This window comes from Paramisgurnus dabryanus, chromosome 8 (assembly GCF_030506205.2).
Source record: "Paramisgurnus dabryanus chromosome 8, PD_genome_1.1, whole genome shotgun sequence".
Classification (NCBI taxonomy): domain Eukaryota; kingdom Metazoa; phylum Chordata; class Actinopteri; order Cypriniformes; family Cobitidae; genus Paramisgurnus; species Paramisgurnus dabryanus.
In genome coordinates, this window is record NC_133344.1 from 31360037 (window position 1) to 31432125 (window position 72089).

Below are 72089 nucleotides of genomic sequence, written 5' to 3' on the forward strand. Positions count from 1 at the left end.
GTGTTAAGCGTAATACACATGGCTCGGTTCCGACTTCAGAGTCAAGGCGGCTTACTAACTGGGTGACTGTCAGGCGGCATAGTCACATTCGGCACCCAAATCACGCTCCTGTTTTAATATCAAACAGATTTTCTCCACTCAGCAATACACCAGCTGAGACGTCTGTTAAAAGTGCCCTGGTTATTGGAGATTCTATACTCAGGAACGTTGACATTGAGGCACCAGCCACCATAGTCGATTGTATACCGGGAGCCAGAGCTTCTGACATTAGATCAAAACTTAAAGTGCTGGCTAATGCTAAATGTAAGTTTTCTAAGATTGTTATTCATGCCGGCACGAATGACACCAGACTCCGCCAGTCGGAGATCACCAAAGATACTATTTAAGAGGTGTGTGAAATTGCAAAAACAATGTCAGACAATGTAATTTGCTCTGGTCCCCTCCCTGCCTACCGGGGGGATGAAACTTACAGTAGATTAGTGTCTCTTCATGGCTGGATGTCAAAGTGGTGCCCTCAGCATAACGTAGGGTTTATAGACAATTGGAAGCATCCAGGGCCCAGGTCAGGAAACAGACAGATCGGCTTACCCGTCAGTCTGTTAGCTGCCTTGACATGTCAAGATCACATATATCCCAGCACATAGAGCCTTTTTTACCAGAGTACCAACACATCTCGACTGTGTCTGTTCCTCGAACAAATAAATACAGAGCACCGTTTACCTCGTCTCGTACAAATCTTATTAACATAAAATTAGAACACAATACATTAAAAGATGAAACTCAAATGTTAAAATTCGGCCTTCTTAACATTAGATCGCTTACCAATAAAGAACCAATTATCCATGAAATAATTACTGACCAAAACTTAGATGCACTCTGTTTAACAGAGACTTGGCTTAAAGCAGACGATTACATCAGTTTAAACGAATCCACCCCACAAGACTATTATTATAAACACGTTCCTCATCTAAAAGGGAGAGGGGGTGGTGTAGCTACAATATACAACAAAATGTTCAAAGTAAACCATAAATCAGAACTAAAATTTAATTCGTTTGAAATAATACTGCTAAACATGGAAATAACTGATCGTAACAACAAACAGCTTTCGTTTATTTTAGCTACCATATATAGGCCTCCGGGCCACCACACAGATTTTCTTAAAGAAATAGCAGACTTCCTATCTGAGCTTACAGTCACTGTAGATAAAGCTCTTATCGTTGGTGATTTTAACATCCATGTGGATAACTCAAAAGATGCATTAGGACGTGCGTTTGTGGATGTTCTAAATTCTCTCGGTATTAAACAAAACGTGTCTGGACCCACGCATACTCGTAAGCACACATTAGACTTAATTCTGTCACTCGGACTCAATATTAATGACATCGAAATATCACCCCAGAGCGATGCCGTTTCAGACACAATACTTCTAGAGAGGACCGTTCAGTCTACAACATGCTACAGATTAGCCAGAACAATATTTTCCACCACTAAAGATAGCTTCATTAGCACTCTTCCAGACTTGTCTCAGATGAAACATGTAGCAGATAACCGTGAAGATCTGGATATTATAATAGAAAACCTGAACAACGTTTTCTCTAGCACGATGGATGCCGTTGCTCCCATTTGAAAAAAGAGAATCAAAGAAAAAACGCCAGCTCCATGGTATGACCATCATACTGCAGCCCTTAAAAAAATAGCTAGAAAAATTGAAAGAAACTACCGAAACACAAAGTTAGAGGTATGGCGTTCAGCATGGAAAGATAGTGTTCAACACTACAGACAGGCTATTAAAACGCCAGATCTACATATCTCAGTACGCTTATTAAAGAAAATCATAACAACCCTCGTTTCCTCTTTAGCACTGTTGAGAAACTGACTACAAACAAAGAACAAACAGAAACCAATAGTAAACTCCAACACAATAGTAACAACTTCATGAACTTCTTTACTAACAAAATTATTTCTATTAGGGAAAACATAGAAACTACGCAAGCAGCCACCACTCTACCCAATAGTACATTTACCACTAGATTATCATACGAACATCTTGAGTCATTTAAACCTACTACAATAGAAGAGCTCTCTAAATTAGTAACGTCATCTAAATCATCGTCCTGTATATTAGACCCCATTCCCACAAAATTACTAAAAGAGGTATTTCATGTAGTGTCCGACACGGTACTAAATATCTTTAAAGGGAAACTTCACCCATTTGCATTAAGCTTTGTACCGTTAGAACCCCAGTCATGTTTTTGAATGGTCGTGCATCATTCCCTCAGTTTCTCCTGAGAGGGGAGAAATACTGATTTCAGTGAGGCACTTCCTTCTTTCAATGATGTAAAAATCGTCATTTTGCGTCATTGAAAGAAGGAAATCCTGAATCTCTGTTCAGTGTGAAAGACTACAGACACTCATTCCTCATTTTTCCAAGGTGGGGGCTATGGGTGGGACCCACTCACGCTACAGATCTATTACATATCAGTGGGTGGGACTAACGAAAATATACGAACACAGACGGAAAAAAACGATCAGCCGCCATCTTTATGCTAAGCTAAGCTAAACAGAGGTTGTGGAGCGAGCCAGAATTCATGTTACAATAACAGTGGAAGTTAATCAATATGATATAGAAGAGGGTGATTTTGCAAGCGTGATGCTCTAATCCGCTGTTCATTGCACCTTTATGAGCCACAATACTGCAAAGAGCTGAGGCAGATGTAGGAACAGAAGCCCGAGGAGTAGGCCGGAGCCTGGGCTTGGGCTGAGTAGAGTTGCCCGGGGAAGACGCAGCAACCATCGGCTCCAAGAGCTGAGGCAGCGCGTCTGTGGAGATATTATGCAGGGGACGCGTTTGTGTGGAGGATGCAGGGATAAACGGACGTCTGACTAAAGTGAGTGTTTCTATTTTCTTTGTTATACTAACGTGGCATTTATATACACAATAGCATATCTGAGCGGTGTTTTATATGTCTATATTGTGAGAGCAGTGAGGCCAATAATAACACAAATGTAATTACAGTAAACAAGAGACAAAAAGAAAATTGGTAAAACTAAATAAACATTTAAAATGCATACCCTTTTTTAAATACTTGAAAAGACATTTGTACTGCGGATCTGAAACCTCACGTTACTGTTTGAATAAGACTTTGCTACACACCAGGCCAGAGTGTTATTGTGTATACCACAATGTAACATCACGTTTAAAAGTAAGTCATGATTGGCACAGTGGTGGTGGCTATTTTCTTTGTTTTGGTAACGTGGCATTTATGTACATAATAGCATGTCTGAGCCGTGTTCCGGTTAATGGGAGTGGCTTGCAGAGCTGTGCATTGTGGTGCATAGTGGGAGTTGTAGTTTTTCATACAAATGTGCTCTAAAGTCACGTTCTGTCTTTTCTCGGTCAAATAGACACAAAATTCTAAATTTATGGTACATTTTGACTACAAATATGACCCACTTTCCATAAAGATTAATGCTCTTATCGGTGAAATGGCCCTTTAACTCATCGCTAGAATTAGGATACGTTCCAACAGCTTTCAAACTAGCAGTTACTAGACCGCTCATTAAAAAACCAAACCTTGACCAGGGAGAACTTAATAACTTTAGACCAATCTCAAATCTACCTTTTCTTTCTAAAATATTAGAAAAAGTAGTGGCAAGCCAGCTACGCACATTCATAGCGAATAATAATACATATGAAAAGTTCCAATCAGGATTCAGGCCCCACCATAGCACAGAAACAGCGCTGCTTAGAGTTACAAATGACCTACTATTAACATCCGATCGTGGTGAAATCTCAATCCTTATATTACTAGACCTTAGTGCAGCCTTTGACACAATAGATCACAGAATCCTACTCAATAGACTAGAAAACTATGTTGGCATCAGTGGTCAGGCGTTAGCCTGGTTTAGATCGTATCTAACCAATCGATATCACTTTGTTTATGTAAATGAGGAAGAGTCCTATCACTCCCCCGTTAAATACGGCGTACCTCAGGGATCAGTTCTAGGCCCTATCCTATTCTCGTTATATATGTTACCTCTAGGAGACATTATCAGGAAACATAACATAAGTTTTCACTGCTATGCGGATGATACCCAGCTTTACATCTCGTCACATCCTAGCGAAACCCACCAGTTTGCTAAGCTAACAGACTGCATTAGTGATATTAGGGACTGGATGGCACATAACTTTCTTATGCTAAACTCCAATAAGACTGAGATACTTATTATTGAACCAAATCGCTCCAAACATAATATGTCAGATTACAAGTTGCCCATAGATGGCTGCACGGTGGTGCCATCTTCCACGGTTAAGAATTTAGGCGTGATGTTCGACAGCAATCTAGCTTTTGAGTCATATCTCCAACGTCTGTCGCACAGCATTCTTCCATCTTAGAAATATCTCAAAAATACGCCATATGCTGTCTGCATCAGATGCAGAAAAGCTTATCCATGCTTTTATGACCTCTAGAATAGACTATTGTAACTCGTTACTCGGGGGATGCCATGCAAATCAGATAAACAGGCTACAGCTGGTTCAAAACGCCGCCGCTAGAGTACTTACTCGCCCTAAAAAGTATGACCACATTAGTCCAATTCTGGCATCTCTACACTGGCTACCAGTTAAATATCGCATACAATTTAAAATATTACTAATCACCTACAAAGCCTTAAATGGCCTAGCGCCCTCGTATATTAAAGAACTACTATCAGAATACAATCCACCACGTAAACTGCGATCACAAAATTCTGGTTACTTAATTATCCCTAGAATATCAAAAGTGTCTAAAGGTGGTAGATCCTTTTCCTACTTAGCCCCCAAGCTCTGGAATGATTTACCAAATAATGTTCGATTATCAGACACAGTCGAGCAATTTAAATCTAAACTTAAGACATTTTTCTTTAACAAAGCATTCACATAGAATGTCCAGTAAATGTACTTTTCCGCAGTAGTTATTTTGTCTAGAACAAAGCACTCACATACCTCATATGGGTAATTTACTCTTGCCGCAATAGTTAGCCTGTCTGGAACCGAGCTTAAACCACTATAATGTATGACACTTGCATTACATGCGAACGGCCCCTACGCTAATAGAATTCTGTTTTTGTCTCCCTGTCTCGTCCTCGACCCCGAGGACAATGAGACAAACAGACCCAGCTCCTGTTGCTGTGAAGGTCATCGCACCACTGATCTGGCTGTCCTTCAACGTGATGCCCAACCGATGCGCGACCAACGGCCACCGGCTGAACCAGTTTAATCCGCTTACCCGATTCCTATCCCTACCATCTCTATATATTATAAATATAAATATTAATTTCTCCCTAGGGTTTTTTGTCCTTCTAGGATTTTTTCCCATTGGGTTTTCTCCTAGGGGGGTTTTTAGTCCCAGGGAGAGTCAGCCAACTTTGGCTTAACTTAGCACTTTACTGTATACGTTACATTATTAATATACTCGCTTACACGTTTTTTTCCTTAGCTGCTATATTCTACTTCTTATACTATGTATTGATTTTCAATGTTATCCTCTACATCTACTCATGTAAAGCTGCTTTGCAACAATTAACAATTGTGAAAAGCGCTATATGAATAAAATTGAATTGAATTGAATTGAATTGAACTGTTATAAAAAAGGCAAAATATGTTCTGCCACTGGGATGGTTCTCTTTAAAATGGTCATATAAATGTACCATTAGGTACAGCTATTTATACATTTGGTACAAATATGTACCTTTGAGATACGAATATTCATCTCTGAGATACTAATATGCATCTTTGATGTTCTAATATTCATCTCTGAGATACTAATAAATATGCATCTTTGAGATACTACAATGCATCTCTGAGATACTACAATGCATATTTGAGATACTAATATATATATTTGAGATACTAAAATGCTTCTTTGATGTTCTAATATGCTTTTGTGGTGTTCTAATATGCATCTTTGAGATACTTATATGCATCTTTATTAGTATCTTTGGGATACTAATATGCTTCTTTGATGTTCTAATATGCTTTTGTGGTGTTCTAATATGCATCTTTGAGATACTTATATGCATCTTTATTAGTATCTTTTGAGATACTAATATGCTTCTTTGATGTTCTAATATGATTTTGTGGTGTTCTAATATGCATCTTTGATGTTCTAATATTCATCTTTGCGATACTAATAAATATGCATCTATGAGATAATACAATGCATCTCTGAGATACTAATATGCATCTTTGAGATACTAATATGCATCTTTGAGATACTAATAATAATGCATCTTTGATATGGTTCTTTGATGTTCTAATATGCTTTTATGGTGTTTTAATATGCATAGTTGATATTCTAATATTCATAATATGGATCTTTAATGTTCTAATATTCATCTGTGAAATACTAATAATGTTCTAATATTAATCTCTGAGATACTTATATGCATCTTTGATGTTCTTATATTCATCTCTGAGATACTACAATGCAATCTTTGAGATACAAATATGCATCTTTGATGTTCTAATATGGTTCTTTGATTTTCTAATATTCATCTTTGAGATACTACAATGCATATTTGAGATACTAATATGCATATTTGAGATACTAATATGCATCTTTGAGATACTAATATGCATCTTTGAGATACTAATATGCATCTCTGAGATACTAATATGCATCTTTGATGTTCTAATATGCTTTTGTGGTGTTCTAATATGCATCTTTGAGATACTACAATGCATATTTGAGATACTAATATGCATCTTTGAGATACTAATATGCATCTTTGAGATACTAATATGCATCTCTGAGATACTAATATGCATCTTTCATGTTCTAATATTATTTTGTGGTGTTCTAATATGCAACTTTGATGTTCTAATATTCATCTCTGAGATACTAATAAATATGCAACTATGAGATAATACAATGCATCTCTGAGATACTAATATGCATCTTTGAGATACTAATATGCATCTTTGAGATACTAATAGTAATGCATCTTTGATATGGTTCTTTGATGTTCTAATATGCTTTTATGGTGTTTTAATATGCATAGTTGATATTCTAATATTCATCTCTGAGGTACTAATATGCATCTTTAATGTTCTAATATTCATCTGTGAAATACTAATAATGTTCTAATATTAATTTCTGAGATACTTAAATGCATCTTTGATGTTCTTATATTCATCTCTGAGATACTACAATGCAATATTTGAGATACAAATATGCATCTTTGATGTTCTAATATGGTTCTTTGATGTTCTAATATGCATCTTTGAGATACTAATATGCATCTCTGAGATACTAATATGCATCTTTAAGATACTAATATGCATCTTTAAGATACAAATATGCATTTGATTTGATTTGATTTGTTTATTTGCACATTTAAAATACAACTTTAATAAATCCATAAAAGGAAATAACAGAAAAAAAAGCAACAAAAAAAAAATACTGTGCGGGAGAGAGTGAGAAGACCCTAAGGTCTTATAAAACCACCTCCCCGAAATCTCATTAAATGAAACATAATATTACATGATCAAACAAGACAATACAATCAATACATAAATCATTTTAATATAACAAATTTACAAAATAAACTTATTTGTATATTAACATTTTTTTCAATTCTCTTTGATGTTCTAATATGGTTCTTTGATGTTCTCTAATATTCATCCTTGAGATACAATGCATATTTGAGATACTAATATGCATCTTTGAGATACTAATATGCATTTCTGAGATACTAATATGCATCTTTGATGTTCTAACATGCTTTTGTGGTGTTCTAATATGCATCTTTGAGATACTACAATGCATATTTGAGAAACTAATATGCATCTTTGAGATACTACAATGCATATTTGAGATACTAATATGCATCTTTGAAATACTAATATGCATCTTTGAGATACTAATATGCATCTCTGAGATACTAATATGCATCTTTGATGTTCTAATCTGCTTTTGTGGTGTTCTAATATGCATCTTTGAGATACTTATATGCATCTTTATTAGTATCTTTGAGATACTAATATGCTTCTTTGATGTTCTTATATGATTTTGTGGTGTTCTAATATGCATCTTTGATGTTCTAATATTAATCTCTGAGATACTAATAAATATGCATCTATGAGATAATACAATGCATATTTGAGATACTACAATGCATCTTTGAGATACTAATATGCATCTTTGAGATACTAATAGTAATGCATCTTTGATATGGTTCTTTGATGTTCTAATATGCTTTTATGGTGTTTTAATATGCATAGTTGATATTCTAATATTCATCTCTGAGGTACTAATATGCATCTTTAATGTTCTAATATTCATCTGTGAAATACTAATAATGTTCTAATATTAATCTCTGAGATACTTAAATGCATCTTTGATGTTCTTATATTCATCTCTGAGATACTACAATGCAACCTTTGAGATACAAACATGCATCTTTGATGTTCTAATATGCTTTTGTTGTGTTCTAATATGCATCTTTGAGATACTACAATGCATATTTGAGATACTAATATGCATCTTTGAGATACTACAATGCATATTTGAGATACTAATATGCATCTTTGAGATACTAATAGTAATGCATCTTTGATATGGTTCTTTGATGTTCTAATATGCTTTTATGGTGTTTTAATATGCATAGTTGATATTCTAATATTCATCTCTGAGGTACTAATATGCATCTTTAATGTTCTAATATTCATCTGTGAAATACTAATAATGTTCTAATATTAATCTCTGAGATACTTATATGCATCTTTGATGCTCTTATATTCATCTCTGAGATACTACAATGCAATCTGTGAGATACAAATATGCAGATTTGATGTTCTAATATGGTTCTTTGATGTTCTAATATTCATCTTTGAGATACTAATATGCATCTTTGAGATACTAATATTCATCTCTGAGATACTAATATGCATCTTTACGATACTAATATGCATCTTTGATCTTTTAACTCTTTTGCCGCCATTGATGAGATATCTCGTCAATCAAGAGAAAAAGCTTCCCCGCCAATGACGAGTATTTCCGGCTTTCCGCAATACTGCTATTATTCCGTAACTTTTTAAACCAGGAAGTATTGCCCTATGGCAAGCAGCTGCATGTCCGTGTCTGTTTTAAAGATCGTATAAATGTACCATTAGGTACAGCTATTTATACATTTGGTACAAATATGTACCTTTGAGATACGAATTTTCATCTCTGAGATACTAATATGCATCTTTGATGTTCTAATATTCATCTCTGAGATACTAATAAATATGCATCTTTGAGATACTACAATGCATCTTTGAGATACTGTATACTGAAGTATTGCCCTATGGCAAGCGGCTGCATGTCCGTGTCTGTTTTAAAGATCGCTCTGAATGGAATCTCTATGAAAAGTCCATCACAAAAATGGAATTATCTCTGCTTTTTGCTCAAAATGTGGTGTTTTTGCAGAAACCTACCCATATTCAAGAGCTGATTACAAAAGAACCGCTGAAGGTAGGATATAACGGGTTTTTTGTTTGAAAGCAGAGGGTCTGTTCTTTCATTTTGTATATTGTATGTTTATATATTTAAAGAAAAACATATTCTGGAAGGCATTAAACTTTTGTGAAAATCATGAAAAACGCTGGCGCTGGCTGGCAAATTTCTTTTTTAAAATGCTGGCCGTGAAAGAGTTAATATTCATCTCTGAGATACTAATATGCATCTTTGATCTTTTAATATTCATCTCTGAGATACTAATCATGTTCTAATATTCATCTCTGAGATACTAATATGCATCTTTGATCTTTTAATATTCATCTCTGAGATACTAATCATGTTCTAATATTCATCTCTGAGATGCTAATATTCATCTCTGAGATACTAATATGCATCTTTGATGTTCTAATATTCATCTCTGAGATACTAATAAATATGCATGTTTGAGGTATAATATTATACATTATAGACATTAGACATTATAATAGACAAAATAGGCACGTTTGTCGGCCATAGACATCTGTATGTGGGACAGTTCTTTTATAAATTACATTATGTTACAATTTCTGTCATGATCAAGAAAATCAAAGTGTTTCCAAAAGATTTTTTGAACCTTCAAGCAAAACTGACACTGAATCATTCCTGTTTTTTTTCAATGAACCTGCAGTATTGTATCAAAAATCTCTCATAAGCTGTCTCTATTTTTACCTTCTTTTCTAAAACATTATATTTTAATTCCATGCCTTAACGCCTCCAATCCCACCGCTGTCAGTTTCAACATTAAGGCAGGACAGTGGAACTGATCTCATAATAAGGTTACTGAACTTCTCAAGCTATAACAGCTCTACAATTTCTGGCAATTAAAATTTTGCTGTAGCCAAGACTACAATGTTTGCACGTATATTTTTTCTGAGCAAAGGCTTAAAATAGAACACTTACAAGAAATGTCAAAAAGAAAAAATATATGCAGATATCTAAGAGTAAAAATGTTATTATTAGAAAGATGTTAATTAAAGGAAAAGTAAACTAACTCATGTGAAAATCCTCTCATATTTAATAAGTGCATTATGACAGAATTGTCATATTTGGGTGAACTTTTGCTTTAATGAGGTGACAAATAGTTTTAGCCTATATGGCTTCAAAAACCTAATGCTTCAAACATACAGTATGTCCAATGAGACAAAAATCATAGTATTCCCGGAATGCAACTGCACGATGGTGAAAAATCACACGTGAATTGTATGTATGTGTTTATATTTATGCATGAGCTTGTGCGACTGACTGTCATTCAGGATTATTATCAGGGTTGCTTTGCATTAGACATTGTGTGGATGATGCCTTAATAAAAGGACCGTTCAGTGCTGTGGATGGGTGCAGGGAGGTTGGGGTGCTAGATTGACAATCTGCCAAACAGTGGAGACAGATTTAGGGCAGGATATAACAGATTATTATACAGTACACACGCATTTATATAACACAGGAAATACATCTACAAATGCACAAGCATCCCAGTAATAACAATGTTTGTGATATAAAAGACTGAAAAACATTCACTGGATGCTTATCCTTATTGAACATAACATAGTAATTCATTAGAATGTACATTTGTATGCATTTGGCAGATGCTTTAATCCAAATTGACGTACAGAGCAACCAAGCCTTTGAAATCGAACTCTTGACCTTTATGTTGCTAATGTACTTGCTCATCTGAATGAGCTACAGGAGCTCTAGTTATTTCATTAACTTTATTAAAAAATTTATAAAAATGATTCGCATGATATTGTTTTATGATTTACTGTTTTATACATTAAATCATTCTACATAGTGTCAAGAAAATATCTTTAATATTGACTGAGTTAGATGTCAAAGATTGAAAATAAAAGTGAAATTAAAGTCAAAATCTAACTTTGATGTTCGCTATCTTGATTTTAAGACTTTAACCTAGTTTTCACAGGCAGGGTCACATATAATTAACAATAATTATTATTTCATTTCAGCATAGGACGTGAGATTCATAATTATTTCCCCTATTTATCTTGCTTCAATTTGTGTGTGTTTTCTTAATATACTAGTCCCACAATGTTGAAAAAATTATATAGTTCACTTCTTTTTCTGTACCTCTTTGTTAAAGATCCATCTCTTCCATTACTGATGAATGCATTCAAAACATATTTTAAAAGAAGAAAAAAGATAAATGGGCAGAATTTCATATTTACATACACGGTTCATATGAAATAGATCATGCCCATTCAAGAGATTACCTCAGTCAGATGTCCTCAAATAATTTAATTGGGTCTTTTGGGATTTTCAAATTGAAAAGACTCTGAGATACATGTGTGGCAGGCAACACGGCAAAAACATATCACTATAAACTTCACAGACAGAATCGTATTAAATTTTACATGTTGTTGAAACACTTTGAGTGAAGTCAGTTTAAGTGTGCTTGTCATATTGACAAAACGAATTTAATGAAACGAGGACTGTCTGCCTGCTAACATCTTTGTCAATGTTACTGTTGAATGGGAAGGCATGACGTTTTAAGAAAAAGGTGGCTGAGCAATGAGCAAAAGTGAAGAATCTCAAGTCTCCAGATTATATAAACAGTACACAGAAATGATTGACATGGAAGTTGGTTATTCATGATCAAATTATACTATTATTGTAGCCTTGATCTGCTGATCTTACATTTGCATATCATTTAAAGAAACGGTGCACCCAAAACTAAAATTCACAATCAATTTTTAAAGTGACACCATGTTATTTTTCAACCTTCATAATAAATTTTCAAGACCCTTGTGATAGTACATCGACTTTTAATAGGTTGAATGACATGTCTACCATAGCCTGACGGGGTCTGTATCACTGTTACTCGTATTTTAAAACTTAGGGTTTTTGGTAGTAACCAGAGCACAAAAAAAACTACAAAATTCGACTGCTTTACGGCATACGTCACTTCCTCCACACAATTTGTTTTTAACGTGAATTTTGCTGGAGGCTACTTAACGAGTGTAGAGAGCAGTTTCTATTATGTGACTCTGTGGCACAGTCTTTAGTGTCACGGACCTATGACACGGGCGACCCGGGTTCGATTCCCCTTTAAGGCAATTTTTTATATAAACTGTTGATTCATACATAAATGCGATGTTCTTTATAAATTACGGCGATTATATTGCATATAGTTCCCTGTATTCAGATGCTGTGTTCACGTATTTACCTTTCTTTTACTGTGTCTATGGTATTTACATTACAATCCAAGATGCTACAGCAGTCAAACTTGCTCACAGTGTAAAACCAAACCCTACTCATTCACCAATCAGATCCGAGCGTTTCTCTCTTCTCTCTTCCTCATTTGCTGCGTTCCGCTGTCACTCGCGTGACGTATTACAAAGCGGCAGACCTAAACGCATGGGTTTACTTGGATTTGGAGCGATTTTCACACAAAAAAGAGGAATAACGAGCGCCATTGCGGAAAATCCTGGTGGCGAGGGAGAGAGAGAGGATGCAACAATATTTGTTTGGAAAAAGGCAAGGAAATACGTCTGGTCGTTTCTGAATTGGAAGGCTGCAGCCTCCGGAGGTCAAATATGCAGGCTGCACACGTCATCAAGCCTGGGTTATTAAGGTAAACTGAGCATTACATTCGCAAGTCATAAGCATACTGCAACAATTTACGATTAACTATGTATAATAGTCAACTTTGTAATTGTTAATATTGTGAAATAAGAGAGTCTTGATGACGTATACAGCTTAGAAATACGACATCCGGAGGCTGCAACCTTCAGATTGAGAAATGGCTTCTGCCACGACGAGTTCCTCATCAGAAAGTTGTAACATGACTGCGTTTCTCCCTGTTGTCTCAAAATGCTGATCGTTTAGCATTTTAAATGTTTAGTTTTTAGTTTAGTTTTAAGGTTGGCCTGTTCCTTTCCTTTGCGACAGTGCTGCGGCGCTTGTGGGCTCTAGGGGCGCTAGAAGTGAAAAATACGTGTCTAGCACCCCCTAGTGGCCAAAAAGTTTCATGGTGTCCCTTTAAGAATTATTATTCAGTTACTGGCACACAATTATAATTTATAGTAACTAAAAATCATCATCAAACGCCCTAAAACCTAGTCAATACAAGTTCAGAACAGGATATATTTATATTTTTTAACGCTACATTAATTGATTTATCTAAAAGAATTATGATTTGTCCAAGACATGTACAATACTTTTTTTCCTGAAAATATAAACCACAAAGGTTTTTCTTAAATTAGTGCCTTTACTGGCAGCAGGTGAAGCTTTTGCCTACAGTAATACTTAAACTATATATTGGGGTATAGTTTTGCAATGATGACATACATTGGCATATAATTTTCAATAAAAAAGTGGTTTAGGATATAATAGTTAAAATGCAGCATTCAAAGCAGTCACATTCACATTTTTTTAGTGTACTGAGGTCAAACGACCAATTTATACAGTAGCAAAAGCAATCACCATCCACTGAAAATCTCAGATCCGTAAACACTCGATCAAAAACTGCCACCAGAACAAGCTATATGTCATCTTTGATTGTAAAATAGCTTTAACTCGTGTCTTGTGACGATTGGATAATTACGTCAGCTTTGAATATGAAATGCTATTGGCTCTCGTGAATGATTTCGTCATGCTCTGTTTCTGTTTCTGTTTGAATGAGATCTGACTGTGCATTTCATTCATGGATTTCTTCATATAAAGTGATCTTATGGGTTCATTTTACAAGATTTGCAACACAAGATGTTCGCAATACTTTTATACTGGTGTTTTTTATCAAAACTTGCACTATATACCCGTGATTGTACTTTCATTGTACCCGTGATTGAATTTAATTGCGCGTATTGTTTTATACAGTGGAAAAGTGTTTAGGTTTAGAGTAGCGCTGGGGTTGGATGCTCCAAAATATCTTTAAAGCCATAAAAATTTATAAAACCATTTCTAATTTTACAAATGCTGATCTTATCTGAAGCATAAGTCTTGAAATGTAACCACACAAGCTACTGACAGTTAGGGTACAACGTAACTACAAGTCGCAATAAGTTGCTTGCACAAAACAGGCCTTATTTTGAAGGACAGTCTCAATAAATGACCAGCATGGTCATCAGTATATGTTGTGTTTTGGATGCATGGGATGCTAGTGTGCAACAAACTGCACACTTGTCTAAATTTGGTCTTTTCAATATGATATCCGTAAACATTTACTCAAATGATATAGAAATGACAGTAAAATTGTGATTGCTTCCCAAACTAGTGTCTCATTTCTCACCCATTTAGATTTCTCAGCAACATTACCAGGCCAAAATACCAAAAACGATTTTTCATTTCTCTGTCAGTCGGCTCGGATGCTTTAAAGCTTATAAGATTGCTCTGGTGATGACAGAAATAGACCAGTGAAACTAAAGAAAGCAGAGAAATCAAATGTGAATACCAGAGTTAACATATTAACATTTCTCCTTTTCTTTATTGTAGGCTATCCAGATCATGCTACATGCATGATCCTCAACATATGAGGCAAAATAAAATTGAAAATGTCAAAAGGATTATAAGGTATATAGAGTATGTACCAGGAAGCAATTTTGAGTTTAAAAAAATCCAATAAACACAGCCCATCTAGGCTAAAACAAGGCAAAATTTGGGCTGTCAGTGAAAATTTAATAGAAAATTTGTGACCCTGGCAACTTTTTTTTAAAAGTTGATAATTCGGCCAGGGATTTTACGCGGGTGGTCGAACAAAAACACTAACATTCTAGATTCAGATGATAATAAAATCAGTGACACATCCTGTAAATCAGGAAAATGCTTTAGGTCCCCATGAGAAACAATTACCGTCCGAATAGGTCCGAATGATCAAATATCATTCATCTCGCAAATTATTTTGGCAAAAATGACAAGTAACCAAATTATATTTTATTTTGGCTTGATGTGGGTTACTCATCGGCAGAGTACGTCATGTCTATGGTTAGGCTAAATGATGTAATTATATCAATGGCTTGCTGGGGTGCATAAACTGCTTGGCAAAACAGCTGTGAAATATTTAAAATGGAAATATTTATAAAGATAGAAATCAATATCTCTTAAGGTCGTGTGATCCACGAGTTTCAGTTATGCCCTAGGGACAGAGCTGACATAATACAGCAGAGGAATATGAGGCTGTTTCTGCTTATTTCCACTTCATCTGATGAACGACACACTACTTGTTTACACATTCAGCAAATTTTGGCTCATATGTCGCAACATAGTCAGTAGGGAGAGACAATTTATTCTGGTACTGTATATTTGTGCTTGTTTGTGGATGGTCCTTTAACTTTCAGCCTGCCCCTTTGAAAAATCTTTCATTCTGTCATACTGGTGTCATGGTTTTGCTGCCATGGAAACACAAATGGGTTTAGCACTAACAAAAAACAAACAGTCTCAAACTGACGCCCAAGGACATAGAATATGCATTATATGTAGATAAAGCCTTGAAAATATGTATGGATACCAGCATAAGGAAATAACTGACAAAACAAGATTTCTTTTAGGCTGATTATTATTCTGAAAATGAACTTGGAATATATCAAATCTTAGATTTATATAATAAACATTGTAGTGTAACCATGTTTGTGTATAGATTTAAACATTATTATACTACGGCTCTGTTGAATGCTTGAATCTGATTGGCTGATGAACGTTCTGAGGTGTGCAATTATTTTCTGGGAAACGCACGGCGAACGTAGTTCCAGGCAGCTCTCAGCTTGCATTACATTTCCATATCACTTCGCATAGTTAACTTTAGTAATGGACCAAAGCCGCCTTTCCACTGCACATGACATACGGAAAAGACAGTTGGATGCAACATAAAGATCCAATGTTGATCCAACAGCAAAATCCAACGTTGATCTGACGTCAAATCCAGCGTTGATCCGACGTCATGATCCTACGTTGATCCAATGTCAAAATCCAACGTTGATTTGACGCCAAATCCAAAGTTGATCCGACGTCAAAATCCAACATTGATCTGATGTCAAATCCAATGTTGATCCGATGTCAAGATCCAACTTTGATCTGACGTCAAATCCAACGTTGATATGACTTTAAAATCCAACATTGATCCGACGTCAAATCCAACGTTGATCCGACGTCAAGATCCAATGTTGATACGACATCAAATCTAATGTTGATACGACGTCAAGATCCAATGTTGATCCGATGTCAAATCCAACGTTGATCCGACGTCAAGATCCAACGTTGATCCGACGTCAAATCCAACGTTGATCCGACGTCAAGATCCAATGTTGATACGACATCAAATCTAATGTTTATACGACGTCAAGATCCAATGTTGATCCGATGTCAAATCCAACGTTGATCCGACGTCAAGATCCAATGTTGATACGACATCAAATCTAATGTTGATACGACGTCAATATCCAATGTTGATCCGATGTCAAATCCAACGTTGATCCGACATCAAGATCCAACGTTGATCCGACGTCAAATCCAACGTTGATACAACGTCAAGATCTAACGTTGATCAAATGTCAAATCTAACGTTGATACGGCGTCAAGATCCAACGTTGATCCGACATCAAATCCAACTTTGTTCTGACGTCAAGCTGTGACACCAATTGGGATGTATTTAACCTACTGTATGCTGGGTTGTATTATCTCATTTTTGAGTCAAATATATATAAAAAAAATGTTAATTTAACCCAACCGTTGAGTTTGTTCCTTTTTGACCCAGTGCAGGGTTGAAAATAACCCAGGGATAATTCATTTTTGATTAAATCTGTATGTTTTTAAATGATTTAATTATAACTTTTAATCATTTATGGTGGTGAAAACAGAATACAAATGCATTAGATTTTATTATATTTTACAGAGAAGGAAAGAAAATGACTGACATTTTAAAAATAATTGTGCATAGTTTGAACCAACACATATTGTAGCTCCAAATATAACCTGAAAAAGCAGCTCTGCATTTGTAATTAGCATTGAGTCCCAGTGCAGTGAATTTGACATGTTTGATTATATATTGCAGTCAAACAGCAGGAGCTTGAGGCCGTCCTGTTTGATCCCAGCCACGCTGAAGGCTGTCAGTAGTAAAATGGTAAAACTCCAGGGGTGAATGTAATAAGGTCATAAACTCTGTTGTTGGCAAGCATTGTCTTTCCAACTGTGTCTATTTGTAAATCAGCTGTACTAGTTTGACTTTGGCATTTATAGTGGGTTTTTTCAGTCTGGAGAAATCTTTTATGCGAGAGAAAGCTGTGGTACTGTATAAAGATATGCTAAAAATAGCTCAACTATGACAAATGAATGCAATACAGTAAATATTTTTCTTCATATTTACAATAAATTGCTGATGACATTGGTTTTCTAAGAATAGTAGCACATTTGAAATGGACACCCAGCAGAACTCAGATAAGAAACCTCAATCCTTTAATGCCTAATTTGGGATGAGAATAGGCAAGCTTTCAGATCCCTGCTCAAAACCCTAAACCACATCAATGACAGTTAACTTTCACTGGAGTCTGCATAAACAATGTCTTTTTTTCTCATTATGAATAATGTAACAACACAGAAGAAACACACTGAGCAATTGATTGTGGATGTTTCATTTAAAAGATTTTGATATTATTTAATTAAAATGTAATCATTAATAAACATTGGCTGTCAATTGAGTTAAGTAAGGTCAGGATTTGAATGTGGGGCATTTTTTATGGAAAAGTCGCAGTAACAAAAGAGCAAATGTGTCTCTGTCCAATTGTCCTCCTCAAGTGGAAATATACAGCATATCAATATTTGTATTGGCTTTTACATCTCAAAGGGGGAGACTAAATTCTTTTTATGTTATATCTTTGTTGTGTGTACAGAACTTTGGGATACACTGGATATATTAGAAATGTGCTTTATTAAACGGACAAACAACCCACCAAACATGGAACGTCTGGGAGACATTCAGATCATGTCTGTATAACGTCCGTTAGTTCAGACCCACTTTTAAACGTCTGCTGGACGTGCAATAGAGGGTCAGTGTCTGGACGTCACTCTTGCACCACTCTTGGATGTCTGTGAACGTATCAAAAAGGTTCAGTGTATGAACGTCAGACTATGACTCCTTATGGATGTCTGTGGACGTGCAAAACAGGGTCAGTGTCTGGACGTCACTCTTGCACCCCTCTTGAATGTCTGTGGACGTATCAAAAAGGTTCAGTGTATGAACGTCAGACTATGACTCCTTATGGATGTCTGTGGACGTGCAAAACAGGGTCAGTGTCTGGACGTCACTCTTGCACCCCTCTTGAATGTCTGTGGACGTGCCAAATAGGTTCAGTGTATAAACGTCTGACTATGAACCCTTATTGATGTCTGTGGATGTGCAAAACAGGGTCAGTGTCTGGACGTCACTCTTGCACCCCTTTTGGATGTCTGTGAACGTACCAAAAAGGTTCAGTGTATGAACGTCTGACTATGACTCCATATGTGGACGTGCAAAACAGGGTCAGTGTCTGGACGTCACTCTTGCACCCCTTTTGGATGTCTGTGGACGTGCCCTATACATACAAGATATGTCTCAAAACTATTTGGATTACAGAAGGGTACAGTGAAGCCACTATAATGCAACAGTTATTCAAGCTTTGTACAGAGTTGTCAATAAAATGCATAAAATATTATGTGCCTTAGCAACTTAGATTTTCATAATATTTCTCATTTTAAAAGAAGTATGATTTTTTGCTCATTATTTTATTTACCCCTTATGACATTGTAGATGTATTTAACTTCCTTTCTTCAATCAAATGAATAATTTTGTATTAAGATGCAATCATGTTATTGTAACTTCTTATATGGGGCACGAAGCTCCAAAAAGCTTCCAGTGGGTTAATATATGTCTTCTTAGGTGAAAAGATACGTTTGTGTGAGAAAACAGTTTATATTTTGAGTGTATTAAGTGAGATGCTAAATATTTAAAGAAACACACAAATCGGTGCAATAAGTCTAACATGGTGGCATTTCAGTTGCGTCAACCGGAATTGATCTAGTGCTTTTGAGCTGTCATATGAAGAACCAATGAAATTTAATATCATATACATTTGGGATTGAGGTTGAGTATAGATTCAGAGAATTTTCATATTTGGGTGAATTATTCCTTTAATGTTACAGTATTGATAATGCCAGAGGGCAAGAAAATCATAGAAATGAGTCATCTAGTATTAGACAAAAGTGTTCAGCTGCCAAACCACCACAATGCCAAAAAACACAATTTGATCATGTACATTACTGTAAGTTTCAATGACCCATGCTATAAATATATTTATACAGAATGTCATTCCTGCCAAACATTTCAAATAAAATAGAAGTTAACTTGCAAACAAATTAGATTTTGGTGTTTTGTTTTTACTAGGCCTGCTGTGAGATAAAATCTGTTTGACTGAAGCTTTTTTCTTTAATTTTTTTTAAGTTATGTCAACTTCAGCAGGTCAAAAAAAAAAAAATTGGTTGAATTTACTTGCAAAACATAATGCATTTTTTTTACAGTGTGGTTACCAGGGCTTTTATCAAAAGGTCTCTTTGTACATCACAGATGGGAGACTCACCATTACACTCACCGGCCACTTTATTAGGTACACCTGTTCAACTACTCCTTAACGCAAATTTCTAATCAGTCAATCACATGGCAGCAACTCAATGCATTTAGGCATGTAGACATGGTCAAGACGATCTGCTGCAGTTCAAACCGAGCGTCAGAATGGGGAAGAAAGGTGATTTAAGTGACTTTGAACGTGGCATGGTTGTTGGTGCCAGACGGGCTGGTCTGAATATTTCAGAAACTGGTGATCTACAGATTGAAGAAAATCCATCGATGATTGACATCTGATTCGCTGTATACTGTAGCCTGCTGTATGATGTAAGTGCTTTTCACAACACACATGTGACATGAGATTCACAACATAAGAAAACATGAGTTTTGACTAAAATCAGTTTGTATCATGTAAGTGCACTCTTATGCTGAGTTTACACCAAACGCAGTTTGGGCGTCAAAATCGCGTCTACCGCGCGTGGTTTGCCGCTTGAACAATTTGGATGCATTCGCGCGTGTAGAGCTTTTTACTACTCCGCAAGCATCTGACGCGCGTCAGAGGCAAACTCCGCTTCTTGTGGGAGGGGCAAGTGTTATGCGGTTGTCTGTTTGCAAAATGACTGATGTTGATTGTGCATTTATCGAGAGAGTTACCAGTTTGTATTTGGTAACCTTACTATGGGGAAAATAAACGACACGGGTCGATAAACGTCACGTGACTCAAAAGTGAAGTGTGTATTACAATTACCAGGTTGCCCAATGTCCTCACTGACACTCTTCCAAGCGAGGTCCTTTTTATTCCTGTGTCCTCTAGAGAAATAAGAACTTGTGTCGTGTAGCTCCGGGTGTCTGCTTATGGACAATATCAAGCCTTGGTTGAATGAGTGACTCCGGGCGGGGCTGCCACCACGGCAGCAAGCAGGCTCCTGATTGGTTAATGCGGCGCGAAATTCCGCCAAAGTTCAAATTTTTCAACTCGGGCATCAGCCACAAATTCGCGTGAAGCGCAAGATGCACAAAAAGCACCATTCGCGCTTACCGCGCGTACCGCGGACAACGCGTCTTCCGCGCCACGCCGAACACCTCTTCTGCGCCGCGGGACCTCCTGACGCGCGTCAATGCGTCTTCACATTGACTTAACATTGAAATCACTCGCGCTTCACGCCTCTACCGCGGTTGGTGTAAATGCAGCATTAGATTGGATGTGTTAAAAACAACACATTAGTGTTGATTCTGGGACAACACACTAAGGGGCTGGACACACCAAAACTTTTAAACGCAGCTGAAAACGCCTTGAGGACGCCGAATGCCAGCTGTTTTTCAGCTGAGTGCCAGCTTTCTTCAGCTGAGCGCTTTGGTAGCTGTGATACTTCAGCTGCGAGCCGGTTGGTTTCTGTGGTAATGTCCCGCCCCTCCTCCATTGTGATTGGGTGGCCGTGTGAGAACTGACATTCACGAGCGGAGCTTTTCTCCCAAAGTTGAATCTCTTTCAACTCTCGACGCTAAGCCGAGCGCGGAAAAACCGCCGAGCGCCGGTTTTCAGCGCGGAAAAAACCCGCTAGCTGCTGGCTTATTTGAAAAACGCCGAGCTTCCATTGGAAACAATTGAAAACATGCGCCGGCCGCCGGCGTAAAGGTTTTGGTGTACACAACCCCTAAATGCATTGTCCCAGAATCCACCCATCTCTGTGTTATTATTGAAACAACACATTTTGTGTTACTTTTAAGACAACTAGTCACCCCAAAGCTGTCCGAGATGCATATGTCCATCATTTTCAGTTATTACATTTGGAGAAAACTATCAGTGACTTGATAGGATATTGATAGGGATATTGGGGCTTTTTACACCTGGTCACTTCATGCGTTTTCTATGATCGGATAGCTATCTGATTGTAAAAAGACCAGGTGTAAATGCCCTCCGAAATGTTTTCGAGACGGATTTAAATCCGATCGCTCAAACCGGTGGTCTGGGACGCATTTCAGATGAAACTGGACAAGTGTAAATACATCTGGTTGATGAAACCACATATGTCACCGCATAACTCCTCCCAAACGCAAACACATCACTCGAAAGTTTGCTGGCAAAGAGGCAAACAAACAAACAAACAAATGTGACATGCTTATTTCTTTACGGAGCAAAGGCAGGGGGAAAAAAAGCTTTCTAGAACTAATAAAATAGTCCAATGACAAACTCGAATGACATTAAACAAAGAAATAAAACTTTGAAAGAGAGTTTCGTGAATGCTTTTCCCCGTCATGGATCTGTACGATAAATCATCGTGCCGTCACTCTCCTGCTACTCTGTACTGCGCGCTTCAGCTTATGACCAGCAAGGAGACGCGCATCCCCTGCCCAACATACAGTACAACATACATTAAGGGCTGCCTTTTGTTGCATAAACGTCGTCTTAAGTTTTTAAGGCGGAGTAATAAATAGTGTATTTGCATTTTGCGCGGGAGTAGAAGATCGGATTCATATCTGTTTTGCCAAGACACATTTATGTGGCCAAATTTAAATGGAACAGTTTTAACAAATCAGATAGCTATCCGATCAGAGAAAACACATGAAGTGACCAGGTGAAGTAATCTTTTTCTGTGTTATTATTAGTAGTAGTTAATGTGATTGAGTGCTGTATTTCAGTGTTTTACTTCTTTGTGTATATATATTTTAATAAAGACCCTGTTATTCTCAGTCCTTAATAGGGTTGGGAACCGATAACCGGTTCTTATTCAGAACCGGTTCCGTTTTTTAAAAGGAACCGGAACCGCGCGTAATTCTTAAGTTTCGGTTCTAAAAGCGGTTCTGATGCGAGGCACGTGCAAAGCGCTTATGTCTCTTACCTCATGAATATTAATTACGTTGAGCCACTGTTTATAGTCACTCGCGCAACCAAATTAACGCAGCTTACCAAAGAAAACACTCGGCTCCAAAGCGTCTGTCGTTGCTAAGTAACCTAAGCATTGCTTGATGTTGTGACGAGCAGCCTCCGGCGAAAAGTCAGCGCATATGAACACGCATGTTTGTTAAGAAAAGTATATCTGATCCTAATTTACACTGTAAAAAGTAATACCTAGATCTAACTTACAAAAAGTGAGGCAAGTGACTGCATGGGAAGTTTTAGGTTGAGTCAACTTGCAACCTTTTTTAAGTATATTGAACACACTAACATTACTTAATATGAATGCAATAAAATTGAGTTGAGTTAACTAATTGTACTAGTATTACTCAGTTAGATAAACCTACTTTTCTTGGTACAGGTAACATATTTATGGTTAGTTGTTGTTTTTATGCCGTGAGATGAGGTCTAGAAACGTTTATTCAAACAACGCACCCACTCAGTTTCGTTTTGGGCAGCTGTAAAGCGCGACATACTTCGGTATGCAGTCTATGCACAAGCACCAGTCTTCTGAACAATGGTAACTACAAAACTCAAAGAAGAAACAGAAACTCTTTCAAATATCGAAGATAAATGAACATTAAACACTAACAAGTCTTTCTTTTTAGTTAAAAACAAAACAAAAAAAGTTTCAATTCAAATTTCACTCTCCAAATGCAGTCCCATGCAAAGCATGCTGGGAACTGCAAGTCCACTTCCTAGTTAGTTGTGTTTACTAAAATAATTCATGTAGTTTTAACACAAAATTATTAAGTTAATTTCTTTCTTACAAATTTAAATCGATTATACATTATAAAATTAAGTTGAATTTACTCAATAATGTGTTGACTTTAATCAATTAATCAATTATTTTTATTTTATTTTAACTCATATTTTGATTAAAAAAACAAGAATTAAATTTTTTTAATACAGTTTACTCAATTTATTTTTGTTAAATCTACTAAGGCACAGAAACACTTTTTACAGTGTACATTTTTATATTTCAAAATATATGTATGCATTATATATAAGCCTATATGCATGCACATACAAAAATTATTACTTGTACAGCAGCCTTTTCAGGATATATGACAAAACACTTGCTCCAGCATATACATCTCAAATCATATGTTTGAGAACTACTGCTGCTATCATGTTCACTTCAACAGGTAGGATCTTACGAGGACTACAACAGGAATAAATGATATAGGCCTAGTGACTGAAAAGTAAAAATATTAATCATTTACATTTAAAATATTTTATCAGTAATTAATAAACACAAATTGAATTGTTTAAGTATAGTGCATTATTTTTTATTATATGGAACCGGAATCAGAACCGGAATCGTTAGGCAGAACTGGAACCGGAATCGGAACTGGAAAATTTCTAACGATTCCCAACCCTAGTCCTTAATATAGTTTTTTAGTTTTTTGGGGGGAGGGTGCCCTTTTTTAGGTCAGAGCAACTGCCCCTCAAAATTCCTGTGCACGTCCCTGGCCCCACATAAGCCACCCAATTTTTGCATATTTACAAAGAGATTTCAAACAATTTTACTTACACATTTTGTGTAATGACATATTGAGTCTAAGTAAATTAGAGCATGTTTATACATATAACAAGCCCCATTATTAAACAGGTCCAAAGTTACAGACTTTTGAAAAAATAACCCCCCATTGATTTTACTTTTCTTTCTAGAGCTATAGTAAATCTTCTGTAACCATGAGGACAAAAATAGCTGATAGTATTCAGAGTATAATTTGTCTGAGAGTTATTTCAAAGTAAAATTGAGGCATATGATTACTGCTCTGGGGAGCTATAATGAGAACAATTCAACCAAAATGAAGCCAATTTATATTTACAGAACACTTTCACAAATCTTGCACAGTTTGTACTGATGTTATTATTCAAATAATCAATGAGTATTGGAAATGTGAATTCAAAGTATGGGTGCTGAGTCAAAACATTTACATCAAGTTGAAGTAACCTGCCAAAAACATACCAGAGTGAAAGTAAAATATTTCCATGTTACAATTTTTCTAGCTCGATGTCAAATGGGACATTTAACAAGACTTTTTTTAAGATGTCAAATAAATCTCCGTTGTCCCCAGAGTACATATGTTAAGTTTTAGCTCAAAATACAGTCCCATATAGATAATTTATTATTGCATGGTAAAATTGACACTTTGTAGGTGTGAGCAAAAATTAGCTGTTTTTTGGGTGTCTTTCTGACATCACAAGGGGAGCCAAATTTCAATGACCTATTTTTTCACATGTTTGCAGAAAATGGTTTACCAAAACAAAGTTAATGTGGTTTTTTTCACATTTTCTAGGTTGATTTTCTAGGACTGGGGACCCTATTAGCACTTAAACATGAACAAGTCATTTTCATGATATGTCCCCTTTAACTCTTTCACCGCCAGCGCCAGCGTTTTTCATGATTTTCACCAAAGTTTAATGCCTTCCAGAAAATGTTCTTCTTTAAATATATAAACATACAATATACGAAATGAAAGAACAGACCCTCTGCTTTCAAACAAAAAAAACTGTTTATTCCTACCTTCAGTGGTTTTTTGCGGTATTGCGGAAAGACTGAAAATCTCATCAATGGCGGCGAAAGAGTTAAAGGCATAGTTCACTCAAAAATGAAAATAATGTAATTTACTTGCTCTAAATCTGTATACACTGTAAAAAATGATTCTGAGTTTTAGTCAGGTGGACAAGTAAAATCATGTCCTGTCAACTTGCAGCGTCTCAATATGCAATAGGGTGAGTTATAACAACCTCAACTTGAAGGGAAATTGAAAACTTAAAATAACGTGTTCATATAACAACAAAATATATGCTATTTCAATTTTCTGCCTCATGCGCATGTGTCAGAATCTCTACGTCATAATGACGTACTACTTTAACGAATTTGAGCAAGACGCGCCAGCGCCATTTTTCTGCACGAGAGGACGAGATTATTACACGAGCTGCTGATGCGAGGAAAAAGAATACGAAGGAGCTCTTAATGGAACGACTACAGATGGATTTTTATAGTAAGTACCCTAATTTATTCTCTCTTTCATGTAAAAATTAGGCTTGTTTCGTTTGCGCTCACCGACCGTGTATTGATTTCAGGCTATCACATTTGACAAACAGACAACTTGATTAGTAAGTTAACTTAACGTTAATCAGGAGCCACACGCACATTTTTGTTAGCTATACAGTGTTAGACAACGAGTTGCTGTCGAAACGTAAGCAGAAAGAGAAGTCTTCTTTGACTATTATAAGTTAATGTTGGTAAATTACTTGGATAAAAACGTGTAAAGTTCCTTTTTAGCATGTTAATTGATCGGATCTCATAATATTTTAAGCTCAGGGTTTTGTTAATTATATAAAACATTTTCACATAATAGAAGTAGGGATGCACCGAACTTTCGGCCACCGAAAACTTTCGTCAGAAAGACTTTTATCACCGAAATACAGCCGAAATGTTCTGATGACGCAAACAGAAACCGCGACATGCACGTGCTTGTCTGAATCAACATGTCTGCGGTGTGGATGTGTTAAACCGCAAAAAGGCACTAAATGGAGCAGCTTTCTGTACGCACAGAGGCACAGACGTGATCATCACAGTGAGTACGCCTTTCAAAGATCAGAACTCTTGATGTGTAAACTTTAGAAAGAGTTGCGCTACTGTGTCTCATACTATAGTGTATTAACATACATTTGGCGAATAAAGCAATGAATAACAACGTAACGTTTTTATGCAGCGACTGTTTATGCTGCTCTGTTTGGGATTCGCCCACGGTTTCTGTGTGCGCGCGCGGTTTAGGGCACTCGGTAGTGCGCGCGGTTTAGGGCACTCTGGAGAGTGCGCACGGTTTAGGGCACTCGGTAGTGCGCGCGGTTTAGGGCACTCGGTAGTGCGCGCGGTTTAGGGCACTCGGTAGTGCGCGCGGTTTAGGGCACTCGGTAGTGCGCGCGGTTTAGGGCACTCAGTAGTGCACACACGAGAGAAACGCGTTTTACATTGACAGGGCACATACAAACTAAATAATCTCCACACAGTATTCTTTTTCTAATACAAACATTTATTTATGTCTTAAGTGTATGTATAGATTAAAGTCAGAAATCAGTCTCTGCTTATTTGGACTGTAACCTCAATTAACCTACTTAAGTCTGTGTCATTAATGTTAATCAAACAACCCAAGACAGAGAGAAAATCACTTCTGTAGCTCTAAAAAAATAATTTTATTTAATTTATACATTTAAGACAGTCTTATGATTTATTTATTCGATTTCTGTACCTAATGCTAATTTCAGACCTTACTTAATGTGCAACTTTTATATAAATGTTTGCAATTTCTTTATTTGCCTATTATAATAAATTTGTTTACACAAAAACTATAGACTCAAACAAGTACTGTCCCCCTTTACTTAACACATAAATTGTAAGAATATGACTAATACTGATAAATAAACGCTTAACAGGGTTAAGCTATTTAATAGCTGTACCAAACTAGTTTTGTTAATACAATGTTGGATTTACCAGAGTCTTTTAAAAATATTTGTTTTTAAACAAAGTTAATATCAGGCTATATACAGAATAAGACAAATGAACATAAATTGCCATTTTTGGGTTGTGGAAACAATACTTACCATGGTAAATAAACAATACTAACAAAAACTGTTAATACAACACAGAAACTGCTCCTGATAAATAGAATGAACATCATACCTGCATGCAAATCCTTCTCAGCTAACATGACGTACAAGTAGTAACGTGGTATTTTACTTTTATTTTGTGACTTTCTAATTTACAACGAATCGACGTTGCATGCTCATTCTCTTTTGTGCTTTATATGTATTGAAGTGAAACACAGGGTGCAATTAAAGAGTTTGTAGTATAACAGCTGACAGGTGAGATACTTTAAGCTTGTTCAACTTCATGCAGCGCCGCAAGAACCGACAGCCGGATGACGTCAAAGTACCGTGAGAGCTAGAAGAAATTAGACATCGTATGATTTCTCTAATCATTCTTGCGGTACTTTGACATCATCCGGCCGTCGGTTCTTGTAGAGCCGCATGAAGTCGAACAAGCCTTTTTTTTATTTCAGTGTACACTTGCGTCACTGGTAGTTCCTATTGTGCTGCGTTCTCATTTGAACAATTATGTTATTGCTAATTATGTTAACAGTTAGATATTTGAATAGTTGTGCAGCCCTATGTTCAGTGAATGTTTCTGTATGTAACATGTATGTGTACTTGGATGAAGTTTTACTTTTGAATTTTTTATTTGCAGGATCAGTATAGCCCAAGCAGAGTGGAAGCAGATATTGATGAGGTGGTGTTGCAAGATTTGCAGATTTTCCTCGCCCAACCAGCGTGCCCTAATCACACACTACAAGCTTAAACACTGTCATCAGGCAAGTCACAGTCCTCTCCCATGCATCTATGAAGATTGTGTATGCACATTTAGGAGTGAACTGTCTCTGAAGAAGCATTTAACTTGTGAACATAGTCAATGTCTTCAAGCCTCCTCAAAATTGCCTGAAGCAACATCAAATGTGAACTGTGACCTGTGTAATTTTTCAGAGGCTTGCAGTATTTCGCAGTATTTTGCTCATCTTACGAAACACTTTAAAAATAAAGAGTCAGTGAGGTGCCCCTTTCAAAACTGTAGTTTCCAGACCAGTGTGTGCAGCACTTTCCGTGCTCACAAAAGTAAGAATCATCGCCACAGCACTTTTCAAGATTTTCGAACAGACTTGTATCAAGCTTGCATTCCTGATGATTCAAACCCTGAAATTTCAAACCCTGAAATTGCAGACTCTGAAACCCATTCATTCAGCCTGGATTGCTCAACAGTAGATAGTGACATAGATGTTGAAGACCTACAGGATTTGATTAAACACAAAGTAGCATCACTGTTACTTCGCATGCAAACAACTTTACACGTCTCAAAGGCCACCACACAGGAAATTGTAAATGAGCTTTGCAGTGTTTATTCAATTGTGCAAGAGTTCACTCCAAGAATAATTGAAAGTGTATTGGTTAAGCACAATTGTTTATTAACCAATGAATTGACTGCTGCCTTAGCTGAGATAGTTGAAAAAACAAATCCCCTAATTTCCCTTTCAAAGAGTGGCCCTTTTGCATCCGAATACAAAAGAACCACTTATTACAAGGACAACTTCAAAGTAATTGAGCCAGTTGAATATTTTTTAGATTCGTCCTCCCAAAGAAAGTTTGTTTATATTCCAATTTTGGAAGTTTTGACTGAGTTGTTGAACCGTGATGACATTTTGGATAAAATCCTGCAGGAGACTGCTGACCAGTCCGGTCAGATTAAAACATACAGAGATGGACTGTGCTGCAAAGGGAATCCTTTGCTCTCCTCAGAGAGTTTAAACATTGCACTTGGGACGTATATAGATGACTATGAGGTATGTAACCCACTGGGCACATCAAAAAAAAGCATAAGGTCTGTGCAGTGTATTGGTTAATATCAAACTTGCCAGCACAGTATAGGTCTTCGGTACAATCAATTTATCTGGCTTGTCTGTGTAATAGCAGTGATGTAAAGATTTATGGCTATGATGCCATTTTTCAACCAGTCATTAAGGACATTCAAGTCCTTGAAGAGGAAGGATTATACGTTCAAAAATTGGGAACAAGTGTCAAGGGTTCTGTGTTGTATGTGTCAGCGGACAACTTGGGGGCCCACTCACTAGCTGGCTTCCAAGAAAATTTCAATGTAGATAAATTCTGCAGATTTTGCCTAGCTAGTCGCAAGGATATTGACTTGCATGAAGTCAGAGAGGGGGTGTTTCCACTCAGGACAATTGAAACTCACAAACACACCCTTGATGAATTGAAGAGGAATTCACTGGTTTCCCTGAATGGAGTAAAGAGAGGCTGTGTTCTTGAGAAACTGAATTATTTTCAGACAGTTCAAGGGTTTCCTCACGATTTTATGCACGACTTGTTTGAATGTATAGTACCAACAGAGTTAAGTCTTTGCATAAAGTCCTTTATTTCCAAAAGGTACTTCACATTAGATGACCTTAATGCTGTCATCAAGTCTTTTCCTTTCAAGTTTACTGATAAAACTAACAAACCACAACAAATTTCAAAGACTTTTGTCTCAAAACATTCAATTGGTGGAAACTGCCATGAAAACTGGACTCTGTTAAGGCTACTGCCATTGATGATGGGTCACAGAGTACCAGAAGGAGACAAAACTTGGCAAATCTTACTAGATCTGAAAGATATTGTTGAGCTCCTAGCTACTGGACAATTTTCTGATGAGACATTGTGCTACTTGGAGTCCAAAATCTCAGAACACAGGTGCTTGCTCAAAGAGTGTTTCCCAGATTTCCATATTCTCCCCAAACATCACTTCTTGGAACACTATCCTGAGATGATTCGTCGATTTGGGCCTCTGACAGATTTTTGGACTATTCGCTTTGAGGCAAAGCACAAATTCTTTAAGAGAGTTGTACATGATAGTAAAAACTTCAAGAATGTCTTGCTCACTCAGGCAAAAAAGCATCAGCTTGCTTTGGCTTACTTCTTGGATTTGCCAAGTGTTTTCAAACCTGATCTAGAGGTAGGACGTGTTGCTGTCGTTTCACCTGACACACTTGAACATTCAGTGAGGCAGGCCATTGAGCATAAATATGGAAACTTAAACACTGTACTTCTTTCAACCCATGCATGCATCTATGGTACCAAGTACTCGGAGGGAATGTTTTTGTCTGTAGGGCACACCAGTGGACTGCCTGACTTTGGCAAAATTGTTAAAATGATAATTGTGAACAACAAAGTGTCATTCATCCTCAAGCCCTTCAAAGCCTGGTACATAGAGCATTTACGAAGTTATGAGCTAACGAGTTGTTGCACTTCTGAACTACAGATTGTTGAACACCAGGAGCTTAATGGATACCATCCACTTTATCCTTATGTCAGAGCTGGCAAGTTAAATATCACACCAAGAACCTTCTTGCTTCACTAAGGTACATACATTTTTTTTAGGTGTTCACATTAAAATATGTAATCATCAATCAAATTAATAACATATTTTTATTTTTTTCCCCAGTTGACGAGAACCCCTGGAATTTTCTATTCCTATTTCAAAATGCTGTTCCGCGTGATCGTCTCCCCACAGAACATTCAAAAAGTTAGACTTGATCCTGTTCCAGATTCTGTTGATGGCCTTAAGCTTGAACTCAAAAGCAAGCTCCAGCTGACAGATTCTTTTGACCTTCAATATGAAGATGAAGACTTCCATGATTTCTGTAACCTTACCTGCGTAGCTGATCTGCCCAAAGACAAGGTGACACTGAAGGTCATTTTCACCTGTCCAGATACACTGTCAGACTCTAGTTTAGACACTGCAATTTTAGGTGAATCGTCATCTACATCAACTTCTTCACCCAGCATCCATTCAGAGTTATCTGTCGCCCGTTCGCATCCATGGCCAACCACTTTTCCCATCCCTGTTTTTACTTATGATGTGGAGCTGAGGCTAAGACAAGGTAATGAGGCATTTCGAAAGGATGGAACACTTCTGTCAATTCCCAGAGACATGAAGATTGAAATTCTTGAGAAACTTGCAGAAAATATATACTCATACAAAGCCTATCCTGGGAATGAAGAGATTGAGAGTGTAGCGGCTGCATTAATTGAAAAACACCCCTGTCTCAAAGAGCCAAGCTCCACATCTGGGTGGTATGGGTGGAAAATTAGTTTGAAGTTTAAAATGGGCAACTACAGGCAAAAGCTGAGAGATGCTGGTTGTCAGGAACTGAAAGTGAATTCTGAAAGGAGAGGTCTTGGGGAGACCAGAGGAAAGAGAAACAAAGTCAAGAAACCAAGACGATGTGAAACTAATTTTCTACCAGATCTACCTCAGGGCAAAGACCGGGAAAGTCTAGAAAAGGAAAGAGAGCAAATGGCTGTGGAGATGACGAAGAGGACTCCAGACATCACATTTGTTGATGCTGCTATGAGCAGCACGTATTCTTTGAGAAGACAAGAAGTCGTTGATGAGGAGCCACCAGTGTCACAAATGAAAATCCGATGGCCAGCAATTTTCACGGAAAGACAGGTAAATTGTTTTCATTTCTGTGTGCTTTGAAGTAATCAGAAAATATTGGCCTGTGAAAGTTGTGCTGTTCTATTAGAGCAGTGGTTCTCAACTCCGTTCCTGGAGGCCCACTGCTCTGCACATTTTGTATGTCTCTCTCATCTGACAAAATCAATTCAGTTCATAGAGATCTCTACTAATGAGCTGATAATTTGAATCAGGTGTGTTAAATAAGGGATACATACAAAATATGCAGAGCAGTGGGCCTCCAGGAATAACGTTGAGAACCTCTGTATTAGAGGATAAAGGCAAATGTAATATCCTAAGATTATATGACCAGTTCTTTCATGTCAAGTGACATTTTTTTTAAACTTGTTAATGTTTTAAGACTGTCACTGAGACCCTGGTATCTTTGTTCAATTTGTAAATGTATTTTTGTTTTATAGATCAGCAAAGAATTCACCAGGCTTGTGTCAAAGGACCTGAGCAAGTCCTTTTTGGAAGGCTTAGATGGCCATCTCTCGAAGCTGATACAGTTATTTCGGTCAAAGCGTTATGAGGACGTTCCAGAAATGACTTCCATACTGGAGAGCCTTGATAAGAATGTGAGTCAATTTATTTTAAACCAGCCTTTCTCTCCCCAAAATGACAATTCTGTGATCATTTACTCACTACCCAGCTAACAGAAAAAAAGTTTTAAGAATGTTCCTTGAAAGTTCCCAACATTCCCAAAAACGTTCTGCCAACGTAAAAAGTGTCCAGTTTTCTTGACGTTCTAAGAACGTTTTTGTGTTGTCTGAACGTTAGAGGAACGCTACATTTTACCATTTTTAAATGTTTTGACAATGTCATGTTTTAATGCTCACACAATGTTTAAAACAACAACTGTTTATTATATTGACTTATTTGCTTGTTATGTTAATGATAGAGAAACATTGCATTTTATTATTTTAAAACTGTTATAGAACATTTCTGAATGTTCATTAAATATATTGCTGTATAAAACACAATTCACTTATTAGGTTTAGATGTTGATGTTTTTTTTAAGCCACAATTATTGTGATTAGTGTTTGATTTAGTTGGACTCTTGACTTTTTGCTTTGCTTGTTAACTTTGTCTTAATACATCACATTTGTTATGAACATGTAAAGTTAATAGTGTAATGATGTGGTGGTTGGTACATGATGGTAAAGATCATCTAATTAAAGTACTAATGAAAAGTTTTTTTTTTTGTCAATAAGGTATATGAGATCCAGCACTTTCACAGCAGTTTTTCATTAAGGAGTTTTAGAAACTTTGATTATTGATGTCTGTGCTTCAATAATCCGCATACAGCAGGTATTTTTGGGCAAAAGTTTCTATAACTCCTTAATGACAAACTGCTGTGAAAGTGCTGGATCTCATATACATTGTTGACAAAAAATAAACTTTTGATTAGTACTTTAATTAGATGATCTTTACCATTATGTACCAACCACCACATAATTACACTATTAACTTTACATGTTCATAACAAATGTGATGTATTAAGACAAAGTTAACACAAGCTAGCAAGCAAAAAGTCAAGAGTCCAACTAAAACAAACACTAATCACAACAATGGTGACTTAAAATGAAACAAAACATCAACATCTAAACCTAATAAGTGAATTGTGTTTTATATAGCAATATATTTACTGAACATTCAGAAATAATGTTTTATAACAGTTTTAAAATAATAAAATGCAATGTTTCTCTATCATTAACATAACAAGCAAACGAGTCAATATAAAAAACAGTTGTTGTTGTTTTAAACATTGTGTAAACATTAAAACATGACATTGTCATAACGTTTAAAAATGGTAAAACGTAACGTTCCTCTTACATTCAGACAACACAAAAACGTTCTTAGAACGTCAAGAAAACTGGACACTTTTTACGTTGGCAGAACATTTTTGGGAACATTGGGAACTTTCAGGGAACATTCTTAGAACTTTTTTCTGTTAGCTGGGTACTCGCATAATAAACCTATTGATAGTGACATCTTTTCATACAATGACTTCAGAGTAAGCATCTAAAAAGTAACCTATTCAATTTGCATGTCATATTCAAAGTCTTTTGAAGTTTTTGTATGATGAAAACATAAAAATGTCAGTCTTCGTTTTCAGTGATGTTTAATTGTATTAGCTACTACATGAATATCAAGCCTCATTGGTTGATCTTTTGATCAAATGTCATGACACAAGAACTAATAAGGTTTGATGTTGTTGTAGTATGCTGTAGTAAAAACTGATATGATCAGTTCATTACACAAACTTTTAAAATAGGCAAAATGACTTGTCCTTTAGATCTTAACAGAATAGCCATTGTTCATTTTCATTGGTATGAATATGTTTGCATGTGTTTGGACTTTCATGTTGGTGAGTAAATGACAATTATTATCTTTGGTAACTTATCCTTTTCAATAATTTAAAGCAGTGGTTCTCAACCTATCCTGCAGGGACCCCCTGACAGGTCATGTTTTTGTTTTAACCCTGAAATGGCACACCTGATTCAATTGAGTAGCTTAATGAGTAGTTGACTAATTGATTAATTGAAAAATTCCTACTCTTCTTACTCTAATAAATACTCATTAATTGAATCAGGTGTGCCATTTCAGTGTTAAAACAGAAACATTGCCTGTCAGGGGATCCCTGCAGGACAGGTTAAGAACCGCTGATTTAAAGTGTTACAACCCCAATGAATTTAAGGCAGGGGTGTCCAATCCTGCTCCTGGGGAGTTAACATCATGCAGAGCTTAGCTTCAACCCAAATTAAACACACCTGAACCAGCAAATCAAGTTGTTCAGGATCACTACAAACTTCCAGGCAGGTTTGTTGAATCGGGTTGGAGCTCTGCAATAGCTTATTGACCCTCCAGGAGCAGAATTAGGCTGCTTTTACACTGGGCTTGTTTGCTGGGGTCCGAGCCCAAGCACGATTGTTCCCGACGACCCTCGCAGCGTTGGTCTGGTTTCACACTCAACTGGATTCTATCGAACCCTGGTGCCTTATTACGCCATCACAAACGTGCATGACGCATGATAGAAAACAATGCGGGTCAATATATAGGTTTTTTAATGAATTCTGTGCTATTATGCGCAGCTGAGTGAACAACACCGGTTTATGGTGTGTGTCGTATAATGTGGGCTTTTGCTGCTTGCAAACTTACTCTTTTGAGGAGACTTGGATTTTCAGATTTGTTGTTCTGATTCCACACGCTATGCGCGAACACACTGAAGGCTCACTCTCGCTGTATCCAAGGTAAATCATCAACACTATCATCCCTTACATGTATTATATATTTAACAAAATACATCATAATAGGCTAAAACGTATGCTCAGGTCACATTACTTTCTGAAACAGTGCACACCCAAGTCCACGTGACAGCGTTCACATTGATTTTGTCATGTGGACTCGGGTGTGCACTGGGGTACCGAAGCCAAGACTATCTGTAGGAAGTGTTCTTTGTTCGGTTGCACTCGAACCGTGCTGCGTGCGCACTTGTTCAGTAATAGCGCTGAAATAATAAAAAAACTATATATATTGACCAGCATTCTGTTTTCTTTTATGCGTCATGCACGTTTGTCATGACGTAATAACGCACCAGGGTTTGATAGAATCCAGTTGAGTGTGAAATCAGACCAACGCTGCCAGGGTCGGGAACAATCGGGCTTGGAGTTCAGACCGCAGCAAACGAGCCCAGTGTGAAACCACCCTTTGACACTCCTGGTTTAAGTGCCATGAGCTGGTTACATATACTATTACATCTTATTTTGGTGCTGAACAAAAAGGTAACAAACAACTGTTGTTGTACCACATCATTGGTGATTTATTTACAACAAAAGTATACAAAAATGCACATATTTGAAATTAATGTTTTTATTTTTCAAGACAGAGGGAGGGGTTGAAAGGATAAATGAAAAGAAAAACAAAGGATTGAACCAATAAAGCAGGTACTTTAACCATCCTATATTTTACAGACAACAAACCAAAGGATGAGGACTGCAGCATTGCTTGGCCTGCCGTGGTACATGCGAGAGACTCCTTCTAAATTCATGGAGATATGCGAGGTAAGCTGAAACCTTTAAGGCAAAACAAGGGAAAATTGAACATTAGATCTCTTATTTGTAGGGGTCTGGGGACTTTAAATTGTTTGTGAAATTGGTTTTAAGTAATAGTACCTTAATTTTGTTTTCCTTCTACAAAGCCCAGTGACCGTGAAGAGGATGTGATCAAGGGCGTGGTGATCGGAATCCTAGTGGTTGTGGAAAATGTGATGGAGCCTCTCCCAGAATTCTACAATGACGTTGCCCTGGTGATTGAGGAAGAAGTGGTGATGCGTCACCTGAGTGACATACCTAATGCTTTTCTGAACCTGATGGGCCTGGTGTACGCATTAAACCTTGACTACCCAAAGGAATTAAAATTCACTTTTGAAGTGATACAGCGCCTGTTCATTGGAGTTGGATCAGAGTCTTGCACCGCAAGAGTTCACTCTTTGAAGAGCAAGTTGCTGAGATAAGAAACAATTTTCTCCTCTTCTTCTTCTTTCTACTGTTAGCACTTACACTGTTACACTGTTTTAAACTATAAGACCATTGTTATTTTAGATCTCATTGTTTTAAGTGTAACATTGGCATTCTTGAATTTTTTTCAAACAGACTGTGGTGTTGTTACCTTGTCCTGCTTCCTCTTTCCCTGTCATGTTTGACGTTTGATTGGGAATTGAAGACCGTTTTATTTGAAGTCGTTAAACACCGCTTACAGTGAATTTTTATAGTTGTAATGACAAGGAGAGTAAACTGGTTCTGTGCATAGTAGGGCTGCACGATAAATCGCATGTGATTGTCACATGCATCTCGTCAGTAATGCTTGTTTCTTGATTAGTAGTAAATCGCCATAAGCTGTTTTCAGATGGAGCTACATTTACTACACAGAAGCTGGGCCAAATTGCCCCAATTGTCAGTGAACTACGGCTCTGTGTAGTAAATGTAGCTCCATCTGAAAACAGCTGATGGTGATTTACTTCTAATCAAGGAACCAGCATTACTGACGAGATGCACGTGACAATCACATGCGATTTATCGTGCAGCCCTAGTGTATAGAGAAGTTCGCACGTGTTTCTGTGAGCTGTATATTTTAACATTGTTTAAAAAAATTCTAGAATAACAGACTGTGTTCTTGTTACCTTGTCCTGCTTCTCTTTCCTTGTCATGTCTGACATTTGATTGGGAATAGAAGACTGTTTTATTTGAAGTTGTTAAACACACCAGTGAATTCTTTGTCAGTTGTTCATGACATGAAAATATCTGACATGAGTTATTTGCACTATTCTCTAAGAATGGGTCTGTGCATAAAGAAGTTTTCACGTGCTTGTGTGAGCTGAATATATGTGAGGGTTTTTCTTGTGATGTTTTTATATCTTTGCAAGCAAAAAATAAATGCTGAGAGTTTCAATTTTGCAGTTGTGTTGATTTCATAAAAAAATCTGGTTCCGTCTAGAACTTCTTGTCAAAGCAAGCAATGAAGTCTAGTAAACTCAAAAAGTTAAGTTGTGATGTTGAGGAAAAATTACTATTTTATGTCAATTAGACTTTATTAATGGTTGTGAAAACATGAAAAATTAAGTTCAACCAATATGTGTTTAAGTTTACTTAACAAAAAAATCTAAATGCTTATTAATTGATATGGTACGTTGGCCCAATTTTCTTCAAGTTATTTCAAAAAATACATATAAGTTGAGTTAACTTAACTCCTAATGTTGGCTAAACTTGACTGAGTCAATGCAATAAGATGACTTGACCAAGTCAAGTTGTGTCAACAAATCATTTTTTACAGTGTACATTTCTTTGTTCTGCTGAACACAAAGAACAATATTTTGAGCAATGTTTATAACCAAAAAGTTTCTGAGCACCATTGACTTTCATAATATCTTTTCCTACTATGGAAGTTAATGTTGCTTTCCTGCTTGATGGCAAATATCTTCCTTTGTGTTTAGCAGAACAAAGTCATTTGTCGAACTACCCTTTTAAGATGTTTATAGTACTTTTTAAAATAATTTACACACAACATTTTGTTTACACATCCACAAAACATTTGTAAGATGAACGGATTATTCAGGTGCTTTAAACATCTTTAAAATATCAAGTTACAGTGATGTGACCTCAAAAATACTGTAATATACCTAAATAGAAACCAATGAAAGTAATGTTTGTGTGGAAAACTTTAAAGAGGTACTGTACTCTATATTATAACAGTCATGAGTAAACAACAGGAAGCAATCCTCTTACTTCAAAGGTACTCAATGACCTCATGTCAAACCGTCCGAAGAAAAACACAGCTTTTGCTTGAGATATTCTGGGTACACTCACAAAACAATAACACCTGCTGCTCGCACAACGTTTGAAGTTCAAAATTTGACATTTTGACTCAATCAGACCTTCTAAAACGCTGAATGGTCAAAGAAGCACCTCTTCAAAACCAGATCTGTTACAGAACTCCCACATTTGGAGACTTACTCAGAGTTTACAAAGTTCAAGGTAAAATCCATGTGTTTTTGAGGCTAACAGTAAACTCAGTCTTTTATCCATCTGCATCTTTTATCTTTCCTTTCAAACATGTTTTGAGCCTCTACGGATATTGAAGTGTACTTCACCAGCTGTTTCCACCCATCCACCACCATCACGAAACAAGACTTCAGGGGCCAAACCTGTACGATATCTGAGATGAATATGAAAATATATCATCACGTGTTTTACACGCAGAAGGTACTTTTATGTATTTTTAATATATACCCTGAAACACTAAGGATTTGAGAGGTATCTAGTGCTCTATCACCTTGAGAGTCTGCAACCCATGAAGGAACATTTAGAAGCCATTAGATTTCCCATTTTTCCGTCATGTCCCTTTGGCAGGTTGATCACCGCAGGCATGTTTTCTAAACTCACGGTACACAGACATTTCAAGTCACTGGAGCCTGTCAGACGTTCAGCCAGACTTGCTCAAAAATTACATCAGGAGGTGTAGCTGTAAAAAAGGAAATGTAGAGAGTGTGGAGACAGCAATATGATTTAAGCGTTATAATGAGATTGAGCTAATCCTTTTTGCTATCACACTGCCATGTCATCAAGCCAACCTCATCATTTCCACCTCAGAAACATGCATTTAGATGTTATATTACGTGACAAAGACTATCTTCAGACCTTCACTTGAGCGCATACAACCTATAATGTCATATGACTGCATGTTGTTATTAAGTTATATCCTTCATTAACCTAAAATAAATGGTCAGATAAAAGCCATTTTCTTACTATATCCCTCATTTATCTAATGTCATGAGACTTCAGTATTGTAAGAAACAGCTGCTTATTGAGTCTAGACCTTTGCGATAAGCTCAGTTTGAGTAATGATACATCCACATGCACTTCATCACACAGTTCATTAACTGTACACTACCAGGCACACATCTGAACACACTTGACTGACTTTGTTTCTTTAAAAACTTTTTTTATCTAAAGGTTGCAATTACATGCTTGACTTTATAAATATTTATATAATTGTTGGCAAGGTATGCATTTTTTTTATTTATTTATTTACAGAGCATTAATGTAATATAAAATATCCCAGGATGCACCTAAAGAAGTTTGCTGAGAGTGTGGATGGCTTTTCAATATATACAATAAATATTTCAGCTCAGCTAGTTAAGCACTGCTGACCAAAATAGTCAAAGTATGTACCTGGGGCAGTACCCTAAAGAGTTCATATTAGTAGCTCAGTGGTACATATTGGTACTAAATGTATACATATCTGTACCTAATGGCAGATATTAGGACCTTTTTAAAGTGCACTGCCCCAGTGACAGCTAGGGTACATATTTTGACAATTTTTCAGTAGACTATACATAATTACAACATTATTATCATACTTTCATTTTTAAGATCTTTAGCCATTTGATTTAAAATGTGGATATTAGTAATAATGAAAGAATAATATGTGTAGGCTTTTCTTTTTTGGACTTTTGGTGTTTCATCAGACGAACACGCATTGTTGCGGTTACGTGCTTGAAACCAAAGTGAACGTCCAGTCTAAATTTATTAATCGGTCTGGTTAGTAGCTAAACTGATCTCTGATCATTCTTATAAAAAACTAACCCATGGCTATGTATACTGTTTTAGACTTGATGAGACCATTAAGTGCACTTATGTACAGTATTGCTGTTCTTGTGTTGCTAGTAATTGCTTCTATTGTTTACCTCATTTGTAAGTCACTTTGGACAAATGTCACACCCCGAGGGCGGACCCAACTATGCTAAGGGTCACACCCCTCTCAACTCTTCCACCTCGAGGAGTTTCCCAAGACCACCCCAATGACCAGACAGACGAGTATACTATAATTAAAATAAACTTTATTAAATACTTAAAAGGAAAGGGGGGAAAGGGGGAAGGGCAATTTAAAACTAAAGTGTCTCTTCTTCGCCTCCAGGGCCACTTGAGGGAAGGACTGGGGACAGGGGCTCCGTAGGGGCTCTGACCCAACAATCTGTGGCGCGCTCCGCTTCTCCTGGAGGCAGAATCAAACAAAAGTCAGACAAGGTAAAGTACTTCGATTTCCAACGCTGTTCGTCCACCCGGGACCTTCGGCAGAACAGGTAAGTAAGGGTTTATACACAGGTCAAGTTTACTCCACGGGTTACGTTATTCACAGCACTGGGGATCTTCGTACACACACAGAGCTTCACTTGTACAGATAGGTATTGGCTATAAGCACAGAACAAGTTTACTTTACAGGTCACGTTACTCACAGCACTGGGGATCTTCGTACACACACAGAGCTTCACTTGTACAGGTAGGTATTTGCTATAAACACAGCACAGGTTTTTTACTTCACAGGTCACGTTACTCACAGCACTGGGGATCTTCGTACACACACAGAGCTTCACTTGTACAGGTAGGTATTTGCTATAAGCACCGAACAGGTTTACTTCACAGGTCACGTTACTCACAGCACTGGGGATCTTCGTACACACACAGAGCTTCACTTGTACAGGTAGGTATTTGCTATAAGCACAGAACAGGTTTACTTCACAGGTCACGTTACTCACAGCACTGGGGATCTTCGTATACACACAGAGCTTCACTTGTACAGGTAGGTATTTGCTATAAACACAGAACAGGTTTACTTCACAGGTCACGTTACTCACAGCACTGGGGATCTTCGTACACACACAGAGCTTCACTTGTACAGGTAGGTATTTGCTATAAGCACAGAACAGGTTTACTTCACAGGTCACGTTACTCACAGCACTGGGGATCGTCGTACACACACAGAGCTTCACTTGTACAGGTAGGTATTTGCTATAAACACAGCACAGGTTTTTTACTTCACAGGTCACGTTACTCACAGCACTGGGGATCTTCGTACACACACAGAGCTTCACTTGTACAGGTAGCTATTTGCTATAAGCACCGAACAGGTTTACTTCACAGGTCACGTTACTCACAGCACTGGGGATCTTCGTACACACACAGAGCTTCACTTGTACAGGTAGGTATTTGCTATAAGCACAGAACAGGTTTACTTCACAGGTCACGTTACTCACAGCACTGGGGATCTTCGTATACACACAGAGCTTCACTTGTACAGGTAGGTATTTGCTATAAACACAGAACAGGTTTACTTCACAGGTCACGTTACTCACAGCACTGGGGATCTTCGTACACACACAGAGCTTCACTTGTACAGGTAGGTATTTGCTATAAGCACAGAACAGGTTTACTTCACAGGTCACGTTACTCACAGCACTGGGGATCGTCGTACACACACAGAGCTTCACTTGTACAGGTAGGTATTTGCTATAAGCACAGAACAGGTTTACTTCACAGGTCACGTTACTCACAGCACTGGGGATCGTCGTACACACACAGAGCTTCACTTGTACAGGTAGGTATTTGCTATAAGCACAGAACAGATTTACTTCACAGGTCACGTTACTCACAGTACTGGGGATCTTCGTACACACACCGAGCTTCACTTGTACAGGTAGGTATTTGCTATAAGCACAGAACAGATTTACTTCACAGGTCACGTTACTCACAGTACTGGGGATCTTCGTACACAGAGCTTCCCTTACAAACAGTGGGCTTTCGCTACAGTGCTGGTATACCGTATTCCTTCGCCCATCCACTCGGACTGTCCGGGCGTCGTAGGGACTAGTGGGGCTGATGACACGGAGCCGAACGCTTCCCGAACTCCCCCTCCTTCTTCACCAACCGGGGTCATGAGTTGGGGCGAACTTTCGTCGGGGCTCCGCTCACCACGAGCTTCTGGTGGAAAGGTCAATACATACACTGTTACAACCCACAGTCCGCACAGTACACTCTTGATAATACTCACTGGGCTTCACCACTGTCTGCTCTAGGGATAAATGAAGCTTTCGTGGACACACCCCGGGCACCGGGCTAAATATTCTCACTCTCCTTAGGACCCAGGCCACAACGGATGTCGTCGCCTCGCGATTCGTCTGAGGCTAGGCAGTTTGAACGCTACAAGCACAGCATACACACAGCAAGTAAAGCGTAAACACCATCAATCAGTGAAACTCACCCACAGCACTCTTATAAACTTCACGTGGTTTTTAAATCGCCCTTGCCACCTGGCTACGACGACCTCGAGAGGATAGTTGGGCAATAACTGGACCGCCAATGGGAGTAAGATGTGTGTATTCACAGGCCCGGCGTGTTGATTTCTCTCCCCTGGCTCACCTGTGTTTCTGTTTCCCCACAGGGCCACTGCTCTACTAGCAAACGGTGCTTCTCATCAGGTCCTTCGTCCGTACTTCCGGTCAACCCGCGGCTCACCCACGCTGTCCTCTCCAGTGGGGCCAGGGACCTCAAAAACACAAAGGAACACACCAAAACAACTCTTCGTACAAGTATGGCTCAGATAAGTACCACATCTGTTACTCACGCTTAGTTGCCCACAACTGTTATTCGCTACACTATTGATGGCTCTGTGTTCACTCCTTCTCTGATGAAACTCCTCAATATTCCTTCGTCAACTGACTGTCCCTTTTCTTCTCTCTTCCCCAATAGCACGATCCAACCAGCCTGGTCTATCTGCAAAGCAGCAACACAGCGTAGACAAGTACACCACAAGCACCCCGTTTGATGTCTACAAAGGTCTTTTTATACGCTGACTCTTCCCCTCGTCAGCCTACCAGCAACCGCTGTGCAAATTATCCCCACCTGCGCACAATCAGGCTTAATTTGACTTCGGGGAAACCCCGGAAACGAAATGTGGAAGCCGGGTTCCGCCCGTCGTTCATTCAAAATATGGAAGCCGGGTTCCGCCCGTCATTCATTCAAAACGTCACCTGTGACATCCTCCCCCGCCGAAATGGTTCTAGTCCCTAGAACCGCTTCCTGTGACCCACTCTCCATATCGGATGGGCGGCCGCCCCCGGGTTTCCCGCTGGGGGCGTTGTGGTAGGGGCTCTGGGGCTTCTTCCGCAGGTAAATCATCCGGCTCTCCTGGGGCCTCTGGGGCTCCTTCGGCAGGTAAGTTGTCCGGCTCTGCTGGAGCCTCTGGGGCTACGTCGTTCGCTGGATCCACTACGACAGGTAAGTTCTCAGGCTCCCTTGGGGCCACTCGGGCCGGCCCCTCCGCCGGGCCTCTTGGAAAGATGACCCACCCTCCGTACCAGGGGGCAGCAGTCTCTGGCTCCTTAGGAGCCACCTCTGTGACTAGCGGGGGATAGTTTGGACAGGGGCGAATCATGTTCCGATGGACCACCCGATCTGGTCCGGGCTTTCCTTCTGGTCGCATCGTATATACCGGCTGCCCTGGTCTCTGCTGCTGTTGCACAATATATGGTCTCGCCTCCCACCGATCACTCAGCTTGCCTCCGCCTAGCCGCCGATTATCTCGGACCAGTACCCTTTCCCCAGGAAGCAAGGGGGCGTCCCGTGCCGTCCTGTCGTATAACCTCTTATTCTTGTCTCCCGCCGCCTGGATCTTCTTATTGACCTGTTCATATGCGAAGTGGAGGCGGTGGTGGTGTCGTCCTACCCACTCGGTCACGTTCCCTTCTTGCTCTTCTCCCGGTGTACCCAATAGGAGATCTGTGGGCAGGCGAATGTGTCTACCGAACATTAAATACGTGGGGGCATACCCCGTCGTGCTGTGGATGCTATTGTTGTAAGCTTGTAATAAGTTCGGTAAGGCACTCACCCAATCGTCCTGGCGTCTCTGATCCAGCGTTCCCAACAGGTTCAACAACGTCTGGTTAAACCGCTCACATCCCCCATTCCCTTGGGGATGGTACGAGGTCGTGTGGGTCTTCACACACCCATATAACTGGCACAGTTCTCGTATAATACGGGACTCGAAGTTTGGGCCCTGGTCTGAGTGCAGGAACTCAGGGCACCCAAACGGCTGGAAGACCGCCCTCCACAGTGCGGTGGCCGTAGTACTTGCGGTCTGGTCGAGGGTAGGGATAGCCCAGGCGTACTTGGTGAACAAGTCCGTCACGACCAAGATGTTCTGATATCGGTCCTTCGGACGACTCAGGGTCAGATAATCCATTGCTACAATATGGAGGGGGGCCTTTGCGTGGATGGGTACCATCGGTGCTCGTGGTTCCTGCCGAGATTTGAACAGAGTACATCGGGGACATGCTTTAATGAATGTACTCACCGAATCCTCCATCCCTGGCCAATAAAAGTGTCGGCGTAGTAGTGACGTGGTACGCTCTTGCCCCTGATGCCCCATCTGGTCATGGTAGGCCTCCAGGAGTGTCCGGACTAGGCTGGTCGGCACCACAATCTGTCTGACCTCTTCATCCGTCCCCGGGTCCCGGATAGTCCTGCACAACACACCTTCTCGCAATGTCAATCTCTCCCACTGCCCCAGTATTTTACGACCCACCTCTGTCTGTGCTTGTCTCTCGGCGGAGGTTGGTCGCCGGGCCTGCTGAAGCCACTCGCCCAGATCCCGCAGCTCCTGGTCCTCCTGCTGCTTAGCCCTCCAACGCTGGGGGTCCCATCCCCAACTCGCGGGCGCTGCCTCCTGTCGGCTCCCAGGCGCCTCCACTACTCCAATCATCAGTCCTTCCTCTTCGTGTCCTTCTTTAAGTGGGGCCGGGCTCTTCGAGTCTGCCCTTGCCGGCAGCCGGGAAAGGGCATCTGCGTTGGTGTGCTCCCGCCCCGGACGGTACTGCAGCTGATAGTCGTAATTGGCAAGCTGGGCCACCCATCGCTGCTCCACTGCTCCCAACCGGGCCGTCTGCAAGTGTACCAGAGGGTTATTATCAGTGATCACAGTTACCTTGGCTCCCCAGAGATAATCCTTAAATTTCTCGCTCAGGGCCCACTTTAACGCCAGTAGTTCGAGCTTAAAGGAACTGTAGTTCGCGTCGTTTCTTTCAGCGGGGTGGAGGCTCCGACTGGCATAGGCGATCACCCGTTCCACTCCATCTTGTTTCTGTGAGAGCACCGCCCCTAGGCCCAGGTTGCTGGCATCGGTGTAGAGTAGGAAAGGTTGGGAAAAATCAGCATATGCTAGAATCGGGGCTTGTAAAAGTTCCTGTTTCAAGCAGGCCCGGGGTGGGTAATCGGGAGAACCGGGAGAATTCCCGCTGGGCCGCTTCACTTTTGGGCCGGTCGAGTGTTTTTTTTTTTTTTTTTACATTTGTCACGTCAGTGAGTCTATCTTCTCTTAAATGACACTTCACACGTTTCGCATTGACACTGCAGCGCGCAGCCTCTGCATGGGTTGTACCATGTGAGGGAGTTTTTCCCTCCCCTCCCATAGAGTTGGTTCGGTCCATAGCACGTCCAAGAAAACTTTTCTCCGGTAGGCTGGGCCGGCCCTACCGTAACAATACGCGTCTGAGAGGAGGAGGGCGTAAAAAACAGGTTGAAGAAAAAATCCATTGGAGGAGGATGCTGCTAAATGTGTTAAACTTACAGATTTATTTTCAAGAGGACAAACTAAAGTGACAACAGGTAACTTAAAGAGAAATAAGCCTAGTAATGATTAGCATTAGCAACGTAATTATTCGGCTAATACCGTTGTCAAACTATTTACATGCCAAAAAGCCAAGCAGCTTCTGAGCAGTCCCCCGCTGAAAATGAGGAGGACATGAGTAAACAATATGAATTAAAGTTATTTAACCCTCAGGTTGTGTTCAGAACCTTATAACAACTTTTGTTTTCCCAGTCAAAAATTACCAGCCTAAAAAAGCTTATAAATCACTTGTTATGCTATTTACCCAATATTGTATTCAATATTTTTGTCAAATTGTTTTCTTTTTTAATTAGGACTTTTATATTTCTATTTGCATTAATCATCCGCCTCATAGCATTAGCAATGCTAATAATTTATCAACATTTCCTTGTGGAATACACTCTAAAAAGAGCTGGGTTATTTATATATTTTATATATTGGACAGAACACGCTGCTGGGTTAAAATTAACCCAGTGCTGGGTTGTTTTAACCCAACTGTTGGGTTATTATAATCCATGGTTGCATAACAACAACCCAACATTGGGTTATTTTTAACCCAGTATGGGGTAATTTTTAACCCAGCATGTGTTCTGTCCAATATTTACCCATTATGGGTAAAAAGTAACCCAGCCTTTTTTAGAGTGTAGAGGAATATTTTTGTTAACTTCTTATCTTAAGTGAAATATTATTTTTAGTTTTTACCTTATTTGTTGAACCATAATATTAATAAAAACTATAGTAAGAGCTGAACTGTTGCTTTATTTATCCAATTTGAAAAAGTGCTAATTTGGAATAACGCTATGGAAAAAGTGGGCCGGTCTTGGGCCTGAAACTCCCGGGCTGAAAAGTGGCCACACTCCGGCCCTGGTTTCAAGACCCTAAAGGCTGTCTCACACTCTGGGGTCCACTCCACCATGGGGGATCCCCGTCCCCGGGGTCGCCCAGTCCCGACCAGCAGCTGGTTCAAGGGTATGGCGATCTTAGAGAACCCTTTGATGAATCGTCGGTAGTAACCCACGAAACCTAGAAAGGACCTCACTTGCCTTACAGTCCTGGGGGCCTCCCAGTCCCGAACTGCCGATACTTTCCCGGGATCAACGGCCACGCCAGCTGCACTCACCACGTGTCCCAGGAACTGCACCTTACGGCGCAGCAGGTGGCACTTCTCTGGCTGTAACTTCAGCCCGTACCTTTCCATCTCTTGGATCACCTTTTCCAGGTGTTGCAGGTGAGTCTCGAAGTCTGGAGAATACACAATCACATCGTCAAGGTATACTAGTACGGATTCCATTAACTGACCTCCTAAACATCGTTGCATCAGTCTCTGGAAGGTGGCAGGAGCATTGCAGAGACCGAAGGGCATCCGGTCCCATTCAAAAAGACCAAAGGGCGTGGTAAAGGCGGTCTTTTCCCGATCTCGTTCCTCCACCGGTACCTGCCAGTACCCGCTGGCCAAATCTAAGGTGGAATACCATGCAGACTTGGTTAGACTTGTCAGCGAGTCTTCGATACGAGGCAGGGGAAACGCATCCTTCTTAGTCAGGTTGTTCAGCCTCCTATAGTCCACACAGAACCTCCAAGCCCCCGTCTTCTTCTGGACAAGCACAATAGGTGCCGCCCATGGACTGCTACTCTCCCGCACAATCCCCTGCTTCAGCATCCCTTGTAATAGGGTCCTCACTTCGGTGTATAGAGTGGGGGGTATTGGTCGATACCGCTCCCGACTCGGTGCAGCTTCTCCCGTAGGGATACTATGCCGTATTACCGTCGAGCAACCGTAGTCTTCATCATGGGTGGAAAACACGTGTTGCCATCTTTCCAGCAGCTTCTGCAGCTCCTCTATTTGTTCCTGCTCTAGGTCCTCTCCTCGTAAGGAGTCCCCTGTCAGACGGGCCGGTACCTTTCTCTCCCTCGTCCTAGCCGCTCCTCCTGCTTGCGTTAGCGCTACCTCAACTACTGCGGGGTGCACCCACCGGAAACTCACATCTTCCTTACCCCGCACCTGATGGCCCTCGACCGATGTCACCGTCACCAGCCGCTGGTGCTTGTGTAAGTGTACTGGGTAGGGATTTTCGTTACAGACCTTTACCGGCACTCGGCCTCGTCGCACCACCGTCAATCCTCGGGCCACTCTCACCTGTGTGCAGTCTTCATGAGGTTCGACCAACACCCAGCTCTCGGGGCCTTGATGCTGTTGTGGCACCCTGGCCCACACTATGGCTTCACTTTCCGCTGGCACTGACAATGCAAATTGACAGGCTCGACCCACTTCTTCTCGGCCATCTCGGCTCTTAGCCAGCTGCACTCGCCTGCAGTCGGCCACTACTCGCTCCCAGCCTGGCCGTTCGGCCCTCGGTATTGTCTGAACGGGCCTAGCCCGAAATAGCTCCTCCCAGCACTCCGAGAGAACATTCATACCTAAAAGGGCTCGATGACGGCCAAGGCAGTGGTCCTGGACGATGATGACCCCCTTCTGCGGGACTCGTACCCCATACAATTCAAAATCTGTGAGTCGGTAGCCGATATAGGGGATCTCTAAACCATTGGCTCCCTTCAAGGTCAGCCAGGGCGCTTCAGCCTTGTGCGCGGGGTAGGCTCCAAATAGTTCCTGGGACAGGCTTTCTGAAAATAAGGTGACCTGGGAACCAGTGTCGACGAGACAGCGTACTCTGGTGCCACATACCTGGGCCTCCACTGTTGGGCTAAGCCCGATCATCTCGTCCCTGGGCTCCATTCTTCTATAGGGGTCACTTTGGGGGGCGCCGACCACATGACCCACTGTGGCCGGTCGCCTTAAAAACCCCCCTCGGAGGCTCTTCGTGGTCCGCACTGCCTACTCACGTGCCCTGCGGTCCCACACCGATTGCAAATGGGTCTCCCTTGCTCGTCCCACTCGAACCTAGGCCGACTAGTCTGCCGGGGTTGCCCCATCCTACCTCGGCCTCGATCGGAGTACATCCGTTTCCGGGGGGCAGGCCCTTCTTCTTTCCTACCCGGCCCTAGGCGTAGCTCCCCTACCAGGGTCTTCGTTAGTTCGACCATCTGGTCTCGCACATCCTTTAGGAGTTCCATCTTCAATGCTTGTTTCCAATCGGTTCCTTCCGAGGCTGCCGCCGGACCACTCACCGCTGCGCACACTGGGGCCTCCTTTACTTCCGCCTGGTCACCTTCCAAGGCCATGGCCTCCTTTTTCAGGTCATCGAACGTGAGCTCCGGATCTCGTCTAAACTGCACCCGGAGGTTTTGACGTAGGGGCCCCTCCCGGAGCCCTAGCAGGAACTGGTCCCTTAACAGGGTCTCCTCGTCTCCTAACCCATGGTCTCGTCGTCGCTGTAGACGTGTATACTGTTCACGCAGCTTCAGGGCAAAGGCTCGAATAGTCTGGTGGGGACCCTGCTTGCAATTGAAGAACTGCGCCCTCAGGACGGCCACAGGGGTGGTGTCACCATACTGCTCGGTGAGGAAGTGGAATATAGTCTGAGCGGTGGCTCGAACGGCTTCGGGGGCGGCTTGTACTTCTCGCCGGGCTTCCCCTCCTAGTGAGTTTAATACAAACTGCTGTTGTTGGCTGGCACTCAGCCCCTGAAGGCCGGCCAGATACTCGAGCTGGGCCCTCCACTCAGTTAAACGAACCTCGGACTCGACCCCATTATACTTCTGTACCCAGGGGTTTCCCAGGAACACGGGCATAGTACGGGGTGGGGTTTCCGGCCTTTCAGGCACAACACGGGGTGGGGTTTCCGGCCTTTCGGGCACGACACGGGGCGGGGCTTCGGGGAACTCGTCGTCGGCCATTGGAGGGCCCTGGTCGCTCAACTCGAGGTGGAGCCCTGCCGACTACTCCAAATCTGTCACACCCCGAGGGCGGACCCAACTATGCTAAGGGTCACACCCCTCTCAACTCTTCCACCTCGAGGAGTTTCCCAAGACCACCCCAATGACCAGACAGACGAGTATACTATAATTAAAATAAACTTTATTAAATACTTAAAAGGAAAGGGGGGAAAGGGGGAAGGGCAATTTAAAACTAAAGTGTCTCTTCTTCGCCTCCAGCGCCACTTGAGGGAAGGACTGGGGACAGGGGCTCCGTAGGGGCTCTGGCCCAACAATCCGTGGCGCGCTCTGCTTCTCCTGGAGGCAGAATCAAACAAAAGTCAGACAAGGTAAAGTACTTCGATTTCCAACGCTGTTCGTCCACCCGGGACCTTCGGCAGAACAGGTAAGTAAGGGTTTATACACAGGTCAAGTTTACTCCACGGGTTACGTTATTCACAGCACTGGGGATCTTCGTACACACACAGAGCTTCACTTGTACAGATAGGTATTGGCTATAAGCACAGAACAAGTTTACTTTACAGGTCACGTTACTCACAGCACTGGGGATCTTCGTACACACACAGAGCTTCACTTGTACAGGTAGGTATTTACTGTAAGCACAGAACAGGTTTACTTTACAGGTCACGTTACTCACAGCACTGGGGATCTTCGTACACACACAGAGCTTCACTTGTACAGGTAGGTATTTGCTATAAACACAGCACAGGTTTTTTACTTCACAGGTCACGTTACTCACAGCACTGGGGATCTTCGTACACACACAGAGCTTCACTTGTACAGGTAGGTATTTGCTATAAGCACCGAACAGGTTTACTTCACAGGTCACGTTACTCACAGCACTGGGGATCTTCGTACACACACAGAGCTTCACTTGTACAGGTAGGTATTTGCTATAAGCACAGAACAGGTTTACTTCACAGGTCACGTTACTCACAGCACTGGGGATCTTCGTACACACACAGAGCTTCACTTGTACAGGTAGGTATTTGCTATAAACACAGAACAGGTTTACTTCACAGGTCACGTTACTCACAGCACTGGGGATCTTCGTACACACACAGAGCTTCACTTGTACAGGTAGGTATTTGCTATAAGCACAGAACAGGTTTACTTCACAGGTCACGTTACTCACAGCACTGGGGATCTTCGTACACACACAGAGCTTCACTTGTACAGGTAGGTATTTGCTATAAGCACAGAACAGGTTTACTTCACAGGTCACGTTACTCACAGCAGTGGGGATCGTCGTACACACACAGAGCTTCACTTGTACAGGTAGGTATTTGCTATAAGCACAGAACAGGTTTACTTCACAGGTCACGTTACTCACAGCACTGGGGATCGTCGTACACACACAGAGCCTCACTTGTACAGGTAGGTATTTGCTATAAGCACAGAACAGATTTACTTCACAGGTCACGTTACTCACAGTACTGGGGATCTTCGTACACACACCGAGCTTCACTTGTACAGGTAGGTATTTGCTATAAGCACAGAACAGATTTACTTCACAGGTCACGTTACTCACAGTACTGGGGATCTTCGTACACAGAGCTTCCCTTACAAACAGTGGGCTTTCGCTACAGTGCTGGTATACCGTATTCCTTCGCCCATCCACTCGGACTGTCCGGGCGTCGTAGGGACTAGTGGGGCTGATGACACGGAGCCGAACGCTTCCCGAACTCCCCCTCCTTCTTCACCAACCGGGGTCATGAGTTGGGGCGAACTTTCGTCGGGGCTCCGCTCACCACGAGCTTCTGGTGGAAAGGTCAATACATACACTGTTACAACCCACAGTCGGCACAGTACACTCTTGATAATACTCACTGGGCTTCACCACTGTCTGCTCTAGGGATAAATGAAGCTTTCGTGGACACACCCCGGGCACCGGGCTAAATATTCTCACTCTCCTTAGGACCCAGGCCACAACGGATGTCGTCGCCTCGCGACTCGTCTGAGGCTAGGCAGTTTGAACGCTACAAGCACAGCATACACACAGCAAGTAAAGCGTAAACACCATCAATCAGTGAAACTCACCCACAGCACTCTTATAAACTTCACGTGGTTTTTAAATCGCCCTTGCCACCTGGCTACGATGACCTCGAGAGGATAGTTGGGCAATAACTGGACCGCCAATGGGAGTAAGATGTGTGTATTCACAGGCCCGGCGTGTTGATTTCTCTCCCCTGGCTCACCTGTGTTTCTGTTTCCCCACAGGGCCACTGCTCTACTAGCAAACGGTGCTTCTCATCAGGTCCTTCGTCCGTACTTCCGGTCAACCCGCGGCTCACCCACGCTGTCCTCTCCAGTGGGGCCAGGGACCTCAAAAACACAAAGGAACACACCAAAACAACTCTTCGTACAAGTATGGCTCAGATAAGTACCACATCTGTTACTCACGCTTAGTTGCCCACAACTGTTATTCGCTACACTATTGATGGCTCTGTGTTCACTCCTTCTCTGATGAAACTCCTCAATATTCCTTCGTCAACTGACTGTCCCTTTTCTTCTCTCTTCCCCAATAGCACGATCCAACCAGCCTGGTCTATCTGCAAAGCAGCAACACAGCGTAGACAAGTACACCACAAGCACCCCGTTTGATGTCTACAAAGGTCTTTTTATACGCTGACTCTTCCCCTCGTCAGCCTACCAGCAACCGCTGTGCAAATTATCCCCACCTGCGCACAATCAGGCTTAATTTGACTTCGGGGAAACCCCGGAAACGAAATGTGGAAGCCGGGTTCCGCCCGTCGTTCATTCAAAATATGGAAGCCGGGTTCCGCCCGTCATTCATTCAAAACGTCACCTGTGACACAAAAGCTTCTGATTAATGACTAAATGTAAATGAAACAAATACCTTGTTGAAATAAAATATTTTGGTTTACTAAAATGAGGGGAGATGACAAGCATGGATCACAACTGTGCCGAGAGGTTTGGCAGCCAGGCAAGATTTCAAGGACCTGTACAGTAGCTAACACTGTATAAATTCATTTTACACAGATACTCAGTGTAATAGTTGACACGCGTTAGATATGATATATGAAGGAAGGTAATTTACTATGTAATATATTCAGAAATAAACTACTGTAAAAAAAACTCTGTTGTTATTGATTCTATATGGAAGTCTACAGGAAGTTGATCCCTCAAAGTTGTTTGTTTATCTTGTCTGTCTATATCAGAATCCCTCAAAGCTTTAAGTATTTCTGGATCACAATCAGACAAAAAATAACTAAAACTATAAGTCAGACTTTGATCTCATTTTTTATCAGTGTAATCATTTTCATCCGCACTATTCATAGCATAAAGAAACCAATTTGTCTAGTAAGTGTAAGACATGACCTCCAGCTATTACAGACAAAGAAGAAGAAATGTCATGCAGCTGAATCCCTATCTCCTTTTTCCACATTATATCCCAACATTTCTTAACATCAGCCTGTCTCACTGAAGACCACATTACTAGTGACAGTAACATGATTTCATTCAATTTCAATGTAAGCTTGGTGACTTCCAGAGACGTGAGCGCGCGCAAACAGTGGCAACAGGTGAAACTACAATGATTGTATGTCTTAAAAGAAATAAAGTTTAATTTTTTTAATGTATTTTAACTGAAAGGTGAGAACCTCGATGACGTATGCGGTCGAGCAACGCGACTTCCAGAGAACCAACCCGAAAACATGTTCGGGACGTGTCCGGTGGAACTGGCATGAATGGCCACCCTACCCTAGCCAGATCATAACAGGCACCCTGAATGGGGGAGGTTACCCTCAAATCATCAAAACTATGTAACAATTAAAACCACCAATATTTAATAACAACATAGGTACAGTACAGTTGTCAATTCAGCCCCGTCAGTGTTAAAACCAAATCTATACCTATGAATTGTTCTCATACAGTACGTTGTCAGCGTATGAATGATTTATTATGCAATAGCTCAATGTATATAGTTTTTTTCAAAATGTTGGACTTAAAGGTGCAAAAGAGGATGTTTGTTTTATACATTTTTGCAATATTACTTGAAACTGTCTTTACTAAATGATAAAAGACTATTTATTAGGTGCACTGAAAGTAATAATATTAATATAAGTCATCTGTGCACAAGATAGGGCCTTAAAAACATCAGCCAATTGCTCATGCGGTCATCGCATCAGCAAATGGCCCTCTGACTTGTCAATCACTGCCATTACGATCCTTGTGAGAGACGTGCGCGCTCCAGTAACTTTACACAGGCGACGCATGCGCATAGCGCATGAAACTCCGTCTTGAGTTTTGGTTTGTTTTCATTGTCGATCCTGCTTTCCTCCTCGAATTTGCACCACGGTAGAGAAGAAATGCGAAGGAGGACGCAAAATAAATACTTTTTGTAGGAGAAAATTGTCAGAAGAACGTAATGTAAACAGAGTCGTTATTGGAGAAACATTTCAACGCTGGAGCGCAATGAAGGAACAGAGAGGTGTCAAGACAGACGCGCAGTTCGCAAAATTCTTCCCAACAGGTAACAGTGATTATTCTTTCTTTGGGGAATAATTATTGTTGTACTGTTATTCAGGTATATTGACGTTGTTCTTGTACTGTAGTTGTAAGGCAGTGACCAGTCTGCTAAATGCTAGTTGAAATGGGAGTAGCGTCAAATGATCTAACTTTACGTCTTATGTGTTTATTATCATATCATTTCACATAATGAATCCACTGACGCGACACAGCTTATGCCGGTGGTAAACAAACACTCGTGTTCAAATATTCATGCACGAGTTTTGGAAGGCGTTCACTAGAAATGAGCCATGAAGGAGGGAGGCTGTTCTTATGCATGCGCTCATTAAAAAAACTCAGTAACCGTTTCTGGATTCTCAGTCTGTGAAAAACATCCTCTTTTGCGCCTTTAAAACCAATTTGTACCCATCTGTTGAAACAGAATGACATGAATCATCGTTTTAGCTGTAGTGATGCATGCATAACCTGACCTAAGGCAACCACTACTTAACGCCTAACCAACCACTACAGACACGTGGGGAGATGCAGATACAATATGAACAAGGTTTTAATACAGACAGATGGCTGATGGCACACACAACTAGGGCAATGAAGCTTGGTCAGAGATCTGGAGCATTCACTATCCCCTGACATTACTGACGCTCAGGTGAGAGATACAGCGAGAAGCAATTATCATAATTATTCCCCCTTTAAGAGTCTAGTTAAGAGGGCGGATCAACGATTAATCACATTTATTTATATGCTTGAGTGATTTAATGGTTTATTAATCATACTGGAAGAAAGGCTAAAATGTGAATTTTCTGTACCATCGTGCCACTTCTTCTGGACTCCACAGGTATTCTGGCAGTGTTGGTTTTCCAATATTCTGACCTCAGGTTTCTTCAGGACTAAGTGTAAGGATGATAATAAATGATGTTATAAATTGAACGGGTTGATTTAAGTCAAAAGATACTTTAAATGTAGTTTAGTAATGCATTGTTTTTTTTTGTAAATCTGTGTTTAAAATGCTGTTTATTTGTTTACTTCCATAACATTTTGTGGAAATGCACTTTAAATTACAATATACAGTGTTTGACTGTTTACATAAGTTTCACTTCTTTCTGTTGTAAGTTTAATTATCAGAATGTGATCGATTGCTAATGCCTAGTTCAGCCTGTGTGTCAATCATACATTGCTGTTTGAGTAAAAGAGGCTAAAGAGATGAATACGATAAAAAGAAGATGTGTTAAAATTATGTTTTATTTACTTCAATAACACTTTGTTGAAATGCACTTTAAACTACAATATACAGTGTTTGCTTGTTAACATGAGTTTCATTTTCTTTTGCCGTAAGTTTAATCACCAGTTTGTGATTGATTGCTAATGCCTCGTTCAACCTGTGTGCGGAGCGTGCGGCTGACGTTCGTCCATTACAACATTGGACGTGACTGAAGCTGCATCGTGTCCGTGTCATATTTTCTATTTCCTCTTATACAGAGGCGTAACATTTGGAGGCACCGCTGGGATTGGTGTGCAGCGTGGTTCGGCGTCTCCAACAGATGTCCCCAGCCGTCACACATCCCTTTTAAACAACCCAGAGCATCAGAAAGCAGCTGGTGAATCAGCGACAGTGGTATTCCGATCGTCTTGGGCAGCTTGCATGTAATCTGAGGTATTTCTGCATACCAGGAGAGCTGCTATTACTACCTAAAGATTGAAAGGTACCATTTCATTGCTAACACACACACTCAGCTGGAGAGATGGAGTCGACAGGGTTAGAGGAGTTACAGCTTGAGGTAATAAGGGCACTGTGTCTGTTACCTCGAGAAAGTTTGGTGGAGCTGTGTGACTATCTAATCATTGCCGGAGCAGAGTTTGAACATGTTACCAACAAGGGCCGAACTGCTCTCATCACACTAATTTCAAACCACATACAGAGAGAAGAGCTAGACGAGCTTGAGGATAAAGGTATGGCTGACTTACTCTATCTTCAAGACAAACTTTCTGAGCTCCAGATAGCTGATAAAGGTGAAACACCAAAGCAAGTAGGCGAGCAACAGAATGTGGAGGAGGAAAAAATATTGGAGGGAATTAAAGCCCTGCAGCTTCAACTAGCAAGCACACAGAAACAAAATGAAAACCTTAAGCCAGAAACAAAAGGAATTAAAAGCATACCCCCCAACCAGACAAGTACCACAGAGTGTAGCCCATAGTCCTGCACCTCACCCATGGCAAAAGGACTTTAAGATAGCTGGTCAAATCGGTGAGCCCGGTCAGAAAGATAAGCTGACTTTTTCAAGTTTAGCACGTCAAATTGAACATGGTTTGAGCAAAGGGTTTCCAGAACTGGAGATAGTAGATGCAGTGATAAGGGCGATATCCCCAGGCATGCAACTCCGCAGCTATTTAGAAGGCAAAACCAACCTGACCTTACCCACATTGCGGCGAATACTGCGATGTCATTATCAAGAGAAAAGTGCAACCGACCTTTATAAGCAGTTAACCTCAGAGGTGCAGGGTATCAAAGAAACCCCACAGAACTTCTTTATTCGCACCTTCGACCTGAGACAAAAAATTTTGTTCGCTTCGCAGGAATCTGAGTCAGGTCTCCAATATGACCCTGGTTTAGTGCAGAAGATGTTTCTTCACACAGTGTTGACTGGCCTGCAGAATGACAACATCAGGCGGGATCTTCAGCCTTATTTGGAGCAAGCTGACATCTCTGATGAACTGTTGCTTGAGCGAGTGAATACAGCATGTGCTTATGAGACCGAGAGGCAGAACAAGAAAAAATTGTCAGGACAGCAAAAACCTGTTACCATCCATTCAGTCCAGTCCAGCGATGCTCTGGCTGAGAAGAATGAAAATCCACCAACCCAACAAAAGTCTAAAGTTTCCCCGTCTGTCCTTTCTCAACTTGAGGAAATTAAAGCTGAAATGGCTCTGTTAAAAGATCTCAAAGCTGAAGTCTCTCACATTAGGGAATCCATGCACCAGCCCCAGCACATGCCTAGACCACCACCGCCAGCAGGGGGGGCCGATGGTGCATCAGGACCATTTTCAGGTCAGCAAGTGCAGGGCCCGGCACAGGGATACTGGTATACTGCGGACCCCAGACGTCGAGAGGGAACTGCTCAGTATCAGCAAAGGTTCGCCCCACAGCCCAGCTTCCCCTCATCAGATCGTGGCCAAAGGAGAAAATGTTTTAGTAGTCAACAAAGTGGAGTCGAAGATTATTGCACACACTGTTACAGGTGTGGCAGTAGCGAGCACTTTCTGGCGGGTTGTCGAGCAAGGAGACGGAGACAGTTTGGAGATGAGCCTTTAAATGGGGGAAGGTCACTCGCACGGGACAGGGAGTGACCAGTAATACAACGATGTCCCAGCAATGTGTGGATTCGAGACATGGGGGTGAAGAACTAATTCTAAAGCAAGGTGCATCCTGTAAGAAAATGCAATACTGTTCTACGCCATGTCAAGTCGATACTGGGACAGCACACAAAAGAGAATGTCAAGCACTCTCATGTATGACTACAAACACCACTCCAGAAAGTGAAAGAAAGGCTAAAAGGGCGCCATTGGTAGGGGGAAAGCACATGGTTGATTGCTTTATCCAAGGCCAACGTGTTCAGGCTTTGTGGGACTCAGGCTCCCAAGTGACCATAATTGATGAGCTATGGAAAGAAACATACCTGCCAGATGCAAGATTAAGAGACATAATAGAAATTCTGGATATAACACAGACTTTTGACATACAGGCAGCAAATGGGGAGAGCATGCCATACACAGGTTGGGTGGAGGTAACTTTTAGATTAGCTTCAGGGGCTGCATCCAACACAGAAGTTATTGTTCCCACACTGGTATTGAAGGGTGGAAAGCTTGTTCAACCCATCATTGGATCTAATGTGATCAAGATCATCATCGACAGTGAACTGAAACAGTTAAACACTACTGACAGGGAAGGGTTAAGTAGAACAGTAAGGGCAGCCTTTCCTGAGCAAGCAGCGGCTTTTGTAGAGCAGGTAACTGCCGTTGTAGAGCAGGTTAGCACCACACCAGTGGATGAGTATATAGTCAAGACAAAAAGGGAGAGGATTAATATACCAAAACACACATCAGTCAGAGTTGAGTGTCATGTAAATATGGATTCCCCACATGAAGACAACATACTTCTCTTCGAGCCAGATGTAAACCCCCGCTGGACAGAGGGACTCGAACTATGTGACATGCTCGTGAAAGTAAATAAGGGCAGCAAAAAACCCTCTATTACTTTAAGTGTGCAGAATATTACTGATCATGACATGATGTTAGCAGGGAAAACCGTAATGGGGACTGTCCAGCAGGTCCAAGCAGCCTATCCTGCCTCTATACTAGAGGGGCCCCGCCCTCCACCTTCAGCTACCACAAATCACATCAGAACTGATAACACTCAGACTACAGGCAATGTTTGGGATCCACCTGTGGACCTGGACCACCTCAGTGAGTCAGAACGTGAGGTAGTGAGTAAGATGTTACGAGAGGAATGTGCTTCCTTTTCAAGAACGGAGGATGATATTGGTTGTATAGAAAAACTTCAACTCAGCATCTCCCTGAAAGACACTGAACCTGTCGCAAAAGCATACCTCTCTGTGCCTAAGCCACTTTACCGGGAAATGAAGGACTACTTGAATGACCTCATCGCTCAGGGTTGGGTGGAGAAGTCTAACTCGCCATACGCATCACCAGTCGTGTGTGTTCGGAAAAAGGATGGGAGTCTCCGACTGTGTATAGACTTTCGTGAAGTGAACAGAAAGACACTCCCTGACCGCCAGCCCCTCCCCAGAGTACAAGACATAATGGATGGCCTAGGAGGAAATTCGTGGTTCTCCCTTTTGGACCAAGGCAAAGCATACCATCAGGGCTTTATGGCGAAGGAGAGCAGACCCATAACCGCTTTTGTCACACCATGGGGTCTTTATGAATGGATCAGGATCCCCTTTGGGCTAATGAATGCTCCAGCTGCCTTTCAGCGCTGTATGGAAGAATGCTTGGAGGGGCTGAGGGATGAGATCTGTATCCCATATTTAGACGACACCCTGGTCTTCAGTAGAACCTTCGAGGATCACGTTGAGAATGTGAGAACAGTGTTACAACGGCTACGACAGCATGGGATAAAGTTGAAACCAAGTAAGTGTGAAGTGTTTAAGCGTGAGGTCCGCTACTTGGGGCGCATTGTGTCTGCTGAGGGCAGTAAGATGGATCCGGCGGATACTGTGGCTGTAAGGGCCTTAAAGGAAAAAAGGCCACGGACTGTGGGAGAATTGAGAGCCATCATGGGGCTACTGAGCTATTACAGGCAATATATTAAGGACTTCTCCTGCATAGCCAACCCTCTTTATGCACTAATGGAATTGGACCCTGGTCCAGATAAGCAGAAGGACGGGAACGCCAGGACAAAAAGAGTGAAAGGAAAGTTTAAAGGGACACCATCACACAAGCCAATAACATGGACTGAAAAACATCAACACATATTGGAGAGATTGATTGACTGTCTGGTTGAGCCACCAATACTTGGATTTCCAGACTTCAACAAATCATTCATTCTACACACAGACGCTTCACAGCAAGGCCTGGGTGCAGTGCTTTATCAAGAGCAGGATGGGAAGCTTTGTGTAATAGCCTATGCATCTCGCACACTGACGAAAGCAGAAAAAAACTACCATCTACATTCAGGGAAACTTGAATTTCTGGCTTTGAAGTGGGCCATTACAGAGCGCTTTCGAGACTACTTGATCAGTTCATCTTGCACTGTATATACGGACAACAACCCACTCACATACGTGCTATCAACGGCCAAGCTGAACGCAACAGGACAGAGGTGGGTTGCTGAATTAGCGGACTTTGACATAACAATAAAATATCGGCCGGGCAGGGAGAACTGTGATGCTGATGGCCTTTCAAGAATGCCCTGTGACATAGAGACAATGATTGAAGAATGCTCAGAGGAAATGTCCTCCCCTTCTGTGCAAACAACAGTACAAGCGGTGGAAATGAATGTTTCACCCACTGTTTGGTCCATTATGGCTACTGGATGTACGGAAACGGATGAAGACATGCCTACGCCCCTTTCAAGAGCAGCTCTCTGCCAAGCTCAAAAAGATGATAAAGATATTGGCCCCATCATTGCCTGTAAACTGTCAAATGAAAGACCTGTAGGAAAGCAGTTAAAAACATTCAGTGCACAGAGCAGGTGTCTCCTTCGTTACTGGGAGAAGCTCAGCTTTGACGGAGATGGAATACTTCATAGAAAGACTGCAACCAAGACACAACTTGTTCTCCCTGAAATATACAAGTCAACAGTTATGAGACAGCTCCACAATGACATGGGACACCAAGGTGTGGAGCGCACAACATCACTGGTTCGGGATCGCTTTTTCTGGCCACACATGCAGAGAGAGATTGAATACTATGTCACTCAAAACTGTACCTGCCTTAAACAGAAAAAACCCTGTAGAGAAACAAGAGCTCCACTCACGCCGATTGTCACCACTCAGCCATTCGAGCTCGTATCCATTGACTTTCTACACCTGGACAAGTGTAAAGGTGGATATGAATACATATTGTTAATTGTAGATCATTACACACGCTTTGCACAAGCTTACCCCACCACATCGAAATCTGCAAAAACTGTTGCTGATAAGATATTTAATGATTATGCGCTGAAGTTTGGGTTCCCCCTGAGGATTCATCATGATCAGGGAGGGGAATTTGAAAATCAGTTATTTGCACAGCTGAAGAGGAACTGTGGAGTAATGGGCTCAAGAACAACGCCGTACCATCCACAAGGTAATGGGCAGGTGGAGCGCCTGAACAGAACGCTACTGCAGATGCTGAGGACGCTCACAGAGAGGCAAAAATCAGATTGGAGAGAGTCGTTGCCCAAGCTTATCTACGCATACAACAGCACTCGATGTAAAGTAACAGGTTTCTCCCCCTTCTACCTCCTGTTTGGGAGATCACCGAGATTACCTGTGGATTTATTGTTTGGCTTGACACCAGAAACTGGGACTGCTGATCATCAGGAGTATATGAGAAGGTGGAAAGAACAGATGCAAGAGGCTTATGAAATCACAACGGCAAATGCGAAAAAATGTGCAGAAAAGAGTAAAAGAAATTATGACAGCAAAGTGAAGAGTTCTGTGTTGCACGAGGGTGACCGGGTTCTCGTCAGGAATTTGACACCCAGGGGCGGATCAGGGAAGCTCCGAAATCATTGGGAGGATTGCATTCACAAAGTTATTCGTCAAGTGGGAAAAGACATGCCTGTATATGAAGTAATATCAGAACAAGGCAAAGCAAGAGGACGTAGAATATTGCATCGTAACCTGCTGTTGCCATGTGACCATTTGCCACTGGAAATACAGTTGAAACCAGCTAAAGCAAAAAGACAAATCAAAGCCCGTGTCATATTTTCTATTTCCTCTTATACAGAGGCGTAACATAAGCACCTGCTAGCGTCTTGCCCATTTTCATCTCCTCGGGGGCCATCCGCCAGTGCCTGTTACTGGTTCCATTGTCACATTAATGTGAAGTGGTTTTTGGAGGCTAGCAGGGACACAGAGTCACAGATGTCAGATCAATGCATTCAACAGAGAAGAAACCATATGAAATGGATCAATGTATACAGAAGTGTAAATCTACACGCTTTACCTTTCCTTTAAATTTACTTATGGTAGCAATCAACAATACAAGTTTATTTAAGTTTTTAGGGTTTCTACTATTTGTTGCCTAATACGTCCAGCTTAATATGCACAGACAGCTAGAAGGAAGTTATTTATTTGCACTTGGATTTCCTTGGGGGTACCAAAAGATGTCTGTTTAAACTCCGTGTAGCAATACTTACTCAATGGTGTGCGGTTTGGGCGACATGTCTGTCTGGCGAACAGCAGATGGGGAGAGCTCAGAAAAGTTTTGCAATATAGTGCTGCAGGGATGACATATTTTTTGTAGGCAAACATGGAAGCAAATTAACATTTTAGCACTTTCGGTTCCATCATCTGAAAGTCAATGGGTTTGAATGGGGATTGGTTAAATAAGATCTTGGGTTAACACAAGCCCAAGATATTTTCACGTTTTATTACGACATATAATACCCCCACTTGAGACTTTTAAAGTGTCTTTAAAAGGGTGGTTGCGAACAAGTTGCTTTATGGGACTACAAAGATTGTCAGGTATACATTAAACGTCATCACGCATGAAGATCTCAAACACAATGCAACATGCGCACAATTCCCAACAAACATTCATTCTAAGAGTATTTCATTATCATGAAACATATTTAAATGTGGTTAATAAAGTTTGATGGTGATGACATTGATGCCTAGTTTGCTTGTAGCCTAAAGGTCGAAGTATGGTCCATTTTTTACGCCTTCACGTAAAGTAACTTTTGTTTTACCCAGAGCTTATTTTTTTTGCAATAATCCAAAAATCTATGGGAAAGGTGAATGGGCTTTTTGGCCAAGGAACCAGTGTCCCGCTAACTTTCGTGTTATTGGCCTACAAAAATATGTCATCCCTGAGGCACTCTATTTCGTTTGATGCTGCTAGTGGCTCTGGGTGCATCCCAATTTAAAGGCTACATCCTCCGAAGGTCAATGACTTCACCGTGCTGCAATGAACACTATCTCAATTTGGAGGCTCTGTCAAAAGCCATTAGATGTGGCCTCCAAATGACCCCCTTTATTTCCTGTAAAATGAAGGATCCTTTACAGCCTTGGCTATCCAAAGATTTAATGCTTGCCTGTGATGTCTGGGTATTTTAAAATAAACATTCATAACTGTAGTAAAATAAAAGTCACAGTTTTACTTTTTATAAATTATGTTTTAATGATGTGAATTAATTTGATTGCTGTAATAGTGTGTATCGCTTTTTACTTTTGTATATTTCTATGGTTGGTAAATTTGATATAATTTTGGATAGTTTAACTTTTTCCCTGCCATTATCTCTTCAATTAAGAGAAAACATTTGCATGAAAAAAAGTGTTTCTGATGAGTTTTTTGGTAATTTGTAAAACCGCTAGCCTGGCTCCACCCTCCTACGTGCTTCCGCTTAATTTTCATTTCGCTTCAGCAGTACGTCTGGGATTTCTCTATAGAGTTTCGTTTTCTCCTGCAAAAATCTGCAGAACCAATCAGCGAACAGATGGGGGTGGCTAAGAACGATGACGTTGAGGTTGTGCGTCCGTTTGAGTTGTAGTTCAGTGATGGCAGCGGAGAAAGACGTGAGAAAAGCTATTCGGTCCGTTGTTGCAAAACTACAGAATATACAGAAGTTAAAGCCAGAGCAAGAACCAGGTTTGCTAAGTTTTGTTTGTCTGATTATTCTGACTTGTTTCCGGACGGTTTCGGTGCATGATATACGTCACGACCACACGTTAGCGATTGGCTTTGGCAGATCCTGAGTGACTCTGGGCAGATCCAATAGTTTTAAACTTCAACAATGGACCCTCCTTAACGGAAGTAATGCTTTGCAATGGAGCGTGGCCAGACTCTCTGTACAAATGAAATGAATGTACGAGAGTCTGGTTGGACCAGGCTATAAAACCGCGATTATCCACTAGTATTTTTCACTTAAACAATTTATAAAGAAACTGAAGCAAAAAAAAATATGTATTAATTTTACACACATGTTTTTGATAATCGTTCTAAATCTGATCTTTAACAATATTCCTTCACAAAATGCTGTTATTTCAGTTTTTTGCTAAATAAAATTTTATTTTTGAAGAAAATTACCCATATTTAGGAGTTTATAAGCAAAGAAAAAATATAAATACGAAGAAATGTTTTTTTTCCTGTTATGTTTGTTTCTTTGAATGAAGAGAGTTTGTTTTTTCATTTGATATATTTGTATGTTTATATATTTTTTGAAGAAAATTTTCTTGTAAAGGCATTTTGTGAAACTTTTGTAAAAATCAAAGAAAAATACTGGCAGTCAACTTCCCAAAAAAGGCTGGCCGGGAATAAGTTAATCTGCATCATTGCATCATATTCTCTAAAATAAAAAATAAACAAATCTGGCTTCATATTTATTATTTAAAGTCTGAAATATTATGTGCGGTGGGCGTTTACAGCAGGTGACGAAACTCCCTCCTTTGGCTAGACCATCTCATTTGATTCGCTTTGTGGATTTAGAAAGCTGCATCCTTCAAAGACTGACTTTGAATGTACCACACCTTAAAAGTCTGCTACTTTTGAAGAATCCAGCCTTCAAATTGGGATGCACCCAAAGAAATTACATTGCCAACAACCACGGTTTGGTGCTTTTACATCATTGTTATTTACCTGTCATTCTCCTCTAATTTTAGGGATTTAGGTTTTAGCAATGTTTAGGGTTTGGATTAGGTTCTTCTACAGAAATGTTTTTCCATTGTCAACAAACTATGCTGATCTAGGAACATCTTTTACTTGGCAAAATCAGGTCGAGCAGATTTATGCACTTTTCTGTAAACTCGTACCCAAAATCTCTCCCAGCAGCAAACACAATGGAGTAAGTGCTAAACTTAGTTCTTTACCAATCTTATTTATCTTCACCTAGAGTTTGACATTCTTAATAGATGTGATAATGCATCCTGCAATTCAGTAGTTTGTACAATTAACGTTAACGCTGTTGTCAAAACACCCTCAAACTCTCTTGGTTTATCCCTGAGGGTGTATCTGTATGTCAGTTAGTAATACAGAGACCTCTCTTCTGATGGTTATTAAGAACTTAATTTACTGGTCTGAATTATGCATTCAGGTAATGTAATTATCTCCTGTGACTCTAACAATGAGTGTTTGTGAGCATTGAAAAGACTTTTTAGGAATACAAAGGGACTTTTGTATTCCTGCAAGCAAACATTTAATACTCAAATGAGTTGGGCAAAAAACAGAATTAGAATTTTTATGTAACCAAATGGAAACAAATTGTCCTTACTAATCTTTTTTTTAAATCACATTTGTTTTACTGCAAAAACACTAAACGGCTATTCCAGAGGCAATAAAACAGGAATTAAAAAAGTTTGTTAGGAAAAAGACTCAAGTTTTGAACAAATGTGAACCTTTAGTTTATAATTTCATTTATATAAATGCATTTTGTAAATCACAAAGTTTTTTACTGTTTGGTTATGAACAAGAAAAATATGGCTATTGAGTAAACTGACTTGCCTTTAAAGGTGCAGTGTGTAACATTAAGAAGGATCTAATGACAGAAATGCAATATTATACACATAACTATATTATCAGTGTTGTATAAAGACTTGTTATGTGTTTATTACTTAAGAATGAGCCGTTTTTATCTACATACACCGCGGGTCCCCTTACATGGAAGTCGCCATTTTGTGCCGCCATGTTTCTACAGTAGCCCTAAACGGGCAAACTGCTCTACAGAGAAAATTTTTTTACTACTGTATTTTGTCTTAAACAACATGTTTGTCCTGTGGCAGCTACCAGAGCATCTTTATGCGTTTCAGTGAATTCACAATCTCACTGCTAGATGCCGCTAAAATCTACACACTGGACCTTTAAAGAAGTTTAATTCAAGCAAATTGAACATTGAAGCATTTTATTTTGATCTATAGGAACATTTTAAAGTGTAGCGCCAGGGGCGGACTGGCCATCTGGCACACCGGGCACTTTCCCGGTGGGCCGACGTACTTTTTGGGCCGATACATCTCACTATCTTTGTCTGAGCAGCCCAGTTAGCGTCTTTTTTTCTAGACAGACCGGCCCACTGACATTTAAGCAGCAGCACTTTTTTTTTTTTTAACGACATTAAGCTGGCCCAATGACTGACCAGCACAGTCATGGTCCTTTTTTTTGCTAGATAGACCGGCCCACTCACATTTAAGCAGCAGCCCATTGGTTATTTTTTTGTTTTTTTTAAATGACATTAAGCTGGGCCAATCACCGCTTTGGTCTCTGTGCAAGCGAGCGTGCATCGTCAGTCAGTTCACGTGTCGAGAGAGAGAGAGAGAGAGAGAGAGAGAGAGAGAGAGAGAGAGAGAGAGAGAGAGAGAGAGAGAGAGAGAGAGAGAGAGAGAGAGAAAGAGAGAGAGAGAGAGAGAAAACGCAAGGGAGGCGCAGAAAAACTGCGCGACTAAAGCAAGCCCTTCAGGCAGGCGCTGCAAAATGTTTTAAAAAGCGGCAGCAGGACCTTCAACTTGCGTCGCTTGTGATGATGGTGGCGGTGGTGGCACTGGCAGCACCAGCACGAAAAGTTTCAGTGAGGAAAGGGAGAGAGACGAGGGTGAGTGTAGTGACTGCGGTAAGCAGAACTGCTTTCAAAACACAAGTTTAGATGGATACCCCTTGATAAAACTGAGTCAAAAACACAAATTATGGTGATAAAGCTGCAATAAAATAATTGCACTCTGCTCTGTGACTACGAGAGTGTATCTGATTCGTAGATTTTTCATTGATTGTCTGTTTCAAAACGTATAATTTCTCTTCAAGCAAAATCAAACAATCCAGGAGATCTGGGAGATCTGCTTACAGAAAAAGATATGTTTATTGTATAACTTGACACTTGACAGATAATGTTAAAAATCTCTATTAGTGTAATCACACAAGTTTAGTTCAGTGAATGTAGTGAATACTTTCCTGTAAGTACTGCAAGTAATAATCAGTTTTCAATATTACTGTAAGCAGCACTTGTATTTTGTAAAAAGTCAGCAATTCAATGGCAAATTTTGGCAATTGCATGAAGCTTGTTTTAGGATTCATAAGTGTGGATTATACAGTTTTATTGCATTAATAAATAACACGTTCTAGAAGTGTTTGTTGTGTCAACTCTCACTCTTTTCTACCTGCTATTAATTAGGTTTAGTGCTTTTATGGAATTGGAGTTGCTATTGCTATACAAATTTAAAGGCGTGCAAAGATGGGTGGTATTTGTAATTATACACTGCAAAAAATGATTTTCAAGAAAAAAATTTTTTTAGTATTTTTGTCTTGTTTTCAGTAAAAATATCTAAAAATTCTTAAAATGCTTTTTCTTGATGAGCAAAATGACCCAAGAAAATAAGTCTAGTTTTTAGACCAAAATTTTTAAATTTAAGTGATTTTGGCAGATTTGTTTGCTTGTTTTATGCACAAAATCAATTAAATTTGATATGTTTGGTCAAAAACTAGACTTATTTTCTTGGGTCATTTTGTTCATCAAGAAAAAGCATGTTAATTTAAGAATTTTTAGATATTTTTACTAAAAACAAGACAAAAATACTAAGAATTTTTTTTCTTGAAAATCAGTTTTTGCAGTGTACAGTATGTAGTGTGGGCCGGTTTGGGCCAAAATGCCAGGGCCAAATTTTTGTCCCAGTCCAGCCCTGTGTAGCGCCCTCTAGCTGACGTAAAAACAGCAGTTTTAATTGCTTGTGTGTAATGTAGTGACACTTGATCACATCTATCAATAAAAATGCAAGTTTGTTTATACGCTACCTTCCCCACATTTTTTCAATATTTAATTTGCTAAATTTGCACTTACATTATGCATCTGACAGACCCTTTGGATGCATTCCCTGGGATCAAACCCATAACCTTTGGGATGCCACTTCAATGTCCTAACCGAGCTACAAGAATGGCCAAATATCATTCAGATTAAATCCCACAATACATTAAGGCATACGTTTCTGTGGCATCACCTGACCTGTTGTATGGGTTGGAAAATATGTTTGTATATTCATGTATTTTAAAATGTTTCCTTTTAAGCTCTTTATGGCTGACAACTTAAAACCTTTTTTTGACACAGTGATTATGCGTTAGGTGAGCAGGTTGTCTGTGATGTATCAGGACACATTAGCATTTATGCTACACTACAGATGTGATGTGTTTGCATAAGTGTCTCTAACACCTCTGAATGCAGTTGGAGTAATCAGATTTCAAAATGTTTTGGACGCAGTTAACACCAAAAAGCTGTCAGCATGATCACTTTACACAAGACAGATGTTAATACCAGGTGTAAATGGCACCTTGGCTAGAAAGATAATGATCTGAATTGTTTTGGTAAGTATATAAAGTGACACATTTGTAAATTCTTGTACTGCATTGAAAAACAGATCCAAATAGATAATTGTATCGCTCACTTATAAACAGATCAACACTTTTTTTTTTTGAAGTAGTGCCATTTAGTGATGGAAAGCTGATGGCTTTTTTCTTTAAAATTCTGTTTTGGTATAAAAAATACACAAAATGCATAATAACAGCATTTTTATTTTTGGGTAAACTGTTCCTTTAAGACCACTAATGCATCATCTGTTTGAAGGGAGCTCGGACCTCTCTGGTCTGGGTCTTGTACTCATTCCTCATACGCTACATTGTGTTGTTCTCTTTGCTTGAGAGATTGAATATACTGTAGCTGGTCCAGACCGAGGCTCATCTGTAAACCCAGGCAGACCAAAAATAATACAGAGCCCTTTTGCCCTTCTTTTAAAGGGGTACTTTTAATTATTTTCAATACTGTATATGGCTACTAAATAAATAAAAAAGAAGATGGTGCTCTCTGAATTAATGCAAAAAAGCTCTGAACACATTTTCTAATGGTTGAACCACATGCTTAATTTAACATGTCAGCCCCCCAAAAAAGAAAAAAGCAATCACATGAATAATAAAAGGCATCAATAGAAATGCCCTCTGGTCCAGAAGGCACTAACATATCTCTAACCATTCGTTTCTCTATTTACGGCTGTAGATGCACAAGGTTACAAAGTGTTTCTTTAAATTTGTGACAGTGAAAACAGAAAAGCTTTGAATGTAACAGGCATTGTAAAAATGCTTTGTAAACACAAGCAAAAATGAGTCATTTAAAATACTATTTGATAAAAAACCAAAATCCATTTGTACAAAAAGCAAACATGCACATACACACACGCACACACACACACACACACACACACACACACACACACACACACACACACACACACACACACACACACACACACACACACACACACACACACACACACACACACACACACACACACACACACACATTCTGGTTTCCATGTTTTGTGGGGACATTCCATAGACGTAATGCATTTTATACCATACAAACTGTATATTCTATTTCCCTTACCTACCCCATTCCCTAACCCCAACCATCACAAAAAACTTTCTTGGACCTTAGATTTTCAATAAACATCATCTTGTTTGATTTATAAGCTTGTTTCCTCATGGGGACATCAAAATGTCCCCACAAGGTCACAAAAACACTGGTATTCCTATCTTTGTGGGGACAATTGGTCCCCACAACGTGATAATTACCAGGTACACACACACACACATTCTGGTTTCCATGTTTTGTGGGGACATTCCATAGACGTAATGCATTTTATACTGCACAAACTGTATAGTCTATTCCCCATTACCTACCCCATTCCCTAACCCCAACCATCACAAAAACCCTTCTGCTACTTCACATTTTCAAGAAACATCATTCTTTTTGATTTATAAGCTTGTTTCCTCATGGGGACATCAAAATGTCCCCACAAGGTCACAAAAACACTGGTATTCCTATCTTTGTGGGGACAATTGGTCCCCACAACGTGATAATTACCAGGTACACACACACACACGCACGCACACACACACGCGCGCGCGCGCACACACACACGTTCAGGGTTGGAGTGGGACCAAAAAAGTTTACCGGGAAATTTCTGTGGTTCCTTACTTACTTATTCCTTTAGCTGACACTTTTATCCAGAGCAACTAACAATTGCTATATTCGTCAGAGGTCACACGCCTCTGGAGCAACTAGGGTTAAGTGTCTTGCTCAGGGACACAATGGTGTGTCACAGTGGATTCGAACCCGGGTCTCTCACACCAAAGGCGTGTGTCTTATCCACTACGCCATCACCACTTCTTGTTGATCAAAAAAAAAAAAAAAAAAAAATAAATTATATATATATATATATATATATATATATATATATATATATATATATATATATATATATATAAATGCTTAAAAATATAGTACTAATTAGGGCTGGGACAACGCGTCGACGTAATCGACGACGTAGACGCCAAAAATACGTCGACGCAAAATATGCGCGTCGATTCGTCAGACCCAGAAAGACGGCGCCGTAGAGTAGTAGCAACGCCAGTGGCTTCAGTCCACCCCGGTTTCACACAGCAAGTGCGCGTTTTTTTCAGCGCCCATGTTAACAAGCATGCACCCCGCCGCATGAGCAGCGCAAGCTCGCTGCTCTGTAGCAACAGTGCTGCAATCGTTTCTGTGTCGGTTCTGCTCCGCTGCTCACGCTCAATTAAAGTGAAAGTGCTTTGTTTATGGTTTAAATGCTCGTGGATTGACGCGAAAAAGTGTCATTTTACCATAAAATCATGAATGATCATCATGACTTTGAGCAATTTAACAGAAAGCAATGAAATATGTAAAAACACACTGTTGCCAGAAGATTGCGATTTCATTTACTCTCTGTACAGCAGTAAATGAGTCCTCATCTATCTTAACAAACTTAAGAGAAAGACATTTAATAATGTATGTGCTTCTTAAGTCTAATTGTGTTTATATCTGTCATTACATGGACTAGAACAGCACGAAAACAATGTGGATTAAACAAATCAAGTTATAAAAATTACACTGACCATCAAAAGGCACATTGAAGAGGTTTTGCTCATAAATGCATGTAAAATAAAGTCATTTGAACTTGAGATTTTTAAACTGTTACTAAACTGCACAGTAGGCTATGGGCTGCAAACGCTTTATTGAATGCTATCTCTGACTAAGAATGTATTATTTTGCACTTGTATAGTCTTTTTTATTTTGACATTTTAAGAGCAATAAACATATATTGAAATGCTTACATTCAGATATGTAAATCAACATGTATAAATTGCTATTAGTTAATTAATGGGGAGATAATCGAGAATCGAATCGAATCAAAGTCGAATCGGACTGATAAAATGAATCGTTAGATTAATCGATGCATAGAAAAAATAATCGCTAGATTAATCGTTTAACCCTCGTGTGGTGTTCATATTTCTGTTACTTAGACAATGTTTGTGGGTCTAGTGGACCCACTGTATTATTCGTATCTTAAACCAATGCAGTCATACAAATTTATGTAATATTGTTTACAGATGATTACTTTAGCCTTATTGCAAGTAATATAGACATAATTTATGGTTAATATTTGTCATTTACCAATGATATAGGACTATTTATAGATTAAAGTGCCATTCATTTTTGTGATAATATGAAATAAGAGAAGGAAATTCTATTCTCCCCCAGAGGTTTTTCTAAAATAAGTATTTTCATCACTTTTTCATCTCAAATAAGTTTTTCATCACTTTGATATTTAATTATTTGAACTTAGTTTGAAATTGTACACATTTGTGTCCGTCTACACAGCACAAGCCTCATCTGAAAAGATGCGGTATTATAACACATTATCTACACTGAACACGTGTTGTGTAGGCTGGCATGAACAGGTTATAAGAAGCAGATTTTTACTGTGTAACTGTGTTGCATATGCATTTCTTGCATTTTTATAGACGTATACTGTGTCTTCCAGTCAACTTCCAGTCCATCTTATGTCCACACACACTGCAGAACAATGTGTTGCTTTTGGCTACAACCTAAAATGATGAAAATGCTTGGATATGAAATTTTACTTTCTCTATTTCTCACTCTTTCTCATACACTCATACACACACAAACACCATAGGTTTTGTGGTAAACTCATGTGTTCAGGCCAGGATTGGTAATCAATACACCAA

General features: G+C 40.0%; 1 protein-coding gene across 1 annotated transcript; it reads left to right on the forward strand.

Moving 5' to 3' along the window:
* Positions 1 to 28256: 28256 nt before the first annotated feature.
* On the forward strand, positions 28257 to 36549 carry LOC135770273 (uncharacterized). Its single transcript, XM_065280001.2, has 6 exons — positions 28257 to 28341; positions 30834 to 30933; positions 31017 to 32027; positions 32453 to 32611; positions 36008 to 36097; positions 36235 to 36549. The coding sequence occupies exons 3-6, from the start codon at positions 31056 to 31058 to the stop codon at positions 36547 to 36549; spliced, it is 1536 nt and encodes a 511-aa protein (XP_065136073.1). The 5' UTR covers positions 28257 to 28341; positions 30834 to 30933; positions 31017 to 31055.
* Positions 36550 to 72089: the final 35540 nt, after the last annotated feature.

Coding starts and splice junctions, on each gene's coding strand:
- LOC135770273 (XM_065280001.2), top strand. CDS start 31,056: ATGCTGTTCCGCGTGATCGTCTCCCCACAGAACATTCAAAAAGTTAGA. Junction 32,028..32,452: donor CAATTTTCACGGAAAGACAG/GTAAATTGTTTT, acceptor TTTGTTTTATAG/ATCAGCAAAGAATTCACCAG. Junction 32,612..36,007: donor TGGAGAGCCTTGATAAGAAT/GTGAGTCAATTT, acceptor TATATTTTACAG/ACAACAAACCAAAGGATGAG.